The 60,948-nt window shown below is 43.3% G+C and overlaps 1 protein-coding gene and 1 long non-coding RNA gene across 3 annotated transcripts; one reads left to right on the forward strand and one right to left on the reverse strand.

Annotated features, from left to right (window-relative positions):
• Window positions 1–28,097: 28,097 nt before the first annotated feature.
• On the reverse strand, window positions 28,098–34,161 carry LOC310849555. Its single transcript, XR_014566969.1, has 3 exons — window positions 34,056–34,161; window positions 30,390–31,622; window positions 28,098–29,465 (listed from the first exon to the last, which is right to left on the reverse strand). It is a non-coding gene; the product is annotated as an uncharacterized lncRNA (long non-coding RNA).
• Window positions 34,142–60,062, forward strand: YWHAZ (tyrosine 3-monooxygenase/tryptophan 5-monooxygenase activation protein zeta). Of its 2 annotated transcripts, none has more exons than XM_083749849.1 (6): window positions 34,142–36,767; window positions 40,025–40,328; window positions 51,632–51,755; window positions 58,383–58,546; window positions 58,634–58,729; window positions 59,017–60,062. In XM_083749849.1, exons 2-6 carry the CDS (start codon window positions 40,035–40,037, stop codon window positions 59,074–59,076), a joined length of 738 nt encoding a protein of 245 aa, XP_083605975.1. In that variant the 5' UTR covers window positions 34,142–36,767; window positions 40,025–40,034; the 3' UTR covers window positions 59,077–60,062. The 2 variants fall into 2 exon arrangements, with proteins under 2 accessions (XP_083605975.1, XP_083605974.1); XM_083749848.1 differs by lacking the exon at window positions 34,142–36,767 and adding an exon at window positions 36,817–37,054.
• The last annotated feature ends 886 nt before the right edge of the window (window positions 60,063–60,948 follow it).

Raw genomic sequence — 60,948 nt, forward strand, 5'->3', positions numbered from 1 at the left:
AAGCACATTTCTCCACTCCCAAGAATCCTGGGAACTGTAGTTTGTTACGGGTGCTGGGAAGTGTAGCTCGGCAAGGGGAAACTGTTGCGCTCCAGCCCTGCATAGGTATTGAGTTGGTCCCTGGGAGGATGGGCTTTTACCTTGATTCAGCAAGGCTGTTGATTGTCTTATGTAAATGAGAATGGCCCTTCCTGTATGGTCCTGGCAGGCAGTTTCTATCATTGCTGCACTGCTTATACCAGCTCCTCTTCCAATTTGGTTTTGCTCATCCGCTTCTTCATTTAGGAGCAACATGTTTGTGGTGTTGTTTCTAGTTCCATCTGCCTTGGTTAATCACAGAAATGCTTTCCTAGCGGCACCTTTGCCATGCAAGCTGCCAGGGTTGTAGGTGTTTGCGAACCGGAGAGAAAATCCATTTTCACTCTAAAGCTGGCCTAGATTTAATCCCCCGGGGGGAAATAATTACATTTAAATAGAGACTGGGATTTCATCATGGAACTGTGTATGCGTGTGTTTATAATTCCAGCGCCAAATTTTAACCCAGTCTCAGAAGCTATGCTGGGGGAATAAGTATCTACCACCAGCAATTTAGGCAACGTTACTTATTTATTTGTCTTATTTATCTTCATTGGCTCCCAGTACGTTTCTGAGCACAATTCAAAGTGTTGGTGCTGACCATTAAAGCCCTAAATGGCTTCGGCCCAGTATACCTGAAGGAGCGTCTCCACTCCCACTGTTCAGCCCAGACACCTGCTCCTCTCAGCACACAAGCAGTAACAGGAGCAAGGAGAAGCAAGAGCTAGCTCTGCTCATCTCACTCCCCTCTGCCCTTGAGTAATGGCATGGAATGGACCAAGCAGAAGAGTGCAGAGGCCAATGGGCAATGCTGATGACAGTGTGCAGGAGATGGGCCCAGGCCCTGGAGGAGGCCTCGCCACAAACATCTTACTCAAGGGTCCTCCAAATCCCATTTCTGCTCTTGGCAAACAAGTGGTGGGTCTAAAGCAGGGATAAGGAAACTGCATTCTAGGCAACCTTCCCGGGTTCACATGCCAATGGTGGGCGGCACCATGAGCAAAAGTGGGTGGAGCAACAAATGACAATTTACTCACACCCATCTCGCCACCAGGCAAGCTGGAAGCGTTGTCAGAGCTGAAGGACAGGCAAAAGCACCAATGATAGTGCAAAGCAGAGCTAGTGAGAGGTGTGGCCTGAGAAAAAAGGACTGGTGAGTGGGTGTGGCCTGGCGAGAGCTCTGAGGGCCAGAGAGAATGAAATGGAGGGCCGCCTGAGGTTTCCCATCTAGAAGAAACACAGCTAGTTTATTTGCTCAAAACACAAAGATATTGGACCTTTTCTTAACTCATAATTTGTACACAAGGGCAAAAATGTATCTGATGGAGGGCAGGGAATGGCTGAATCAGCAAGGACTGCTTCTTTATCTCTGAGGCATGAGTCAGGGATGAATTATACAAGCACAGACATCATTCAATATCTTGTCACTCAATGACTCATCACAGAAGGTATGAAATGGAATTGCATTTTCTGCCCCTGGCGATTGATCTGCAATGGCATCACCATACATGGCCTCCTGCTCCGATTACAGCCAGTAAGCGATGAATTGCATGTGGGAATTCACTTTCAACACAACTATTCTGAGAAACTGAAAGGAGATTTCCATGGTTGTAGCATGGCTTTTCCACCTTTCAGGTTTCCATACATACCCTGGCCCTGTGTAAGGGCCAAATCAAGCCCATTAGTGACTCTCCCCAAATATTGACCTAGATGGAACCCTGAGGTCACTTGGTGGTGGAGACTGAAACTTGAGGCTGACCCTGAAGTAGAGCCAATAGGCTGGCCAGTCAATAATATACACAAGACCTGACCAATCACCAGGTTTCATACTGTCTGTCAATCACAAGGGCTGCTGTGACAGGCTCCTTTTCTTCTGTCCTAAAAGAGGCTTCTAAGCCCCTTGACATTTGATATCCCCACTACTCTGCAATCTATTTTTTGAACCAAAAAGCCTAAATAATGTTTGCTGTCCCTCTTGAAGGGGCTGCTCCTATCCTTTTCTAAACCATTTCCCAGCTCTGCAATATTTTTATTTTAGATAGTGTGTTCGGAACTATACACTGTGCTCCCTGGGTTGCTGCTCCATAGATTTATATAAAGACATTACGGCATGGCAGTTTTATATCTGGTCCCTTTCCTAATGATCCCTAGCATGGAATTTGCTTTTTCACAGCCGCTGCACACGGGGTCAATGTTTTCATTGAGTTATTGACCCCAGAGATTTTCTCTTTTGCTTATTCCTAGCTCAGAGTGAGTATGTGAAGCTGGTAGGTTTTGCCACTGGTGTGCGTGACTCAAGGGCACTGAAAGCACATCATTTCCCCCCTAAGAATCATGGGAACTGTAGTTTCCCCCTCACAGAGCTACAATTCCCAGCACCCTTAACACATTACAGTTCCCAGGATTCCTGAGGGATGTCACGTGCTTTAAATGTGTGTTGGATGTGCTTCAAATATATGGTGTGGAATCATCAAATTATAGAATTGGAAGGGACCAGGAGAGTCATCTATTCCAACCCCCTGCAATGCAGGAATCTTTTACCCAACATGAGGCTCGAACCCATGACCCGAAGAGTAAGAGTCTCATGCTCTACGTTTGCTGATTTGTTGCCAGTTCATCCGGTTTGGAGAGCTCCTTTTGGAACTCTCCCCAGTTGTCTCAGGTCTTCATAATCTCATTGTGGGCTGGTGACCATTGGAACTGGTAGGGTCAACCCTCGACAACCCCAGGGTTAGCAAAGCAACTGCCACAGGAAAGAATGAAGAAGGAGGGAATGACAGGCCTTGTCAGGTTGCCTTTGCCTCTAGGGCCTCTAAGGCCCCTACCCTAGCAGTTCCTATTCCATTCCCATAAAGGCTAGGGAATTCCTTGAGGTTGTAAACGCTGTCAAGCTCCATTATATTTTATTGGAGTCTCGGACCTTTCTCTATTTGTTCCAGGCCATGAGACAATCAGAGTTCTGAGTTCAGGCCCACCTAGCAGACGGGTGGTTCATACTGAATAAGGAAACAAGGGTTATGTGCACAGCATATATCAGAGTCTGAACCAATCTGCAGCTAAACGAACTTTCTTCCACATTAATGATTTTATGCCTCCCCCACACCAACTGTAAGTATATAATTACTGAACGATCTGCGGGAATTGTCATGGGTTCTCTACTTCTTAGATCCCTTTCCTGACTGACTTAATGGCCATCTTCCTGACGGAAGGTGTGAGAACAGCCTTTGCTCCTCCGGTGCACAAAAGGTGCTGCTTATCTTCACAAACGTTGGAGGGCAGGAGATGTTGCAATATAGGATATGCAGGCCTAGCTTTTCCCTAGAGAAACTGGGGTCTGCGGCACAACTAGAGTTCTCCCTTACATTTTATGGTAATTGCTTAGCAATTAGGTCATGAGGGATGCAGGTGGCGCTGTGGGTTAAACCACAGAACCTAGGACTTGCCGATCAGAAGGTCAGCGGTTCGAATCCCCACCACGGGGTGAGCTCCCGTTGCTCAGCCCCTGCTCCTGCCAACCTACCAGTTTGAAAGCACGTCAAAGTGCAAGTAGATAAATAGGTACCGTTACGGCGGGAAGGTAAACGGTGTTTCCGTGCACTGCTCTGGTTCGCCAGAAGTGCTTAGTCATGCTGGCCATATGACCCGGAAGTTGTATGCAGGCTCCCTCGGCCAATAAAGTGAGATGAGTGCCGCAACCCCAGAGTCGGTCACAACTGGACCTAATGGTCAGGGGTCCCTTTACCTTTACTTTAATTAGTTCATGAACCATAAACGCTGGTTGCCGTGTTGCACGATCTCAGTGTGCGAGCAAGAAGCACCTTCCATGTGAGGAAACACTATAGGGTTTCAGGTGTTTAAGTTTAGTGTTAAAAGGCATGATAGGGAAATGACAGAAGCTGATACAATAGTGGATGGGGGTAGACCAGAAGCAGGGAAGCTTAAGCCCACCTGAGCTACAACTCCCATCACCACAGCCTAGAAACAGCCGGAAAAAGGGGCAGGGCAGGTTTGCGCATGGTCCACCAATGCACATGGGGATCAAGAAGGCCACCCCCCCCCACGCAAAACAATTATTGCCTTACATTTATGAAAAACTTCCTGGAAAGTGTGGGATGAATGAATTGCTAATGGGGAGACGTAAAACTACCACAGAAGCAAATCGGGATGAATTCAGGATGAAGGCTTCTTGCATAGCCTCCTTGCCAACAAGTCAGAACGAAAGCTCAAAAAACAGGTCCTATGTTTCAGTTGCCACAAGTGCTATTTTACTGTTTCGGATCCACCGTCCTGACAAGCAGGGTGCTTCAGCTGACATCAGATCTCATTGGTCTGTGTGGGACTGACCAACAAAGGTTGCATCATTGGCACAACCACCTACCTGTGGTAAACTCAGACTTCCTTTCTCCAGGTCAAGGGGAATTGTTAGATGACTGAAGGATTGGGGCTACAAACCCATGACACCGATTTGCATCAGAGGAGCATATGTTCCTTCCTAGGCAGAGATGCCCCACTGATACCTTTCAGTCTGCACAGCCACCCTGTAAACAAATTTTTAAAATACTTTTCAGGTTTAAAAAAAGAGGGAGAGAGAAGCAGCAGGCCTCACAGAAGGACGCTACAGATGTATACTGGGTTGCTAAAACACACACATATTTTTAGCATTTTCTCTTACAATGATAAACTATCACAGCAAACATTGGAGTCACATTACCCAATTTCCTCTTTCAGTTCACACTTGTGTTGCAAGACATTGAAGCAGTAACGAAATGCACACATGCATTTCTCCATAGCTTCCCATTCACAAGAGGCAGGATCAATACCAGGATACATTTGCCAATATACTTTATGAAAGGATCCCAAGTATCTGCAGGAATTTAAACCAGCTGGAAACCTCTTTCATGGCCACAAACATCCACTAAGAAAGCATGGGGACTGCAAGGCTACAATGAGACCAGAATCCTTGTTGGGGTTTTTTGTGTTGTTTTTTTTAAATTGCACTGAGCTACATGCTATCATGAAACTTCATCATCACCCAACTGGAGCAGAATGTAGATTTTTCTCCCAATGTACAGTGGTACCTTGGGTTAAGAACTTAATTCATTCTGGAGGTCCGTTCTTAACCTGAAACTGTTCTTAACCTGAGGCACTTTAGCTAATGGGACCTCCTGCTGCCGCCGTGCCACCGCCGCACAATTTCTGTTCTCATCCTGAAGCAAAGTTCTTAACCCAAGGTACTATTTCTGGGTTAGCGGAGTCTGTAACCTGAAGCGTCTGTAACCTGAAGTGTCTTTAACCCAAGGTACCACTGTACCAGAATATCTGGCTATGAAAAATTCAGAGTAAGACTATCTTTGCAGGTACTCCTAGTGCAATAACAGAAGAGCATGGAAGACAATGGGGAAATGGTTAGGCATACTTATTGGAGCTGGCCCTATCATTTAACAGAGTCAGATGTCTGGCTCAGGCAGCTGATTTTGTGTGGGGAGCAAATGGTTAGCTGTTTCATTTATTAATATTATATGTTTACTGCCAGGGATGGGAAGAGGCCCTTGTGTGGTTTTCTGCCTCAGGAGCCACCACAACTTGACTGACCTTGACCTACTACACACCTTGACCTGTATGTGTGTGGAGGGATACCATTTGTTGCCCCACCTCAGGCAGCAAAATACCTTGTACCTGTCTGGACACTCTGACCTTCAATCACCCTTGTTGTCCCTGTGAAGCTGTGAGCAGGTGCCCGCGGCAAGTGTGAGGAATGAATCCTGTGAATTGTGCACTGTACAGTTATGTACCTGGGAACCAAAGAAAATCTACAACATGCTTTATATGGAGTTTCCCGGTAGGTGACTTAGAAGTGGGAGGCTCCACTTACCTGTGCAAATGGTCAGGGAAGTCAGGATCCAGCCACTCCTGATCTAAATGGAGAGGCAAAAAACAATTGACAAGAGGACAATCTCTCTTTTTCTCCAATACACACGCAACGTGCCTTGCCTATATTCACATAAATTAAGCCTACGTCAGCCTTAACCAGCAGCTGCAAGTGTTCCATGTCTCTTTCAGCCTTGCTATTTACCTTGGATGGAAAAGGACTACATGAAGCTGGAATTGGCTCAGTCTCAAGACCATGTTATGCATTTCTCTGCTGCAGCGAGAGCATTTTTTTTTAAAAAAGGTAGAAGATGTATTTTAGAGGGTGCCCTGGGAGCTACTGGAGTAAAGTGGTATTTTTAACTAGAGCAGAAGGATGACCATACCTGCCAAATCTGAATTTGGAGCTCTGTGTTTTGTCTATGATAAATGGCATGCTGATGCTGCAGAAACCTAAAAACAGCAGATTGCTGCATTGTCTTCGCAAAAGCCAGGGCTTTAGACAGCTTGGCTAATTTACCATTTTGAGAGAAGAAAGAAAGATCAGAACTTTAGAGTCAAGATGAAAGAGGTAACTGTGAAAAGGAGAACAGGGCCTGTGCGCTGAGGCTGCCCAACGGCCTGTGCTTGTAAAAAAATACCACTTCCAACAAAACTGCATGCCTGCTGGACCAGGAGCCACAGGAAAAGATTCTTGAGCTTCACGGCATCATTTATTATTGAACTTTTGACTTGGCAAACAGCAGCACACACCAAAATGCTGACTGAACACAAAACAATCTAAAGAACTACACATACATCACTGCAATAGCAAAAGCTGGTCTTACCACTACTCTGGCAAGAACTAGGCTCCCCAAAGCTGGTTATATAGTGAAAGAAGAACTGTAACAGACCATAGCTGTCAACTTTCAGATTTGAAAATAAGGGCTCAGCAGCCTCGAAAGTAAGGGATCAGCAGCCTCACCTGTCCCAGGGACAGTCTACGGGATATCTAACAATCCAGGATAGCAGCAGGAAGCAGCAGGAAATGGCGCTGGAATAAGGGAATTTCCCGCAAAAAAAAGGAAGGTTGACAGCTATGGTAACAGACTGTTCTTCTAGCCTTGAAAAATGCTCCATGTCTTAATTAAGCTACCTGAGTCTGATCCCTGCCATGTTTTCCCCAAGGAGAGGTACATCTGGCTCACCCAGAAACCGCCACCACCTCTTTAGAGGCTTCTGGGTGATGGTAGTAGCTGCTATTGGAATCAATAACACAGGAATGCAGAGAGTCTCCTTCAACTCTTTTCAGTGCTGTTGCTGCTGAGTGTGCCTGAAGGTGGCACTCAGAACTGTCTATTTCAGGGGTCCAGTGTTGTTGGACTCCAACTCCCATCAGCCCCAGCCAGCATGGCCACTGATTGATCAGGCATGATGGGAGTTGTAGTCCATCAACACCAGGAGAACCTTTGGTAGTATAACGCAACTTACAGTGTGATGACGTCATAGCTAGATGTTGTAAGGGAGGAACATGGAGCAGCAATACACCTGTTCTGGTCTATCAAACCCCTATCCTCACATTTAGTTTGGCCCCAAGCGATCTTACTTAGAGTCCTTACCCATTCACCGCAGATACAGAGGGCCAAGCAGAAACGCTTTCTTTCACCCTTTTCCCCTTAAAGCTTACAAATTCTGCACTACGAGAGGCATGTGGGCTGCACAACCAGAGATTTTGTATTATGCTCATGGGTAGCATAAAAGCTCTACGAAGTTGCACAGAGATATCTTTTAATTGTTATAGCAACCAATTAGCACGTGTGCTTGTTTGAGAAATACGTGAGTTACAGAAAGGAAAAGTTGATTTGAATGCATTATTTAAATTGGCCTTCTTTCTTGGTGATTTTAATCATGATTTAAATCAACCATCCCTGCTCCTTATTCTGTCAGATCCTTCATTAACATGCTATCGAGCTGCTCCTGCAGATTATTCTGTCCTGGTACATTCATGCAAGCCATGTTAAGTAGCGTGTGCTGTCTCTAGGCTCTGCAAATGTCAGCCCAGAGATCACAAAGGGCTTCTTCCAAGTATATTAGCAAAGCAAGCGAGCATCACTTTTATTCATAGCTGATGCATGTCTGAGGGAAGACTGGGAGGGGGGAGCAATGTGATCATTATCATGCTACACTTTATTCATACCCTGTGGTTAACAGGCTACAATAGCCCTTTAAGCTTAGTTTGAATTGCACTTTAATCGCTGAGCGTGAGGAAAAGGCTACAGCAGTACTTAAGCTTGACAGCTGACTACTTCTTGCTAGGATAGGTGACAGTGACACTTTAACAAAGTCTATATAAATGCATCCAAGGCCTGCTTGTTCTGATTCTTAGGCCAGGCCTTCAGGAACAGTTTCTGTGTCATTAAAGGCACGTATTCCCAGCAAAATCTGCATTCTTCCACACATCTGCCACATCCAGAAGCAGAACCAGATATGGCTGGGTTATGGATTGGGTTAGAGTTATAAAGTGCTTGATCCTGGAGCTACATACCCCACAACATTTCTCCTATTCCATAATAATAATTATTATACTTTTATTATTTATACCTCACCCATCTGACGAGGTTGCCCCAGCCACTCTGGGCAGCTTCCAACATATACATATAAAAACTAATAAAACATTAAACATTTTTTAAAAAAACCTTCCCTATACAGGTCTATCTTCAGATGTCTTCTAAAGGTTGTATAGTTACTTATCTCCTTGGCTCAAGGGTGGCATAACTCCAGACCCTCCAACATTTCTCTGATGAAAATAGGGATGTCCTAAGGAAAAGTGGGCCATTCTGGGATCAAATCAGAAACCGGGATGGCTTCTTTAAATCTGGGACCTTCCCTGGAAAATAGAGACACTTGGAAGGTCTGGTGCTATAAATGGCAAAAGTTGTATTGTGTGCTACATTTGTGTCACATTGTTGTTGTGCCAGTGATTAAAAAAGGGGGGATTGCAAGGAGCTCCAAAAGGATATCATCCTTTGTGAGATGTAAACATTCTATTAAAACATGATTTATAAGTAAACTATTTCAGTCCATTTAGCACACAGCCAGCAGAGATAAGAGACTTCGGCAATGTGGCATTTGGGGAGTGGGGTAGTGGTGTTTGTTGTTATGAAAAGGCCCCTGTTGTGTACGAGAATGTCTCCATGTGAAGCATTTGAGCGTATGTGAGTGGTACCCTTGTGCTGGCACTGATCCTATTCCACTTTGAAAATGATGCTCTCTGATCCTCAGATTCAAGCTGGTAGAGATTTAGATAATCAGGATTGCCAGTAACCTTCTGCTATCGCTAGATTTGCTGAACCAAAGGCAAAGCTCAGCTGCTTCTGCCTCAAATCAATCACTGATTGATTAGATTTGCTGACATCACTGTAATAATCGAAAAGGAGGCAAACGTGCTAGATATCAGAAACAAAGAGCTAATTAGCTGGAAAGATTAGAGCAGGCAGGATTGAGGAAGAGAGACATTCTGGCCAAGCAAAAGGAGAATACATTCTCTAAGCATCAGGGGGTTGTTTTGTGGGCCTGATTTTAGCAAAAAGGAAGGTGAGAATTTGGGAGGATATAACATTTCCCTTATTGCAGGAAATTCCAGCTCTGTAATATTCTGTGGAACATACAAAACAGTAACAGAAGATTCCGTTTTAAAGAGTCTGGGAAACTTGGCAGAGCACATCAGCAAGGATAAACCTGTGCCCTCCAAATGTTACTGGACTACAACTCCCATCATCCCTGACCATTGGCAATGCTGCTGAGGCTAATGGGAGTTGGAGTCCAACAACATCTGGAAGGTCACAAGTTCCCCATCCCAGCTTTACAGTCATCAAGAAGAGGAAATAGAAAATAAATATTAAAGGTTCCTTACAACCGTGCAGTCATGTACTGTACATAGAAGTCCCATGGAACTCAATGGGGCTTACTGCTGAGTGGACTGGAAATGTTAATATTGTTGTGATCCCCAAACTACTGAATCTGACACTTTTTCAAGCTGGCTGTAAGACAAAGCTACCTTTGAGGCATATATATATATAATGAATCATAAATGGGCTTTTCCTTAAATCCATCTGTAATGAATTCTCCAAGCTGTCTAGAAGAGTGGAACTCAACCTTTGGTCAAGTATGCCGTGAGCTACGTCTCAAGTGTGAGATGGTACCATTCCAGTGCCCACTGCAGTACACATCCCCTGGTGCCCTGGTGCAGGTTCATGCTTGGTCGAGACAGCAGTCTAGGTCTGACTTTGTGCCACGATGTGACTGCATGCTGCAGGTTGGGTGCTAGATTAGGACAAATGGATTTCTCTTCCATGATCTCTCCTGCATTCACAACATTCATACTTAAGGTCATAAGTATGACCTGGTCATAAATGCACATCTTTTCGCAGATTGCAGATCGATTTGTGAATTGTACAAAACCTTTCAGGGGTCCACACTTGACTCTCTCGACACTTGCCCAGTGGCGCAAATTGCATGCCATCTTCCAGAGGATGGTGTGGGGATAACCCTTGCTGAGGGTTGACCAGTGGTTTGTTTGCTTCTTTAACATACTGAGGGAGACTTGTGTCCTCCATAACTGAGTCTTGCTATTTATCACATGTGCATCCTTCCCTTTGGCTAGATGTCCAGTTTAAGTAACAACCCAGGATTAGTTTTTGCTATTTGGCAACCGTTACCATTTTCCTTGCCTCATGGCCACCTTCCCTGAAGGTCAGGCTGGACTTTCCCTTTGGAGCATGGGAAGATTTGGGTCATCTTTGTAAATCATCTCTGGCATTATAAAGGCACAACAGCAAGCACACAGGCAAATTCTCTTTCCCATTAACATATTTTAAGAATAAAAAAAAATCCATTCAGTTAAGAGCACTGCAGAATCCAACTAGTTCTCTCTCTCTCTCTTTCTCTCTCTCTCTCTCTCTCTCTCTGTGTCTTCCTTACCAAATACCGCTCAGAGACCAGGCAAAACGTTTTCAACTCCCATCCCCTGCAGTTACAGTCTCAGCAATTTAGCCTATTTTTTTAATTTACTTTTATATATCTCTCTCATCTCTGCTCAAAGGATGCCAGGGCAAGGAACACGATTCCTCCCCCTGCCATTTTATCCTCGCGGCAACCATGTGATGTAGTGAGCTTTGTAACAAAGCCAAGGCTGGGACCTGGAGCTCCATAGTCCCAGCCTAGAACTGCCATGCAACACACTGACTAAGAGGACCAAGATGCAAAAGTTAATAACTCTTAAGGCAAGAATAAATGCAACAATAGATTTGGGTCCCATTGACACAGAAAGGGGAAGTAGGTGCATTTTTATCAGCAAATATATTTTGTGTGGGTAAGGGATGCAGGTGGCGCCGTGGGTTAAACCACAGAGCCTAGGACTTGCCGATCAGAAGGTCGGAGGTTCAAATCCCCGCGATGGGGTGAGCTCCCGTTGCTCGGTCCCTGCTCCTCCCAACCTAGCAGTTCAAAATCACGTCAAAGTGCAAGTAGATAAATAGGTACCGCTCCAGCGGGAAGGTAAACGGCATTTCCATGCACTGCCCTGGTTCGCCAGAAGTGGCTTAGTCATGCTGGCCACATGACCTGGAAGCTGTACGTCGGCTCCCTCGGCCAATAAAGCAAGATGAGCACCGCAACCCCAGAGTCGGCCACGACTGGACCTAATGGTCCCTTTACCTTTATATTGTGTAGGTGCAGAGCCCTCCTCCTCCTGTAAGCTAACTCCCTGAACTCTTCCTACCCCTGGCCCTATGCTTTTCTCCTCGGCCAGTCTACAACCCAGTGCCTAGCTTTAGTTCAGAGTTGCCAGATGTCTCTTGCTTCAAAACATCTTGGCCCTGCCAATCATGGGGATCTGCTTTTGCCAGGTCAGACTGTTTGCCTATCTAACCCCGCCTCGTATTGTGTGCTTGGACTGGCAGCATCTCTTCCTGCTTCCCTATCACTCGCTACCTGATCCTTTTCAACAGGAGGTGTCGGTGCTTGAACCCGGGACTTTCTGTTTTGCTTTCCCACTGAGCTATAGCGCTTCCTACCAGACCTCCCTGGTTGTTCCACACTTTGGTACTAGCATCAAATACAATACCTGTCCCTTACTTCTTCTGAGTCCAAAGCTCCCGAGCATCCCTTGTTACTGAAATTTGATCTGGCAACCTTAGCCTGGGGATTAGTCTCTGATGTGTGTGTTTGCAGTGTGTGCCCCTTAGGCGAAGCAATAATATAAGACCGGGGAGCCTGGCAGAATTAACTTCACTGTCTTCATTATGCCTGATGCAAATACTGCAAGGGGTAGGAAGGGCAATTGCAAAATCCTTTCGCCAACTCAATGCTAACCTAATTTACATCGGCTACGATGTTCCTTTTGCTCCGGGTGGATGCCCTTATTGGTGTGAAAAATGGAGAATCATCTTACTAATTTGTCATGTGTACTCAGCCTCAGGGAGCTGGGCTGGAGGCATCACTCAGCCTTGCAACCAGCTCTCAAGGGCAGGGGCCCCACCTAAAGGCTGTGAAATAATTGTTTGAAAGGGAGGACCTCTCAGGGCCACTCCAGAAAACGGAGGCAGGAAGCTCTCTCTCCTCCTCTTAGTACCACCCTTATGGAACGCCAATATGAGCTCATTTTAAAAGCCCGGTTTGTCTATTTATTAAAATTATAGCCCACCTTCCCTCCAAAAATAGCCCAGGGCACCAAACGCCAAAGTGATAAAACAATGCAATTAAAAATAAAATGTTTCTGAACATTTAAAAACATGCAAAACAGCCACATACCCTAATGGCTGAAATCTCAAGATTGAATTTTGCATAGAAATGTTCCAGGTCATGCCTCTTGCAAATTATTATTATTATTATTATTATTATTATTATTATTATTATTATTATATTACATTGCTATCCCAACTTTCCTCCCAAGAGGATGGCATATATAATTCTCCTCCTCTCTATTATATTCTTGCTTCAATCCTTCGAGGTAGGTTTGGCTGCAGACTCCCATTAGCTCCTATAAAAGTGCTCAGAGCACCTTGGCTGTGGCTAGAGAGGGCTTTCAGATTCTTTCATTTGCCTGGCGATGACGCTCCCTGAATTCTGCCTAGCTGGTTCCTCTACCAGGCTCCTCATGTTGTGGTTTGTCTCTAAACGTTGCCTGTAACTTACAGATAGGTAGCCGTGTTGGTCTGCCATAGTCAAAACAAAAAAAATTCCTTCCGGTAGCACCTTAAAGACCAACTAAGTCAGTTCTTGGTATGAGCTTTCGCCTGTGTATCTGAAGAAGTGTGCATGCACACGAAAGCTCATACCAAGAACTGACTTAGTTGGTCTTTAAGGTGCTACTGGAAGGAATTTTTTTTGTGTTGCCTGTAAGAATAGTGCTCTCTGGGATGGCCAATGGCTTGGCCCAGTCTCTCTATAATGATGTTTCTTATATAAGCTGTTTGGCCACACTCCCAGCCACAGCGTCTTCTCTCTTCTGACCATGCTTCCAGGTTGGAAAACCTGCGGGTGGCCTGTGAACTCACATCTTTCATTGGCAGAGTGTTCCTATCCATTCATTAGGGATCCATGTATGGAGGTGAGTGGAAATACCGGGCATCATCATGCAAACATTTCACTCTGTTCATCTGGTTGTTTAAACACTCCAGGCATTCAGGGTAGGAATTAATGAATGATAGTGAGCCCAAAGCATTTTACCAGTGTCGAGAATTTCTTTTTCCCTTTCTTCTTTAATTTTATTTATGCTTTTCAGGTTTATACACTTCACTAATTTTACAGTCATTTCAACATTTCAAAACTTGACTTCCTTCCCCCTCTTTCTGCGGCTCCTTAAATTTATTCTTAATATCTTCTGCAAAGCTGAATTAACTTAATTTGCTCATTTATTCATCTTAAATATATACTCATAAAACTGCAGGTTATTACAATAATCCTGCCAATGTTCTTATCTGTTTACAATTTATCTCTAAATATTCAATAAACCATTTCCATTCTTTTATTTAAAAAAAGTTTGTTGTCTTGATTTCTTATTCTTCTGGTAAGTTTTGCCATTTCTGCATATTCCATAAAGTGCTGAGTATTTTCTAGTGAGCAACACTGAGAGTAGATGCTCATACAACACTGGGTCATTTTGCACAAAACAAAATTTAAGGCTGCAGTCCTCTGCGTGTTTATTTGGAAGCGAGCTCCGCTGAACGTATTAGGAGTGATTTTGGTGTAAACATTTATAGGGAGGGTTATTAATGGAGCACCTGCAGGTTCAATCCTTGCTATCTCCAGTTAAACTGCAGAGAGCTGCTACCAGTCAAAGCAGAGAGTACTAGCCTAGAGGAATGAATAATCTGATATAGTATAAAGGAGAATCCTATGTCCCTATCTGGCTGTAAACATTTTCATTTTAAAGGACCATGCCTCCTGCCTTTCATGAGGGACATCATAGATCAGAGCATCTTTCTTTGATGCAAAGGGTTCCAGGTTCAGCTGAGAGGAAACTCTTTCGTCTGAAACACTGGAGATCAGCTGCCAGTCAGTGTTGACAATACTGAGGTGGATGGACCAATGGTCTGGCTTGGCACAAGACAGATTTCAGAGAATCAATAGAGTTGGAAGTGTCATCTAGTCCAGCCCCCTGCAATGCAGGAATCTCAGCTAAAGCATCCATGACAGATGGCCATCTAACCACTGTTTAAAAACCTCCAAGCAAAGGGAGTCCACAACCTCCCAAACCTTCCTGTGAAGCTTTGCGACTAAAGTGCTTAGTAGTTCCAACATCATCTTTATCCTACTTTAGGTTACATGTAAAAAAACAAACCACAATTCAGTGTGGAACAGTGAAGACCGTGGCTGAATCAGGATACGAAAATCACTTAGGTTATGTTCTCATGGGATAAAGTTTAGCAAAAGTGTAATAAGTTTCTCAGTATGTAACCTAATTATAACTGTCCTTTAAAGTTTTGCTTCCCATAAGAACTTAATGTCTATGGATAAAAATAGCACTTGAAGCAGCTCCAACCTCCCATACAAGTCTTCAGAATCACTCTTGCTTGATATCTATTTTCAATGGGCTTATTTGCTCTGTCTCCTCCTTCACCGGTAAAAAGCATTATTCCTATTCTGCATTAAAAGAAGCAGCTTCTCCAGCTCTGATCCCTCTGCTGTCCTATTGCTCACAACTTCTTTTCACCCGCTGGAGTACAAACCAGGAGACCTCTTTGTACCAACAACATCAGGGCGTCTTCTGGCCCCTTAACCTCTAATGAATTTGTGAGGTCATGAGGTTTCCTGGACTACAGTTCACTTCATCAGATGCAGGAAGCATTATCCTGAGTGCAAGACTCTGTGTGTGTGTGTGTTTTGGGGGGAGGACAGTGATGTAGCACGGGGGGCACAGGGGGCAGTTTCCCCAGGTACAAAATTGTTAGAGATGCAAAATTTCAACACCTGGTGCTGCCTCAATAGAGCTGTGCACTTCTGTTGAAAACGGCTTCTCCATGCGAACCAGGAACTGGCCTCTCTAGAATGACTCTTCTTTTCTTATCTCTGTGGGTGCCATTTTCTGGGTGATGCAGACACCATTAGGCAGTTGAAGTCACATATGTAGTCTGTCCATTTCCCACCCACTCACCCCTCCATACGGCCCCGGGCATTGGCAAGCTACGCTACACCACTGGGAAGAGTGGCTTGTAAACGATGAGGTCAGAAGGAAATGCAAAAAAAGTACAGACAGCAATAAGTACGGACATCAAGAGTGGAGAACCTACAGCCTTCAGGGCAAACTTGACCCACCAGGCCTTTCCATTTGGCCAACCAGGCTGCTTTTCTGAAATCACACCCACCAGCTCCACACCTGGTGTTTTCAGGGCTGGAGTAAGTAGCCTACACAGAAACAGAAAGCAGAGGTGGATTGAGGGGAGTGTGACCGGTGTGCCTGCACTGGACTTTGAGCCAAGAGGGTGCCGCAACAATGACTTAGAATAGAAGGCGAGAGGCAGGGGCGCCAAATTTTGGTGTCACACAGGGTGCTGCTGAAATGGGAAAGAGTGGGAATGTTAAGGATAGTAGGAGAGGATATATTGATTAAATATTATCCTTCCTTCACTCCTGCTAGTGAGTCATGTAGCAGAGCAGATTCCCCTCAATACAGCAGGAAGATAGTTTGCAGATTTGTTTGAATCTCTTTAGTTAAGCAATCAAGCCTGGCTTGATCAGACTGGATTATTCCTGGTGTCCCCTTTGATCCCTCTTAAAAGAATAAAGACACAAGAGTCTTTCCTTAAAAGTAACAAGAAGTTTACTCACATTCAGTTCACAGATTGATCCCTGAAAGCAGACTTTAGCTTGCAGTTACAGAACATAGTGTGAGTTCATCCCTTATGGGGATTGAGCCCATGTGCTGCTAGCTGAGAGCCAGCAGACAGCAAAATACATTAAGAGAACAGCATCAAGAGAGCAAAATGACTGCAGGAGCGCAGCATAGCATCAAGAGAGAGATGGCTGAGTGACTCAGCTCTTTTATGGAGTCAGCCAGGGTCATGCCCATCTGCCTGGTCACATGCAGGGGGAGGACGGTCCAGACCAGTGGAACAGGAAGTTATACTGATTGGAGTAACATCCCTCTGCCTGTGCCCACTCTAGGAGAACAAGGAATGTTGTATTTGACTGCTCCAATGGATTACATCCCACAGAAAGCAGGCTTGAACTCCCTCCATATCTGCTGTTATGACCTCAGATGATTGACAGGTGGGTAGCCTTGTCTCCTGACAAAGTTGGCCTACCAGGGTGGGGAAGATAAAGATCTGTCCCACCAAGCCCCAAAACTTTTCCACCCTGGAAAACACCATGTGTTTTCCAACTACATGGTGGCAGGAGATTATAAAGAAAAGCATAGACAGTGATAATTACATCATTAACTGACTTATCGCGCAATAGAAAATTATTTGTGTTGATAACACAGACATCCTGCATTGGTAAGCTGAGCAACGCTTGTAGTATGATATTTGAAAATTCATTTTTCCTGTTCTGACCACAAGTGTATCAGAAAGTGGGAAAGAGGATGAGTAATTGAATCAGATGTGTGTGTGGATAAAGAGAGAAATGTGTTCCTCTTTTGCAGGTGCAGAACTGCTAAGGACACAAGGCTGTTCTCTGGATTATGGCCTGGCAAGCTTAGTGCAAACAAATTCAAGGACGAAGCAGTTTTGGGAGCTATTGCCTGAAGAAAGATCTTGTGTCAACAAGGCCTAACTTTTGTATATAATGTCTGTCCATTCTCAGGAAGCCTAAAATAAATAGTGGGAATTTTCTTTGGATATTCCTGTCATTTGTTATTATTTTATGGCAAAATACTTGGAAGTGGACTATGGTTCAAGCTCATTTGCCTCTCTTGACTGAAATCCGTTAAGGCATCACTCTAAAACCTCCTGAACAGCAATGGGAGAAGAAGCAGTCACAGTTATCTGGGCAAACGCTGGAAGATTACAGTTTCATTTCTTAAAACGACACAACAAACAGAGTTGGTAATTGCCCAGCTGTTGTGCTTAGAGGTTCTGAAAAACTTAAATGTCACACTATGCAAAGAGGACTAGCCTGCAAGAATAAATCTGTGCAGGATTTCAAGTCAGTGAAATTGCACATTTCTCACTGGCTGATGGTGGAATCTCACTAGTTGGTATGTAAAGCATGTTCCTCACATTTGGGCCCGACCTGTTTTAGATGCATTGTGATCTTACTGTTGCCTCTGAAAGAAGCAAATATTCCATGCCCCTCCTCCTAATAGTGAAATTAGCTGGCGAGTGCCAACAGGATTGAAGCCAAAATGAGACTACTGAGAATAGTGATCAGAGGTCCCTGGAGGTTTGCAAAAGTAGCAAATAATAATAATAATAATAATAGGGAGGGGGGGTTGATCCCCATATGGGACAACTGCATATTCCTGTACTGAAGGGGATTGGACTACAAGATTGTCAGGGTCCCTTCCAAGTCAACAATTCAATGATTCTGTGATTCTATGACTGAACATGCTTACTGGCCAACAAATGCTGCATGGGAAGAAAGAGGAAAATGGGATGGAATGGAGTACTCTGGAAGATAGTTCGGCTGGTAGCTGACACCCTAAAAAGGAGTACTTCACACTACAGGATTTTGTTGCAGGCCCTAGTTTTGAGATATTATTATGCAGTTGCCATCTGTGGGCTGGTCCTCATGCCAGAGCAAATCATGGGGAAGTCGGATCCCATGGGTGGTAGGGTATCCAAGGTGGCGCTGTAGTCCAAACCACCGAGCCTCTTGGGCTTGCCGATCAGAAGGTTGGCAGTTCGAATCCCCATGACAGAATGAGCTCCCGTTGCTCTGTCACAGCTCCTGCCAACCTAGCAGTTTGAAAGCACACCAGTGCAAGTAGATAAATAGGTACCGCTGCGGCAGGAGGGTAAACGGTGTCTCCATGCGCTCTGGTTTCCATCACAGTGTTTCTGTTGCGCCAGAAGTGGTTTAGTTATGCTGGCCATGTGACCCAGAAAGCTGTCTGTAGACAAATGCCAGGTCCCTCGGCCTGAAAGTAAGATGAGCTCCACAACCTGATAGTCCAGGCATGTCCAAAGTCCGTTTCTGGGGCCTAATCCAGCCCACTGGACGGCTTAATCCAGCTCCCGTGGCAGTTTACTTTCTGGGATAAAACCCTAAAAAAAGCTTAACAACTTCAATCCTAAAAAAAAGGTTAACAACTTTGGTCGGCCCTCATAGCCCTTCACTTCATCAAATCTGGCCCTCTTTGAAAAATGTTTGGACACCACTGCACATTTGACTGGACTTAACCATCCAGGGGTCCTTTACCTTTTACCAACATATTGGCTGGGGTTATCTGTGAATGAAGGGAAAGAAGTGAACTGTATCACCACAGTCTAGCAACTCTGGATCAAGCCACTGCAGGGCCCAAGATGCAAATGCTAACAGCATGCCCGTTTTGGCTTTGGGGGTGGGGAATAGGGTGCTGGATTGTACCATGGGATGTTCATGAGTTCGTCCAATATGCCAAGGCTTTAAACTATTTCTAGTTCATCTTCAAGTTCATTCTCTTACATTTTTTTATGCTTTAAACTCTCCAGGCATTTAAGCTTAAAGATCATGAGGTTGGAAAATAAATTACACAATATACATCTCTGTGCATGGGGGATGCTTTCTTAATCTTCTTAAGTATATTTTATACTTCAGCACTGCAACTCGTAACATTATGAATGCTGGGAGGGAAGTGCCAAGGTGCATTTGGATGAACTGCAAAAGGAACGTGAACCAAACAAGCTCATTTTGTAAGAGGACAAACCTGAACTGGAATTGCATCCTTTTGGGACATGCCGAACTAGAACTAGTTCCTTTTTAAAATGAACTTTCCAAGCTCTGATACATAGTTTCTTTGTTTCCCTTTTCAAACCCCATTCCTCTCTTGACCCAGATGCCCTTGGAAATCTTTATGAATGAAATGGGCTGGATACTTATCAAGCGAAATACGTTTATGACTCGTTCAAAGGAGCAAATCCTTCTTGAGCGAAGCATTGGTGTGTGTGTGTGTGTGTGTGTGTGTGTGTGTGTGTTTCACCACCATCACTACGTTGCATTGTACACTTTGGGACAAGGAGCTTCTTTGATGATGAAGTGCCCTGATCGAGCTGGAAAAGTTGCCAGCCACTCTAAACCCTCAGCAAGTGAGAAATGCTTCTCTCAATAGCTGCATTGAGAAGCATCAGCTGGCCAGCAAGCAAACCCGCCTGCCAGAACAACCTGCAGCAGTCTGTCTTGATTAGAAACTACTTGTGCCATGAAATGGCTTTTGCGCAAGCTGCCCAGCCACGTGCCGCCACTTGGCACGCTCGCAGCCCGGAGGGGTTCTGCACAGTCGCTGCAGCCACAGGGTGTTTCTGCTCCTGTAAGGATCCTTTCACACTTAAGGCAATACGTTATTCCTGCTGAGCCAGGAGCATCGGTTAGGTAGTTTAGAGGACAATGGGGACACAGGGCCCTGGCGCAAATTGGGATACGATAGATTCAGAGACCAGTAGTAATGGCTGCTTGGGGGGCTTTAAAAGAAGTCGAGACAAATGCTGGAGGATAAGAGCATCATTTGTGTTATGTACTGAGTTGAATAGGATCCAAAATGCAGCAGTCTGATTGGTCCTAGAACAATAGGATTCAGAATGCAGCAGCCTGATTGGTCCTAGAACAATAGGATTCAGAATGCAGCAGCCTGATTGGTCCATAGGAGCCACCCAATCCAGCTCCAGCTGGAAGTGAATCCGCAACCTGATTGGCCTACAGGAGAATCCCGGAATTAGCCAATCATGTGGCGCCCATTGTGTAAATAATGTATATAAAACAGACATTCTGGGGGAACTTCCATTCCTCCTCACCACTGTGAGCTGAATAAAGAGCATGAAATCCACTCTCAACTCCGAGTATATTTCAATTGGTTGCTTGTCATAACAACTAGTTATAATAGCTTGAATATCAGAGGTGATATTTTGCACTCATGATCTCATACCCTCCTAGTGTCCCTATTTTCCAGGGATGGTCCCGGAATTACAAAAGTCATCCCAGCTTCTGATTTGATCCCAGAACATACCTATTTCCTCCAACCAGTGCTGTCACCGCCAAGCTCAGGGGGGAAGATGAGCAGGCGCTCATCCCAAGCGGCAGTGGTAGTGGCTGCCGTGAGGGAGCACCCTGTTGCCTCTCCATGACCGCTCCAGTGTGGTGTAGTGGTTAAGAACGGTGGACTCGTAATCTGGTGAACTGGGTTCGCGTCTCCGCTCCTCCACATGCAGCTGCTGGGTGACCTTGGGCCTGTCACACTTCTTTGAAGTCTCTCAGCCCCACTCACCTCACAGAGTGTTTGTTGTGGGGAAGGGAAAGGAGAATGTTAGCCGCCTTGAGACTCCTTTGGGTAGTGATAAAGCGGGATATCAAATCCAAACTCCTCCTCCTCCTCCTCTTCTTCTTCTTCTTCTTCTTCTTCTTCTTCTTCTTCTTCTTCTTCTTCTTCTTCCTCTTCTTCCATGGCTGCCACTGCCAGCCTCCTCCCTTGGGCAGCTCATAGCGGCTGCTGGTGAAAAGGGTGAGGAGGAGGAGGAGAGACTACAAAAGGTGTCTTGTTTTTTTAAAAAAAAATGCATTGTGTGTCCATATCTAAACTTGCCCCTTTCTAAAATTTATTTATTGGTATGTGTTTTTCTTTTCGTAAATCTACCAAAGAATAAAATTAAATAAAACCGGGATTAAGGAGTTTCCTCAGGACGGTAGACAGCGTATGTCCTGTTGTTGTTGTGTCTTGTTGTGGCGGTGGCGGTGGCTTCTTCTGATAGGAAATGTTCAGGGGGGTAATGGGGGGGGATCAAGGAGGGTCAGTTGATGAGGAGTGATAAATGTCCCTATTTTCATCTGAGGAATGTAGGAGGGTATGTGACCTCCATGTGGGCTTTCCTTAGGCATCCGGTTGGCCAATGTGATACCAGGAAACTGGATTAGATTTTGGTCTAATCTTCTTCTGTTCAGATTTGGACCACAGACCACAGGTTCTCCTTCCTCCCTCCCCTAGAGAACTCCAGTAGCAAAGGTCCAGGAAGGTCCTCCTAGGAGTTTTCCCGTCTCTGTATACCAAGGTGAATGTTTCTGTGCCCTGAGGCGAGAATACAGCTCCTCTGAGATGAGTTCCTTCCAGGAAGCAGCCAGGTATGCTTTCCCACAAGGCTGTTATCCTACACCTATACCTTCATGTGCCTCTTGAATCAAATGCAGTGCCCCTTTTGATGCTCTTTCTCCCCATCCACTCAAAGAAGCATTTAATGCATTTTCCGATAAGAGCGCTACTTCTTGTTTGCTGCTATTATTCACACACTCCATGTGTGATCCCTGAAGGACCTATTAGCTAAGTTCTCTCAGTGCACCTTTGCCTCTTTCTGGGTCTCTATGGTTTCTGACTTGCCCTCTGCATACACCTTAGACACAACTCGGAGAGTGAGCAACTTGCCGAAAGGCTCCATCAAGGAATGGAAATATTAGATGAGACACAAAAAGCTCAATATTTAAGATTGCTCATCTTTATTCCCCACGGGGCCCTTGCACAGCTTGGATCTTATGCTTATTGGCAATTGTTCCCGTACCCAGTTTTGCAATGCCAATTATTTGGTGCTGAACTTCTCCATAACGGGTCTGCCCAGAGGAAAGGTTTCAATCCCCATAGCTTTGTGTTTGGGCTCCAAAACATACAGCAGACTCAACACCGTTTGGAAGGCCATCGAGCCTGGAAAAGCAAGAAGCCAAATTTCCCTGAAGAAATGATAACATTTTTCAACCTTCCCAGGAGCTGAGTGTGGTTTTTTGTGGAGGTTAGATGAGTTTCACTGTTGTTAGCGGACTTGGCTGTTCGAGATATATAAGCGCCAGAGATTTAAAAAACAAGTGAGTCAAGTGAACACCCCCTCACTCAGTTCTGCTTCTTACCTTACATTTTAAAAGTATGCACTATTTGGCATTTCTCCTTTGACTTAATTCTAGATTTCAGTGTTGATCGCCTTCGGGTTGTTTTTCCTTTATCCCCCACAACCTGATTTTGATTGCTGCTGGCACTCTTCTAAGACTTTCTTGCTTCTTTTCCTTGTTACTCGTTGAACCTCCTTACTGGGATTGGCAAAAAGAAAAGGGGAGACCATCTAAACACATACTTGTGTTAGAGGCATTAGCAGAGGGATACCAAGAAGTGTGTGGCCTTAGGAGCAATAGTAGCTGAACAAATTTCAGTGCTGGAAATGCGTTAAACTACAGTACAATTGCATCTTGCATGGAGGTTCCAAGGGTTTTCATGCATACACAAAACCCCATATTTTCCAACTGCCCCCTTGGAACTGCCCCCATACAAGTATCTGTAGTACCTTTCCAGTGTCAGCGCACTGAGCCAGATAAGCAAGGCAGAGTGCTTAGGGAAGCTTTTAATGTTTGATGTTTTATCGTGTTTTTAATATTCTGTTGGGAGCCGCCCAGAGTGGCTGGGGAAACCCAGCCAGATGGGTGGGGTATAAATAATAAACTCTTCTTCTTCTACTACTACTACTACTACCTCCTCTTCCTCTTCTTCTTCTTCAAAGCTCTTTTCACTCCGGGATAACCCTGCATGCATTTAATTTGTGCCATTTTGACTGGTCAGCCTTCAACTGCACACAGCTGAAATCACACAAATTAAATGGGCACAAGACACAATTGTGCTACGTGTGCCTGTACAGTGGTACCTCGCAAGACGAATGCCTTGCAAGACGAAAAACGCGCAAGACGAAAGGGTTTTTCGTTTTTTGAGTTGCTTCGCAAGACGATTTTCCCTATGGGCTTGCTTCGCAAGACGAAACGTCTTGCGAGTTTGTTTCCGTTTTCTTAAAACCGTTAATACCAGGGTGCATCTGTGCTTCGCAAGACGAAAAATCCGCAAGACGAAGAAACTCACAGAACGAATTAATTTCGTCTTGCGAGGCACCACTGTATATACGAAACCCTATGGATGTCTTCTCAGAAGCATGGGTGTAGCCTGGATTTATGTTGGGTGGGGACGAGACTCTCTCCTGTTCTCATCCTCTGGCTCTATTGCCCACTCAGGTTACTACTTGTGTCATTAGAATGCACCACGTCATCATCCAAGTCATGTCAGCAAGCATGTCAATTTCAAATATTCTGATTATTTCTACTTTTGATTAAGTATTTTTGCTTACTTGTTGGGGGGGGGGAGACATCCACAGAGCTCAGCACCCTTAACAACCATGTCCAGGATTCTTTGGAGGGCGGTGAAGCCATGACTTTTAAAGTGGAATAAGAGTATTTTAAATGCATGGCGTGGATGTGACCTTAGATTTCTGAACCCTAAGGTAAATATTATGAATTAAATCTCCTAATTTTGCCTGCTAAGGCAAAATTTGGGTGCAGATCAAGGCCAACGTAAGTGACTGCAATTTCTGGTGCATCTTATTATAGCCAAGATATATTTTGAGTTCTCATGGGTGTCACAATATCTCACATTATTTTTTTTCCAGTCTGCAGTTCACTGTTTGTTTTCAGCATGTTATTGATGATGATTTCCCACCACCAACAGAAAAGAATAGTGTAGAATCACTTAACAATAATGCAGTTAATTAAGTTGTTTGATTTGGGCACAGCGAACAGCCAGTTCAATAAAGTTGCTTTTGCAGAATCCGAACTGCAGTAGAATGGAAACGGCACTGCTTGTAGCAGATACAGGGCAGAATGGGAAATGATGCCTTTAGAAATCTGTACCAAGGATTACTTTGTGTTGCAATTTTATGTAGAGGCTGTATTTAAATTATACCTGATTACATCACATATGGTTGTGAGGGCACAAGTAGTGGTGATAAGTCACTGCAACTCCAAGTTAGCTTCAGCAAAAATAGCCAACTGTTCTTTAAGCCTTCTAGCTTCCTTGGGATCAACTATCTGCTCTGAACCTTGGTCTTTGCCCTGTGCTTAGCTGTGTTACATTGTTACCCGTAAAATTTGCTTGTATTTGTATATGTGCCACGCTATTTGCTATGAACCATTAGGCAAACCCTTTGGTGTGAGCCTTATGCCACAACAGCTCCTCCACATACTTCAGACACTTCTCAATTATCGTCTGACAGCGTGAGAAGGATAATTCATGGTAACCTCGATACCATGTTTTCTGGTCGCATTGTCTGCTGTGTGCCACTACTCTTATCAGCAGAAGTGCATATATGTTAATTATCAATCTGTACGCTAATGATCAGAGCTAGAATCCTGGCAGATTTATCAAGATTTCGGAACAATAAAATAAGTATAAATGTTTAACCAGCAAGTGAAACATTAACCATTTGATGGACGATAACTTTCGTTGCCACTTTTGGCCAAATTCCAGAACATGGCTGCCTTGAGAACAGTTTGTTTCAGTGGGATTTAAGTGTCTGCAATGGACTACTGCATTTTCTAAAGACTGTTTTAATCCTCCCCTTTTAAAAAAAAAAATTGGGGCAAGAGTTAAAAAGCAAATGTTTTCTTTTACCAAACTCAGTAATTATTTGGTCCTCTGTAAGAGGAGAAAGGCGCAGTGGCCTAGCGTGGGGGGTGCAGGGGGGGCCGGCCGCACCGGGCGCAACATCTGGGGGTTAGGGTTAGGGGGCGCAAATCCACGGGTTAGGGGGCACAAATTACTTGCCTTGCCCCGGGTGCTGACAACCCACGCTACGCCACAGGAAAGGTGTAACAGCCACTTCAAACATCAGCTTGGATCCTAATATGGACTGATCCACACATTTAAGCACATTCCATTCACATCAGAAGCACTTTCTTTCTGCCAAAGTGTTTTGGGAACTGTAGTTTTCCCCTCAAAGAGCTACCATTTCTAGACCCCTTAACAAACTACAGTTCCCATGTTGTTGTTGTTGCTGTTGTTGTTTTGAGAAGTTGTGCTCTTTAAATGTGCATTGAATATGCTATAAATGTATAGCTTGGATCTGCCCAAAATTAGAGAAGGAAATTTTTCCATTCCTATCTCCCCTCGGAAGTCACCTGCACCTCCTGAAAAGCTTCGCTAACCTGTAAGAGCCTAAGAGGATGCTTGCTGGGTCAGGCCACTGGCCCATCTAGTCCAACATCCTGCTCTCACAGTGGCGATATCTGGGTGAAACCGGCAAGCAGGATCTGAGCACAAGAGCACTCTTTCCTTCCTGCAGTTTCCTGACTCTGGGATAAGCCCTTAAGACTGGGCCGTTACTTGTTTTTACAATACTGTTCTACTGTTTTTCTGCCTATATCACTGTATATCACTTGGAGATTTTTAAATATTAAGTGGTTTAAATATCCTGTTATAGACACACAAAATATGTGTTTTTTGGAGATGTAGGTGTCTGCTATGGGGAGAAGGGGACAATAATTTTTCCTTCCACAGACTTCATTAAGGTAACTCATCTTAAGGTCCAAGCCATTGAGTTTTATGGAAGCAATGGTTTGTAAGTGGTGAAGTGCGGGTCACTTTCACTTCCTTGGAAAATGCAGCAGGGATATATTGGGAGTACAACTGAGCTAAGTACTATTAATCCATTTGCAGGTGTGAGAATGACAAGGAGAGATCCTGCACTGCATTTCTGTGTTTTCTGTATATACATAAATACATTGTTTTATTTGTATGCCGCCTTTCCACAGTTAAAACCATGCTCAAGGTGGCTTACAGTATGGGGGGGAATACACAGTTCAAAACACAACAGAAATAGTAATAAACAATAAATAAAACATCAAACAGCACACAACCAAAGTGAAAAATTCCCTCAGAAATCATAATAAAGATACAAAATAAGGATACAAAAATTTAATATCAATAACAGCAGCAAACTAACCCCCTCAACATGCCCTCCCTTAGCAATACCCCAGCCCAAGAGTCTGTTCAGCAGCCTCAGCTTTTGTAGTTGGAGTCAGTCAAGGCCCCGCCCTCCCAGGCCTGGTGGGAAAAGCCAGCAAGGCAGGGAGCAGGTCTTCCAGGACTCACAGCCAAGATGGTTTCTGGCCTCTTCAGCATCCTCTGCAGCAAACCTGCCTCACTGCTGTCTTTAGTATACAATTATCCATTGGCTCAGGAGAACCAAAACTCACTTGGAACACTACATATTTTATATAAGCAATAAATAAATAAAAACAAAACCTCCATGGCAATGGTTCTTCAACTGATATTTAACTGTGGCAAGAGAACATGCATGGTAGCCACTGGTTTTGAAAGCAGTTCGCTTCTTTGCAATTGGGGAAACCATGTGGGACACACTTGTCCCCTCATTTAAACACCACAAGAATTCTGTGAGGTAGCTTAGGCTGAGAGGCAGTGACTGGCCCAAGGTCACCCAGTGAGCTTCATAGCCAAGTAGAGATTTGAACCTTGGTCTTTGAGATCCTAGTCCAATACCCTAACCACTATTCCTCACTGGTATAAAAAGTGTGAAGTGTTATGTTTGGAAGGTGAGATCATATGCCGCTTATTATGTGATCAGCACGCCACCACGGGTGCAAAGTCAATCAGCTTTCTCTCTCAAGTGCTGTGGTGTACAATATACACAGCACAGCAGTTTGTCATGCGCAGTGTGTTGTTAAACGGTTGCATGCTTATTTGTGCCGTCTATTTTCATTCCTTTTGCAAACTTTGAACAAGCCATACACTAATGCTCAACTTAAGTCGGGGGGGGGGGGTTCTGTAGCATGTATAGTGGTACCTCTGGTTACATACTTAATTCGTTCCAGAGGTCCGTTCTTAACCTGAAACTGTTCTTAACCTGAAGCACCACTTTAGCTAATGGGGCCTCCTGCTGCTGCCGCACCGCCGGAGCATGATTTCCATTGTCATCCTGAAACAAAATTCTTAACACGAGGTATTATTTCTAGGTTAGCGGAGTCTGTAACCTGAAGCGTATGTAACCTGAAGTGTATGTAACCCAAGGTACCACTGTAGTTGGGCACAAAATGTGCAGCGGGAAAAAAGGGGGAGAAAACTAGGCACATTAGGTGTGTTTATTAAGCACTTAAATGGCAGGCAATGTTGGGCAATATGTACGCAAATTAGATGAACTCAAATTCCATGCTTAAACTGCCCAAAGCATACTAAAACACCTTATTCTTTATGGTCAGAACCTCCTCCACTCCACCTTCATCTTGGGGCAGGTATGTATCATCACATCTTTGTAAGTACCCTTAAAGTACTCCTGGTTTTGTGCCTTAGGCCTGTCTCATACCCTTTGTTTTGTCTTCTGAGGCCAATGTGAAACAGCTGGTCCACCTTAGCCAATGGTGGTATATTATAATAGAGTAAAGATAAAGTTTTCTGTTTCTGGTGGTAGGCAGCTCCTGCTTTACTTTGGAGCACAATGCTGGCCCAACATTTCATCAATGAAAGCAGATTTTAATTTTTGCTTTCTTGGAGGAGTGCTACACTCACCATTTTCCTTCTTCCCTCTCCTCAACACACAAATACGAAAGATGGAGAGAGAACTTCAGCTGGATATAAGAGGCAGAAGAGATTCAGTTAGTAGACCAGTCTAGGGAACTTCTACTAATTTATTAATTCTTTTTGGATTTGCCTCCCTAATTCTTTTTGGATTTGCCTCCCTCTCCTAGTCAGGTTTTCCCAAGTGACCAGACTGTCCATAGGCCTGGACTGAGTCTGAAAGAGACCATCTAGAAACCCTCTGAAAAGCTTCACTGGTTGGCAACTTGATTCTGCAGACAATACAAAATACTCTGGCAGAAGGAACTGAGAAGACCATCCTGTTGATTGCAAAGCATATTGTGAGGAACCCTTTTATTATTGATGTTCAGTCCTTGCCAGAGCTTCCCCAAGAGGAGTTTTTGGAGCTCAAATATGATTCAAATTGCCAAAGATGATATCAACCAATTTGCTCTGGTAAAGTTTTGGTTGAAATATCTCCCCATATACTCCAGAACAGGAGAGTAGGCTCTGGACATCATTATGCCATTTTCCTCCATATCCCTTTGCGAAACTGGTTTTTTCTGCTATTCTGGCTATTCAAACAAAGCAGTGCAACAGACTGGGTATTAAAAGTGACCTAAGATTTCTTTAGTGATGTCCAGCATCCAAAATCTTGTGACAAGCACGCAATATCAATGCTCACATTCAAAAGTAGACTCTTAGAATGTTTAAATTCAATGTAGATTTTTTGAAGATCTGAATAAAGTATATATATTTAAAATTATAAATACATTGATTCATTTTGATCATTAAGCAAGTCACAATATCATTAAAAGTCACAATATTTCAAACCTGTTGAAAATCCAAATAAAATAATTAGAGGGGCCAGGTTTGAAAGGGGACGTGGGAATTTTACATCAGTTGTAATGGGTTTAAAAGATCAAGAAACACTGGCCTGATGTATGGGACAAGATTTCAGCATCCTTTCTTGTCTCGTATGAATCAGTGGAGGAAGTGCACTCCATTGACTTGAACAAGACAAGGGTAAAACAATTTGCTAGTGGCATCAGAAATCCCAAGAGGCCTCAAGCAGGTACTATGTGACCATATATTGTGTGATGTCTTCAACCTTGGAGGTAAAGAAAAACAGCACAATCCTATACATGACAACAGGACTTACTCCCAGGTGGGTATAGAATTGCATCTAAAAATGCTTATCCCTTCCTGCAAGTGTAATGCAGAAGCTCTAGGAGGCATGATGCTATTTTTGGTAGAGAATTGTCTGTATTAGTTCATTGATCATGCTACCCACTAGATGACTGGCTATAGTTGGCAAATAGCTACCTACTGCTTTTTAACTGGGGACGTGTGAGGAGAGGAAGTTCAAGGAACCTCACGTCAGTGACAGGGCATTGCACACAGGGAGCCCTAGGTCCAATCCCTGGCTTCTCCAGTTTAAAACAATCAGATAATATGCAATGGGGGGCAATTCTGCCTGAGCTGTTGCCAGTCAGAGTACATAATACCGGGCTGGGTGGACAAATAGCCTGACCTCATTTTTTTTTTTTAATAATTTTTATTGATTTTCCAACACAAATTAAAAAACAAGACAACACACAATACATAGACGAACAAAACATATAAAGATGTATAATTTCAAAACCTCCTTTTCATAAACCTTGCTTCCCAGACTTCCCCTTACCTCCCCTTTTCTGCATCCCTGTTTTAAAATTTCTTCAACAACCCTTCACTCCAATTTAACTAATTGCTCATTTTCTTTTCTTTTTTTTAGCTTCTTCTCATACTTAGTCAATTACAGCTGTAATTCTATATTTTTTCCTTTCCCTCGACATTTTAGCACTCATTAATTTTACAACAGTTCTTGAGATATACTTTAAATTTCTTCCAATCTTCTTCCACCGTCTCTTTTTCTTGGTCACGGATTCTGCCCGTCATCTCCGCCAATCCCATGTAATCAATCACCTTCGTCTGCCATTCTTCCAGTGTGGGTAGTTCTTGTGTCTTCCAATACTTTGCTAAAAGAATCCTTGCTGCTGTGGTAGCATACATAAAAAAGTCCTATCCTTCCTTGACACCAATTGGCCGACCATGCCCAGGAGAAATGCCTCTGGTTTCTTATGAAAAGTACATTTAAGTACCTTCTTAATTTCATTATAAATCATTTCCCAGAACGCTTTAATCCTCGGGCAAGTCCACCAAAGGTGATAAAAAGTACCTTCAGTCGCGTTACATTTCCAACATTTATTATTGGGCAGGTGGTAAATTTTTGCAAGCTTGGCTGGGGTCATGTACCATCTATAAATCATTTTCATAATATTTTCTCTTAAGGCATTGCATGCCGTGAATTTTATACCGGTGGTCCATAACTGTTCCCAGTCAGCAAACATAATGTCATAACCAATGTCTTGTGCCCATTTGATCATAGCTGATTTAACTGTCTCATCTATAGCCTGACTCCATATAAGGCTCCTATGCTCCTAACTTAGGCACACCTCCAAACTGAACAGTTTCTATGCTACATTTTAGGAGACTTGGAGAAGTGTTGCAGGAGTCATCCCTCACTCTGCCCTCCCCAGCAACTACCTTAAGCAGGACTGCGTGGAAAAATATATTTAAGATATTGCTAGAATTTCTCTCTCTTGATGAAGCTGGCATGTTGTGTAGTAAAGAAAATAAGGATTTTTAAAAATGCTGGAAGAAATGATGGAGATAAGACAAGAGGTAAGATTTACTTATAGTATATTTATTAAGTTTGTTAGTCACTTTATCTTGCCTAAGGCAGCCCAAAAGCAACACACAGCCAACCAAAAGTTACTCGAAAGATTGCTGGCACTTTCTAGTGGGAGGCAGAATCAAAATGGGAGTCAGTGAATGAATGGTGCTATTTCTTGGGGGAATCAGTATTTCCCATAAATTCAACAATGTGTACTGTACTGGGACCCAGGAAACCACCAAAGGGAGAAGAGTGCGCATGCAAAAAGAAACTCACAGCATAGCAGAATTAAGGAATTCTTTCTTCAAAAAATTAAGGAAACAGGAAACCCCAAGTCGATTCAAGGAAGTGGTAAATTTGAAGAGTGCCCACGTTTTTCAACCACTGGTGCTCTCTGGAGGCAATGAGCCTCATTTCCAATATATTTCAAAAGTATATTCTTGCCTTAGGTGCTTTTGCAATACCAGAACAAGAAACATGCATGAAATCCCTTTGTCTCTGAGGAAGGCGTATGGTTGGGTACTCTTTATAAAGGCTGTATATGCTTCAGACAATTAAAGCACATCTCCCTCTTCACTGCAAGACTCCCGTGAACTGTAGTTTAACCCAACAGAGCTACAACACCCAGCACCACGCTTAACAAACTACACTTCCCAGAATTATTGTACGTGGGAAATGCACTTTAAATGTATGGTGTACATGCAGTACAGATAAACTAGAGCTTTCTAGCACCAGCTTACAGCCCACCTCTTCCTTTGCTTTGCTAGAAAATACAAGATCCCGTAACAGAAGCACTTTCCCTGGCAAATACGTCTCAATTCCCTGCAACAAAGAACCACTGTGTGTTTCTCATGCAAAACAAACAAACAAGAGAAAAGTCTGGAAAGCCTTAAGCGAAATATCATTTTGATGCTACCTACCTACTGCCAAGCAAACTGTTTTGAGAAATACAGCCTTAGCGATCTGGTCCCAAATCTGCCACACACAAACACACACGTCTTATGTCGGCAGCAAATTCCACTGAATCAATGGGCTTTTCTTCCAAATAATTTGTTTAGGATTGAAGTGTAAATTGAGGAATCTGTGATCATTACGTTCAAAGTAATTAAAGCATGTTTACTTCATAGAATCATAGAAATGAAGAGTTGGAAGGGACCCCCAAGGATCATCTAGTCCAACCCCCTGCAATGCAGGAATTTCAACTAAAGCATCCAAGACAGATGCCCATCCCAACTCCGCTTGAAAACCTCCAAGGAAGAAGAGTCCGCCACCTTCCGAGGGAGTCTGTTTGTTCCACTGTCAAACAGCTCTTATTGTAAGGTGGCTCTTCCTGGTGTTTAGTTGGAATCTCCTTTCTTGTAACTTGAACCCGTAGGTTAGGGTCCTGCGCTGCAGAGCAGGAAAAAACAAGCTTTCTCCATCCTCTATGTGACAGCCCTTAAGATATTTGAATATGGCTATTATATCTCCTCTCTACCAGGCTAAACATACCCTGTTCCCTCAACTGTTCATCATAAGGCTTGGAAATGGCTATGAAATACAACTTATGTTAGGATTTAAGGTGCAGCTATTTATAGACACGTGTTGGATCCAGCCCTTAAATAGGTGACAGAACCTTGTCTTCCATAGGATGGTGGGCATACTTGGATGGATCAAGACGTTGCCTGCCATCCGATACTCACTTAACTGGGAGCAAACACCATTGAGCTTAATGGGACTTATTTCTAAGTAGACATATATAGGATTACACTGCAAGTTAGTTGCATTTAGGCCTCATTGAAATCCATGTGAAAAACTACTCAGGACTTAACAAGACCCACTGGGAACTAACCACAACTCATTTGCAGTGCAGCCTTATGCATGTTTACTCAGAATTCACAATATGTACCCCATATTTCTGGAATTTGTGACTACTTTGGTTTTCAAGAGATACCATCCCCATTCACTGGTAGAAGAGAACACATTAAGAGCATTTATCTACCCAATCCCCAAAGATGGTCACTGTTCAGTGCTATATGGTTTCGTGGGAGCCGATTGAAACTAAATCCTTCGAAGACAGAGGTCCTATGGCTAGGTCGGGATGGCATGGGGATGAGGGACCAACTCCCTTCTCTTGCGGGGGCCCAATTAGTGCCATTGCCTTCCGTTAAGAGTTTGGGTGTAATCCTTGACGCCTCCCTTTCCATGGAGGCACAAGTTACAGCAAAAGCCAAGGCGACATTTTTCCACCTTCGCCGCATCAAGCAGTTGGTCCCTTACCTTTCCTGCCCCGACCTGGCCACAGTGATCCATGCGACAGTCATCTCCAGGCTTGACTACTGTAATTCGCTCTACGCGGGGCTGCCCTTGAAGCTGTCCCAGAAACGCCAGCAGGTACAGAATGCTGCAGCGAGGCTCCTCACGGGGTCTCTGCCAAGGGAGCATATTCACCCAGTGCTTTTCAAGCTGCACTGGCTCCCGGTGGAGTACAGGGTCTGATTTAAGGTGCTGCTTTTGACCTTTAAAGCCCTTCACGGCCTAGGACCCTCGTACCTACGGGATCGCCTCTCCTGGTATGCCCCACGGAGAGCCTCAAGGTCCATAAATAACAACACCCTAGTGGTCCCAGGCCCTAAGGAAGTTAGATTGGCTTCAACCAGAGCCAGGGCCTTTTCAACTCTGGCTCCGCCCTGGTGGAACGCTCTGCCTCATGAGACCAGGGCACTGCAGTATCTGATTTCTTTCCGCAGGGCCTGTAAGACAGAGTTGTTCCGCCTGGCCTTTGGCTTGGAGCCAATTTGATTCCCTCCCTCTCTTTCTTTTTTCTTTTCCTTCTCCTCCTGCGATGAGGCTACATTTTAATATTTTAATGTTCCATTATTTTAATGTTGTATTTTATTTTTGTTTTTAAGTTGTAATCATTCATCTTGTTTTTATTATTGCTTGTAAGCCGCTCTGAGCCCGGCCTTGGCTGGCAAGGGCGGGGTATAAATAAAAAATTATTATTATTATTATATAAGTTTTTAAAAGCCCGCTGCATGTCTAACCAGTCACTGAAGAACAGTTTGCATAAAACAAAGTCAGTTGGGACAATGAGATGGATTCAGATACGGCCCTCCATTCACAGAAAAGCCGCTTCCATGAACAAAAGGAGCTTGAGACCAATAAACAGGAGTTTTTTATTATCTATTCCCCTTGCAACTCATACCACCTACCATACTTTTCCAGGCCCACTACAACCCTCAAGGTTTTTGGAATATGCAAAAAGGGTGAGTCAATACCTGAAAGCGGAATTCTACTTACGGAATTCTGAATCCAATCCAACACCTACAAGGTATTGACATTGTGTCTGTTCATGAGATATCTACTAATATTGGTGCACATACTATGAACACCTTGGAGGAAAGCTATTTCTGTGTGCTCTTTTACCTTGAGATAATTTGTGGGTCATAGAATTCTTTCTGTATTTGTTGACCATTCAGAAAAAGTAGATTCTTTTGTAAATGCTGGACTGCAAAAAAATAAAATTAAAAAATCATCAACATGCCCATTCATTGGTGGTTGATTGATCAGTAGCATAATACTGATCTTTCAACATCAGAAAACCCAGATGTTGTTTAGTATGGATATGATAGGGCTATGGAACATGGAATCAACCTTTGTCCCGCTTGATTTATGGTCAATATTGTCATACACAAACAGTCAGGGTCATTTCACTAGATAATTTCTTCCTTCTGAGTTTTCACACTGGCACAGATGAGATTTCCAAAACACACATTGATTACCGGTATATTGACAGGCAAAGGTTATGTAACGTCCCCACAATTTATTTCTGTTTTTCCATATATTGGAAGTCCCAAGTACACAGAGATTCCCTGCAGATCTCACTATACTTTCAGTTGGCTTATGACTGGTGTTTGCCCCCCCCCCCAACACCCAATAAACTGTGGTATGATAATCCATCATTTTTGACACAACTCGTAATCATTTTCACTGCAACAAGCAGTGCTTGGGGTAAAGATTTTATCTGACAATTCTTCTCAAACAGCCAATTAAAAGTGCTGATAAGGCCCACTATTTCATGTCCAATCTTTCTTGCAAACTGGTGCATCTTCATCCTAATCTTCTCTAAAAGATTGTTTGTCATAAACCAATAAACACTGCCTTCCTCAAAATGTCACCACCATCAATGGAAAGTATACAATTCCTTCACAGTCTGGAAATGTGTATATACAATATCCAATTCAGTAGTTGTATAAACCATGCTTTATTATTATTTTACATTTTTATCCCACACATCCTCCAATGAGGGTACATAGTTCTTCTCCCTCACCTATTTTTCCCCACAACCCTGTGATGTAGATAAAGTGTGAGATTATGACTAGTCCATAATCATCAAATGATCATGACAGCATGGCGTTTTGAACCTGTGGTTTTAGTCCAGTGTTTGAACCACTACACCTCCTGTAAGCCTCCCACTTTGAATACAGTGGTACCTGAAGTTAAGAACTTAATTCGTTCTGTACTAAGTGTATTTCCCCCCTTTCTTTTAGAAATGTATTCTATATATTAATTCAACAAAACCTGTCACCATGCAAAGCTGAACAATACTAATCTTCTTACCAAGCTTACTTCTGTAATGTCAAACAAAAAAAATGTTGCTTAGTTTCTGTCACCAGTACATAGCTTGGAAAGTTACCTGCACCATGCTTGACATCATATGTGACTTTACTATATAACCAGAATTTAGCTTGCTGCTTTGTTGTTCAATTAAACATACATTGCAACATTAAATAATGAATCATGAGGTAGAACGTTTGCAGAATAAATAGGCAATTTCTTTATTGTGTAGATTTCACTAAGGGTGGCTGGCTTGTTGAAATCAACTGTTTGAACTTCCTCTTTTGCCCTGTTTCCTTTTCTCTTACTGTTCCATTGTGGACTTTGCTACGGATAGCACTTAAGACTTTTGCATTTTCTGAGATTGTTGGCAAAAGTTACATGGCCTGCATTATGTGATCTCTCATTAGTGTGATTTGAAAAACAGCACACATCACTATTACTTGAATCTTGACACAAGATGAACAGTAACCAGATGCTAAATGCTTTCTCAAGAGTTCTCCTCCAGAGTTGATTTACTAACAAGTTTAGGACAGCATTCTTTCCTTCCAGTTTCCAGGACTATGCCATCCCTGATCACATCGGAAAAACCATGAAACTTGCATGCTAAGAATACACATTTCACAAAGCTGAAGCATTTTTGTTTTTAAAACACCTCACTTTTACCTTCACAAAGGGTTCCTTCGACCTGAAAATGTACCACAGAAGCAATACCAAAGACATGATAGAAAGGAATACTGTACTGTATGCACCTTTTTTTGTGCGGTCAGCACCTTACAGTGGCCTCTGTGCTTTTTTCCAAGATGGCTCCACGGCTGAAATTGAACGTGAAACCGACAGTAAGGCTTGTGGGGGCGGGGGACGACGACACGTGTGTCCCTAATAAAATAAAATTAAAAAAGCACTCGAAAATCGACCAAAGGAACCCGAAACAAGATCTACCCTCTGTGTGGCCTTGAATGACGGAGAGGCCGAGGGCTGGGAACCGGAAAGGCGATTCGGATTGTGGACATGTGTCTGCGTGGGAGCGGGGGGAGGGCGTTGCTTCGGCCCGCTCCGTCTGAAGAGATCTGTTGGAGCGGTGGGCTTGCCTGTTGGCGTGTCCCATCCCCCTGGCCCCCACTCACCCGCCCACCCCGGTCGAGAAAAGGCTGCATAGATGGGGGAAGGAGCAGCGGCCGCGCGCGCCGCCCTCCTCTTCCTCAGTCCCTTATGAGGATGTGGGGCAGAGGAACGGAAGCGTCGGGGTGGCGCGCAGCCTCACCCTGCGCTGCTCCCAACAGCCGAGCCGCTGGCTGCGCGCCGCCAAGGAGAGAGGCGCGGCTCTCCCGCATGCGCGAGCGAACATGCTCTGCAGTAGTGGGAGGGCGGCAAGGCGGCGCGCGTGCCCGTCGTCGGAAGGAGAGGGAGGGGGGGACGGAGGATGTAATAGCGGGGCTAAGGCGTGTCCGCTGCCGCCGCGCGGAGGCAGGAAGGGCAGCCGGGCGCGCGCTTGAGGCGGTTGATGCAGCCACCGGGTTGGTAAGTGTGAGAGAGAGACTGACTGAGGAGAGACGGGGCGGGGCGGGGTGGGGGGGAAAGGAGGGGAGGGAAAGTGTAGGCGCAAGCGCGTGCTCGCGCGCGGTTGCCATGGCGCCGCTTGACGTCACGGGCTCTGTGTTGCCCGTGCGTTGCGACGCGGTGATTGGCGGAGACCCCGTGTGTGGCGCTGGGAGAGCGAGAGCGAGGCTGCAGCGGAGCGAGCCGCGATATAGGCACAGTCCGCGCCGGTCACCCGCCTAGAGACTCCCGTCCCGTCGAGCCCGCAGGTAACGGCTTCGCCTCGCCGCCTTTTCTCTCCCCCCCCGCGAACCTTCCCCTTCCTTTCCGGGTAGGCGCTCCGGCGGCGGGACCCGCTGCGGTTCAGGGGCGGCGGCGGCGGCAGAAGAGACCGGCGGGGGGTGGGGTGCGGCGGCGGCTGAAACGGGAAGAGGAGCGGGCGAGGCGGCGGGTTAGCGGCCCCCTTCTTCCCCGCACAGAAGGGCGGCTCCTCCTTGCCGCGGTGCTGGGCAACACCCACTGCCGCGGCCTGCTGGAGGGGAAGCCATTCATTCCCTCCCTGCGGCGGCAGCGGGTGTCTCTCCTCCTCCTCTTCTCCCCCCCCCATCTCTGCGCGCGCTTCAGACCCCCCCACACAGGTGCGGCGGCGGCCCCACCTGCTTCCCGCGCCTCGCCCTGCGAAAGGGGGCGAGAATGGAGGGCAGAGGAGGCGGAGGGCTGAGCTGGGCGGCGGCGCTCCTTTCTCTGCCTCGGCTACGGCAGGTGAAGGTCCGGGGCGGTGCCCCTTGGCTACTCGGACCGGGCAGGGCAGCTGATTCCCCCCCCCCCCATTCTTGGGAGGCGAGCGCCTCTACCTGTGAGGCAGAAATGATGAAGGGGAAGGGCCGCCGCCGACCTCCAGCCTCCCTTCTCTCTCCGCCACCCATATTCATATTATCTTTGTTGGGGTGGGAGCTGCTGCTGCTCCTCGAAATGCGGGGTGCCATGTGAGCGAGGGAAGGAGGAAGGAGGGGCGCCATGTTGGGGAGTAGGATGGCTTCCTTCTCTCTCTCTCTCTCCTTTCTCTCTCCCACCCCCCTCCCCATTCGCTCTCGCTCCTTTCCCTTCTTCCATCTCTCCGCCTCCCTCCCTTCCCGCGGCGGCCTTCTCTCTCTCTTGTCGGGCGGCTGGTTAGGGTGTGGCCTCCTGCCGGGAGCGGCACATCCAGCCGGTGCGATCTGCCGCCGCATCGGAGGGGGCCGCCTTGAAAAGGAGCGGCGGGCGGGCGATCGAGGCGGAGGAAGGGAGCGGGAGAGAAGGAGGAAGCGAAGAAAGAAAAGGCGAGGGGGCGAGTGTGGGCTGCGGAGGCTCCCTCGGGGCGGGGACGGCGGCGGCGCCGCAGGGCGAGGGGAGAGGCAGCAGCAGCGGAGGGGCAGGTGGGCGGGCGTGTCTCTTCTCCTTCCTTCCCTCGGCGAGGCGCCGCCTGGGCTTCCCCTTTTTCCCTTCTTCTCCGGCCTGGGTCTGGGCGGAGGAGATGCAGCAATCTCCCCTCCCGGCGCGGGGCGGAGGTGGAGGGGGATCAGCGCGCACACAAGTGGGCTGGGCTCTGACTCGGATCCGCCATGACAAAGAGCCCAGACAAGGCGCTTCATGTCTCGGAGCCGGGCGGTTGCGGCGCTGGGAGGGGCGGCGGCGGCGGCAGCAGCAGCCTGGCCTGACTTGTCCTCTTCCCTCGCCCCGCCACCCCTCTCGCCCACACCTTTCGCTTTTTGTACCCGCCCCAGCCATGTTTCTAAGCCGTGCCAGCTGCAGCGGCATACTCTCGGCCGCCTGTGCCAGGGAGTGCACCGAGCAGCACCATTTTAGACAGCCGAGTCCTATCTACACTGTGTACAGGAAATCACCACACGAATCTTTCCTTTCGGGTCAAAAAGCAAGGTTCCTTCTCCTCCGCAGTCTTCCCAGATGCCACCAGGTTTGCAAGGGGAGAGGTTGGGTTGCTAAGCAGCTATTCCCTGGCTTTATTTCCATATATTAAATTGCCATTCCTGAGTAGCGTCATAGTTGCATTAAATTGCCATTCCTGAGTAGCAAAATGGTTCTTGACCAAGATGTTTCTCGGTCTTTATGAGGGTAAGGTCACCAAAGTAAACAACATAGTGCAAAACCTTCACGCCTCGGCTGCTTCAATAAAGTAGCTTGACAGTTGCAGCTTGGCATCCTGATTCTAAACTAAGTTCTGTTATAATAAGGGACTTGCATCATGACCTTAACAGATGCACTTTGAATTAAGTTTCATTGATTAAGCTACGCAAGAGTTATTTGCTTCCAACCCTAATATTGATTGAGCTGTGTAGTAGCTAAATTCATTTGCTTTTGGGCCCAATGGCCCTGATACCAATCAGGATTTTTTTAACCATGTACAAGAATGTAGTTTGAGAAAAGAGGGTACGGAGGTATACTTGAGTAACTTTTGAGAAAGGAAGGAATGGCTCTCACAACACATTGTGGTGAAATTCTTAAGATTGCAAACCTTCCAAAGGGTTTGGTGTTTCTCAAAATAGCAATGTGCTGATAGTAGCCCCTTCAAACAAAAGGCTAAGATCATCTAGGGGACAGATAGCAGAGGCATCTGAGGGAATAGTTCACATTCCATGCTTGAAAGGTTTTATTTTTTTAAGATTGCAGAGGCCATATCCTCCCCAAGATTTCATGAATTTAATAAAAATGAAGATTAATTTGACCCATATCTCAACAATAATATAGAACAGGCATGTCCAACCAGTAGATTGCGATCTACTGGTAGATCCCCGGCTGATCCTGGTAGATCGCGGGGCCCTTATCGATTGTGGGATTAAATAAAGTTTACCAAAAGTTAACAAATAAAAGCTGAAGAACTCTGGACAATCCTACCCCAAAAAAGCTCAATGACTCTGGGTAATCCTTGACTCTGGGCAATCCTTGGCAAAAAAAGCTCAACAGCTCTCGGCAATCCACCCACTCTATGAACGCTCCTCCCTCCAATGACAATGGGTAGAAAACTGCCAGTTTTTTTATACTGGGAGTAGATCGCAGTCTCTTGGGAGTTGGACGTGCCTGATATAGAACTTTGGAATGGGCCATTGAAATCAGTGGTTTTTGCATCCAATAAATGTGTGTCAGTTGCAATGTGGTCTTTACGTTGCTAAGAGATAGCTGAGTTGCAGATGATTTTGCCTGATAGATGTCTAAATAATTATTTGATATTTTTCATTCTCCAGAGAAATCAGCATGGATAAAAACGAGCTGGTGCAGAAGGCCAAACTGGCTGAGCAGGCTGAGAGATATGATGACATGGCAGCCTGCATGAAGTCTGTGACTGAGCAAGGAGCAGAATTGTCAAATGAGGAGAGGAATCTTCTCTCTGTCGCTTACAAAAATGTTGTAGGAGCACGTAGGTCATCTTGGAGGGTTGTGTCAAGCATTGAACAAAAGACGGAAGGTGCTGAGAAAAAGCAGCAAATGGCCCGAGAATACAGAGAGAAAATTGAGACTGAACTAAGGGACATCTGCAATGATGTGCTGGTGAGAATTAAGGCTCTAACTACTTCCCCCCCACCCTAAGTAAACCTTCAAGGGCAGATAACCCTCTAGTAACACTCAGTATTGTTTAATCAAAGTATAAAGCTGTTTATATAAAAAGCTTTTAAATATCTTCCCCTGCCACCTATAGAAAACCAAACAGTGGTCTTAACTTGCTTCTTCCTAAAACTTTGCAGCTGGATGCTTGTAGCAAAACACTTCTATAATAGTGACACAATCTCCCCTATTGACACTTTCCATTAAGTTGTCACATAGATCCCACTTACCAGTTAGAAACTGGGAGGAGTAAAGGACTTTTCAGCCTAGTTTAATTAAAATAAGTGTGCTTTCTTCATAACTTAGAGGGTGCTGTGTGTGCTTTCTATAAGAAGTTGTAATTCTCACTATAGAAATCAGGCCCCTCCCTGAATAAGATGATGTAATGTTAGCTATGACTCACCCATGCAGAACACTCTGCAAGAGGGAGGAGGAGGTAGCAACAGTGCTATGGGCCTACCTTAAGCAAAGCCATAGCAACTTCAAAGCAAGCTGACTCTATACTTGTGCTGTTGGCAACAGTTTTTTTTTTTACCTCATAAAATCTTTTAAATGAAGAAAACTATTTTATTGATGTGCCACTCAACTAATTGTTAGTATTTGTTTTTGCTAAAGATGAAGACAATTTCATTTCAACAAGAACTTGAGAAAAAAATACTTTGATGCACTGAGTCAAGTCATATGAGCATAATTACCATGGTTTTTTCCATCTATTTTGTAAAACCAGCTGTACAAATACCTTGGTGAGTTCAAAGGCCATCATGTATAGTTGAGCTCAAATTTTAGATACACTTACTTGAAGGTCATTCGTTTATCTTGGATTCTTGCCATATAAAAGCATTGAGAAAAGTAGAGGGATAATCAGATGCATGTTGTATATGAAATGCAGTTTTTGCTGATAACTACATAAACCTTCATTTCAGACTAGTCAAACACCATTCTGTCTGAAGCATGGGTGTGGGAAAGGAGCCCATACCTTATCTGTCATATCTTTCATTATTATTTTTTATATATGTATTATGTGTAAGAGACATGTAATAAATCAGATGTTTAAGTCCATTGATTCCATCAGATAAAAATCTGATACTTACCTGACATTCTCAGTTGACATTGACCCCTTACAATATCAAATAGTTGGCTCCATTATCTTCACAGTGTGTTTAACTAGGTTTTTCCCATCCAGAAAAGTTTCAAAGAACTCTGGTTAATGTTAGCAATACTTTCTTTAAAGCCCATATCCAATGCATGTCTGAATTCTTTTTTAAAAGCCTCATTGCATTTGTTACTGGAAAGCTAAATATTTAAATCACTTGGTTTCAATTTCTGCCTGTATTGGATAAAAGACCCGCTTGGTTTATACTAGTTGATGCCTATACTTCAGGAGATTAAATCTATAGCTTTATTTGCAGAACTTGAAAGAGGGCTCATTTGGAGCTTTATATGTTGCTGTGGTAAAGGGAAATACTCTATAAAAGTAGGAAACCTAGAAAAGTAGCTTGTAACCCAGATGCTAAAAAAATTCCTTGCTCCCTCGCGTTCTCTAATAGCATACTAAAAAGAATCTCAGCCAGAGGAGCTCCTATATTTTAAGAGACTGGTGGACTAGTGGAGCCTTTCTAATGATGGAAAGGAGGCAGGATTTGTCTTTACCTGAGTGGTGAGTCCAAATCGGACCTTTCTATTCTATTCCTGTAGGTGGGAGCACTGGCTGTTGGATAGAAACTGTTAGGTATTGGGGGAAGATAAAAAGTGATACATAAAAACTTACTGGGTTAGAAAGCTACATTTAAATCTGGGTGGCTAGCATGGTGGCATCCAGATGCTGTTAAACTACAACTCCCATCATCCCTGACCATTGGGCATGCTGGCTGAGGTGGAGAGGAGTTGGGAGTTCAACTTCCAGAGGTTGTAATGTTGGCTACCCCTCATCTAGATATTGCAACCCATTTACTTCCTCATTGACAAAGTAGCTTTTTCTGGTTTCTTTATTGGACTTAACATGACAAACAGAAGCCAGGAACAGGCTTTTTAATATAGTGCAAACTTTGGGCTTGGAAAATTGAGAGGGGGGGAAGAGAGTTTTAGCCCTTTTCCTCCAAGCCGTTGTGCATTCTCTCCCATTCCCCACCGAGCCCTTTGCTCAGAAGTATTTCCGAGGCCTAGTTCTGCACTCTCTTCATCCAAGTCAGGCACAATTTCTAGGCTCTGAGTAAGGTGTAAAAGTCTTGTCAAGCTGCAGTGTTTAGTTTTGTGCTTACAGGATAAGGTGTCAACATACTGCCTCTTTCTATAGGAATGGGGGACAGACAGGCAGTGTTGTCTCCAAGTATGGCACATTACTTCCTCATAAATGAATTACTGTCACCTAAAGGGAAAAATAAAATGTGCAGTCAAGTACATTGAGTGATGTGGATGAAGTCTGCTCCTCGTGTGTGTTTTTTAAATTGTTTATATTAATATTCTGCTGTTTCTGCAACACATACTTTTGGCTTAAACAGTTGGACCATATCATGTGCCATATCATATCATGTGCCCTAAGGCTATTATCTGGTCCAGGGTTTCCTCCTCTGTGCCCTAGCTTGCAGCCTGCTTGCAGTAGCAAAAATTCACACCCCATGTGTGAGCAGGCAGCTCTTATGCATGCCCATAGAGAAGCAGGTGATATTTGGGCAGCCTCTGACTTGTGTGAATGTTTCATTCCCTTTGGAAATGGGAAGAGCGGAAAATCCCTCCATGTGATTGCAGAAATGGTACTTTGCCTGTGTTTGAAGTTGCATTTTTATTATTTAAATTTTGCTCTGTAATTTTTTCTTTGTAAACTTCTCTAGGATCCGCTGGGTACTGGGTAGTTTAGAAGTTAAATAAAGTTTGTGACAGTTGCACGTATGGGCCTTGCATGCTGGCACTAGCTCAGGGGTCCAGTTTTCCACCGACCACCTTTGTCATAGCAAGGGCAGTGAGGCACTTGAACCTTTTTCTCTTATTTGGACATGGGGAGAGCAGGGATCATCCTTTCAGTTATACAGAGTTTGGATGGTTCAGTGCAAGAATAGGAAAGGTGCCCCCAACCCAAGTCTTACCTCTATGCTAGCCAGGACCAAAGTAATTAAGTCCCTGTTTTCTCTCGACCTTATAAATTTGGAGCTGAGCATAGGGCTGTCTTGCTCAAAGTAATTGCATTCCATTGACATCATGGAAATAAGCCTCCTTGTGTTTAAATGAAGCACAAATGGGGTTTCCTTTATGGGGGCAAGATCTTGGTGGCCACCAATTTTGACCTGGCTATCAAGGCACAGCTATGAAATGCAAATTTCACTAAAATCCTCCTGAAGAGATGGCAGAGGAAAGTAGTTGGGTAGATGGATTTTCCACACTGGGTGATTTAATCAATTTTAAATTGACATAAAATCTAATTTCCATTTTGATTCCTGAGCAAGCATAAATAATGTGTTTTACCTGTTATGGCAACCTATCAGTTTGCAGTGGAAATAAACCTTTATACCTACTATATTGGCCAATAATTCAGAACCTTGGGCCCTGTGGGCCACATTGCTTTGGATTATAAATTGTAAGTATACTTAGGAATTGGAGCTGGTTGTGCAAGAACGGGTTTCTGTTGGGCTGGGTTGGTGTATTTGAAAGGACATTTTTAGTTTGTATATCCTGCCCAGTGAAATAATAAGTTTTAATATCTTTCTGAACTCACTTATGGACTAAGTCTCCACACCTACGCAGGAGCAGGGGCTGATAATTACTGGGCAGAAGTGTTTTGGTCATGAGATGGAATGTGTTCAGGTTCAGTGGTTTAGGAACCAGAAGTAGTTATAATTTACCAGGATAAAATTGAGGTCTACAGAGACATACTGTACCTGTAATTCTGTATTCATTAATCTTCTACATAGCAAAGTAGGCTCAAATCTGGTGTGTGTATTAAAGTATTGGATGGTATTTAAATAGATACATTTTGTTCTAAATCAGCATATTTTACATACTAAAATATATTTTAGTTATAAAGGAAACTTTAATTCTGCTATTTATAAAATAAATCCCAGGTCTGTTCACTTTAAAAAAAAATACAAGCAGCATAAAAGCAAACAAAATGACAGCCTGAAATGCAGCTTTTAAAGTTTATTTTATATATATATACATCTGAGAATAGTTATTTTCTGGGGTTGTGAGAACAAGCAAGTTTGCATTCAAATGAAATATTAAATGTAGGTTTTTCACCATGCTTGCTTTCCCCCCTTCATATATATTGGGGTTTTAGATGAACTACCAATTGGATAGAAGACTATAGTAATAAAGCATGTTAGTGTGCATCTATGCTTCGGTTAAGTGAAACATAAGCCTGTTGAAATAAAATTGCCTCAGTTTCATACTTGGCCAACTTAATAGGTCTTTTTCTGGGTAATGTTTTAATAGGTTTGGGTCAGGATTCTAAACCCAAACTTCAAAATGGATCTTTTTGGATAAAGGAATGTTTTTACTGTTCACTGGTAGGTTTGTTCTATTCATCAATTAAAATGTATCCAAAAAATTCTATACTTAATTTTAGGTGAGAACAAATTGCCTGCCTGTGTTGATTTCATCTCTTGGGAAGGGTTGAGATCTAGCCACTTAGCTTTGAGTACCATTGTGCCAGGTTGCTTAAGTTGAGGTCAGGTTCTTTCCTTGAAAGTCATAAAGATCTATAAGGTTTAGACTCTCTGCATGGAGCCACTTTGGAATTTCTTGCACCTGCCCTTATGCTTATACTTTTGTCACTTGCAGGCTACTATTTGCAAGGGAATTCATGTGAGTTGACTACTAAGGCAGTGGTGGGGAACTGCTAGCCTCAGACCTAATTAGACCCATGAGGCCATTTCCCCCAAACTCTGCCCATCTGCCAAACACCTGAGTGTCTCGGATCAGCTGCACTTGTTGTGGGGGTTCCCATTGGGAACTCAATAGTGCATCCATTGTGGCTGCTCTCAAGTGTTCATCTCCTGATAAGCACTGAGAGGAGCTTCTTTGAAGATGCAGTACCAATCAGCTGAGAGCAAGCTCCTGTCAGCGCCATTGATTGGTGCTGACAGCACACCTTTAAAGGGGCTGCTCACAGCACCCATCAGCTGGTTGGCACCGAGCAGAGGAGCTCTTTTGATGATTTGTCAGCTCACTGGTGCTGTTAGCACGCCTTCAAAGGAGCTGACTCTTGGTGCTGATCAGCTGATAAGCGTTAAGAGGGAGCCCCTTTGAAGTAGTCACCTGATGTCATAATGATGTCAGATTTGGCCCGGGGGGGGGGGGAGAGATGCCAAGTGTAATTTATACTAAAACTAATGTACCAAAGCATCGGGGCTTTTTTAATTTGAGGCACACTGGTGTGGCTGTTGGCACAGAGAATTAGTGCTAGAAACAGCTTAAAAATCTTTTGGTAAGCTGCAGTTTTGCCAAACCATAGTATGGTAAAATAAGTATAGATTCTGTTTCTTGATATACTACAGGTGTGCTGCCTTATATAGTCTGTAAAATTAGTTATTCAAATCCCAATACACTTGGATTTTTTTCACACTACTGGCGTTTCTTGTAATATAACTTGTAATTGCTAGCATGGTAAACTCGTATTGTGAACCAGAGAAAAAAATTGCTTTTTGAAAAATATAGCAGGTTTTTTACTAAGAGAAGATTTTCCTGACTACTATAGGCAGTTAGTTTGTTTTAAGTAAAATAAAGTGATTTTGCATGGGTTCCAGACTGCACAGATATGCTACATCTCTTTAATGTGAGTATATTCATGCTCCTCCTTTTGTGAGTATATTCATACAACCTCAATTCATGCTCCTCATTTTGTTGGCAGTAGGAAAGCATTACCTTGGCTGTAGAAGGAATATTCTGTATCAGTTATTGATTGAGAAGTAATTGGCTGACACTCAATATTTTGTGATGGCCTTGCAGTTTCAAAACAACATACTTAAACTGGAATAAAATGCCAAAAAAAAAAATTAATCGTCTGCTGTGGCAGGATGTGACTACAGGCTATGTGGCAACTACTGTAGGTTCTAGCATTAGTTTTGTATAGTTCTGAGAAAAACATGTTCAGACATAATTGTGGCATTACCATGAGCTTTTGATGTGCTCAGTACACTTGTAAAGCCCAGCGTAACTGCAAAGGCAAGCCACCTGTGATTTAGCACAATGAATAGGAGCTGCTGCTTATGCCAAGGTTTAGAAGGCAGCAAGATGTGTCTAGAAAAGGTCAGTGGCTCTTGCCAAAACAAAGTGGTGAGCTCTCAAACATGTTTGTGAACTCTTAACTGCACATTTATAGGAACTGTAGATAACCATAGATGTTATACTTTCCCATCTCTTAACTTCCTGGCAGAAAAAAATTGTAAACGCTTCTCTTCATGTCATTCAAAAATAATTCAGGTCAAGTGGAGCCACCTCTTTTTCAGCATATCAAGAAATTAAAATATTTCCGCCAATTTACCGAATTATTGTTTTGGTGTATTTGGAAGGAGCAATAACCTTTAAAGAACAAACCCATGCATTTTTATTTTTGGTTGTATTGCTGTTAATGAGCATCTGATCTCTTGTGGGACAAGTGAACTGTTCCACTTTGTCAGAGGGGAAATAGAACGTTAATACTGCAATTCACCAATAGTATAATTAACTGAAATCCCCAGGTAACTTCTCTTAATGCATTATCAGCACCTGCATTTGGGAAATTGAATGCTGAATAGATTTTCATGTAGCTCCCATCATTCTAACAGGCCAGTTGGTTTGGATACCCCTTACAGAAAGTTAGCTTGTTAGAAAAGGCTGTTTTCAACTGTATCTGCAGTATATAGAGCTCTAGACTTGTAGCCCTATGATGAGCTACTGAGCTACAGTATCTCAAATTTTGAATACCTATCTAAAGTCTAGGATGCAACATAGTACATTGTGATTGGGCAACACTTCTGTCTCTCTGCCTTTATGTTCTGTCTTTTCAGAATCCAGACCACTTAGTTATTGAGGGGAAACCATGAAGTCACCGACTGCAGTAACTGAGGAGTTATTTATGGTGTAGTTAGCATGAAGTTTAGGAGCTGGGAGTTCACACCTGCTAGAACACTAAAAGAGACTAGGGTGTAAAAGCTTAGGGCTGTGAACCAAGATCCTTGGCTGTTCTAAAATTCCAAGTGTGCCAACAGATTGGATGTCAAGGGTAGACTGCCTGTAGAAGGGCACTCCATTTCTCTGTCATACTGAAGGTGATGTGCCACCTTTTAAAAGATGTGAAAGGGGAGTGGTTCTGTAGTTGTCATGTTTGCATGATTTTAGACTGCTTGGTGAGCTGGTCTGTAGTTCTTAAACGTATACAGTGGTACCTCGGGTTAAAAATGCTTCAGGTTACAGACTCCGCTAACCCAGAAATAGTACCTCGGGTTAAGAACTTTGCTTCAGGATGAGAACAGAAATCGTGCTCCAGCAGCAGGAGGCCCCATTAGCTAAAATGGTGCTTCAGGTTAAGAACAGTTTCAGGTTAAGAACGGACCTCCGAAATGAATTAAGTTCTTAACCAAAGCTACCACTGTATAAGGAGAAAAATGCTATAAAGCCTTTACAGTGGTACCTCTGCTACGAACTTAATTCGTTCCGGAGGTCCGTTCTTAAAGCTGAAAGCGTACTTATCCTGAGGCGCGCTTTCGCCAGCAGGGCATCCCACTGCAAAGACGCCTCCAGCATGCAATTTCCGTTTGCATCTTGGGGCAAAGTTTGCAACCAGGAGCAGCTACTTCTGGGTTACTGGAGCTCGTAACCTGATGCATTCATAACCAGAAGCATTCATAACCAGAGGTACTACTGTATTTCTAGAAGGGAAATCCCATGTTGCAGACATATACTCTTTCATAGTTAGTTTCAGACTTAAGTTGGAGAATACTGGAAGATTACTGAGCTGCTGTCATAAATAAAAGGGCCAGGATTCAATCTGGCTTATTTGACAATCATGAACAGCCTATGCTGCTTGCTTCTTGGAAGTGTGGCTCATCAGCTGAAACCACCCTGCAAGTGCATGTGTGCTTGCGTAGACTCATAAGAATGTAACTTAGGCAAGAGCTGAGTATCTGGCAAGTGGAATTTCAAGCATGCAGGTCTAGGAGGGGGAGAGAAATACCCCTCCCAATCCTACCACTTGCCTCTGCAACTGCTCTCCTTAGCTGCTATGCCTCAGCCAGGGTTTGAGGCATGTTCACCTGTCATGTTAAAGGAAGCTGGCTCAAGAAGGGGTCATAGAATAATAGTGACATGTAAGCAAGAGGAGGGTTAATGTGTGCACAGCCATGCTCCTTCCTTTACAAATGCTGCTGCTGTTTCATATGTTAGTAACAAACATGGATGGGAATTTGATTCCTGCTGTGTAGTTCTTAGTTTTGTCTTGTGGCTAGGCAAAAAAACTGGTGTGCCATTACTTTATGTTTTTGGAGTGGCAGCAAGCAGCATGGAGTGCTGTCCTCTAGTAGTTGGTGCTGATCCACTTAAATCTAGACGCTCATCTACATAACAACCTCATGAGTTGTGATGCTGTGACTAGGGTAACTAGGAAAAGCCTGTAGAACTGCTGTTGCTGATAATAATAGAGAGCGTACCTGTGCAATGCTTTGTCTGTCGTATGCATGCTGGGTTTCATTGTCAGTTCAATTGCATAGCCCAGACTTTTCTGTCACTTTTAACTTTTGCTTGTTACTGATACAGAACTAATTGTATCATTTATGTCATCTGTCCCTACTGAACACCACTTTATTCTGCTACGTTCTGGTGTTAAAAGAACCATGCAGTCAAAAATAGATTGAATATATAATTATATTAAATTGGCTTAAATCAGAAACCCGAATGAATGTGAATCACAAATGGTGTGGTGTTTTGCATTTTGCATCATCCACAGCTTTACTTAACAATAGTTTGATTGCTTTTGGTACCCACTTATGAATTTGGCACAAGTTGTCAGAACACGGTTGCATGTATATTGAGTGGTTTGCTATTCTGCTTTTTCATATCCTTGCTTTCAAATATCTGTTTCATTAGGCTTGCTTGATTTTTGTCTAATGTCACTTGCTATTCAAGTAGCTGAAGAGGTTTTATTTTTAAAGCCACATATTTTATAAGATGTGGCATACACAGTTAACCCTGAATCTACTCTTTTTGCAAAAGGGTAGACTATAGTTTCTCATCTGTGTAGTATTGAAGTAGTATCTAATAATAGGAACCATGGTTATCCTGGCAAATTACAAATACAGCTGGCTAAGAACAAAAGTTGCAATTACTTGTCTTGGGAGGGAATGCAAGTTGAATAGGATTAGATTGCCTCACCTTAAAAGTGTGGCTGTCTCTTGAATGGAAGGTGGGTGATCGTATTAAAAGGATTAATGGGTGTTACCAGCACAAGACTTCATATAGAGAAACAGCTTGATTATCTGCTCCCCCTGCACCGGCAGCAGTTTCCCTTTCAGCAGTTTCTCCTGTTACAGCCCCTCAAACAGTTTGAAAGTTCCTCAGAGTAACTACTGAAATAAGCTCCTGGTTTGAGTGAAAATGCATTGGATTGCAGTTAGTAATAACTACACATCACATAATTTAGGATTGGACAGCTTACAACCACTGCATTATTCTGCCTTAATTAAATAAAGTAGTACAGAAGTGTGAGAGAGGGTATTCTCTGTGGTAGCCCCTAAGCTTTGTAATTCCCTCCCCACAGAGGTGTATCTTGTCACCTTTGTAGTGTAGTTCTCCTTATATGCTGAAGATATACTTCTTTTACACCTGAAGAGTACATTTTAGGATCTAGCCTATTCTCTTGATTATAGTTAATTGTGACTGATTTTAATTTTGTGTTTTTAAATTGCACCCCACCCTGGGACCTCATGGTGAATTTTAAGTTTCATATCTTAAGGGGAAATGCTCCTGACGTCACATGTTAAAAGCTGGCAATATGCATACTAGTTTTGACTCTTGATAGCCACCCATGAGATCTTAACTCAGTTCAGTTAAGGTAAACCATCTTCAAACATCATTATTGCAGTTTGTCATTGATGCTATAGTAACAAATTTAAATGTGAATTAGGTGAATATTTTAGTGCTTCCCAAATTTTTATCTTGGCTAGTAGGGTATTTAAAGGCCTTCTCAGGAACAAATAGCTATCTACTTTTCCATGAGCAGCTCCCATGTGATTGGGTCACTTAAATATTAGTCCATTCATGTGGGAACCAGTTGTGGAAAAGTAAACTAGGGCAGTCTTAAAGGGCCCCCAAGTGGCTTCCTTCTGAGGAGTGAAATTTTACTTATCCCAAACAGTAGGATTGAGAGGAGCAGTGGCGTACCGTGGGGGGTGCAGGTGGGGGCCAGCCACACCGGGTGCAACATCTGGGGGTTAGGGTTAGGGGGCTCAAATCCACGGGTTAGGGGGCGCAAATTACTTGCCTTGCCCCGGGTGCTGACAACCCCACGCTATGCCACTGGAGAGGAGACTTGGAGAAGTAGCCCATGGGTTATCACTGGGTTATGAGTAAAACAAAGCATTGCATGCACATGTGCAATAATACTTAAGTCTTCTTGGTTCTTTAACACAAAGTGAGTGGTGGGCTTTATCTTGTGTATTAACCCAGTTGGGTAAAAGCTTTTTAGGCCCAACCAAAATGCATAATACCGTGATTCTCCTTTCAGAATTATTTCAGATTCTCTAGTGCAGTGATAAACTGTTAAAGCATGTAGTAAACCCTGGTCTTCTGTGGCATTAAAATCAGTTGAAGCCAAGGTCCTCCTTACGTGCACATCTGGCTGACACTAGCAGCTAAAGCAGCAGCATAGGATCAGACTGGCATGAGTTGCTGCCCATTCTGGTACTTCTAAAACTTGTGAAAGATAGACTTCCACTTGTCTGTAGAGCTTGGTGTATGGCACAACACCTGTGTAAAAACCTACTTTACTTCCTTATCTCCAGGGTAAGAATTGCCTCTGGGCAATCCAGCAGGGAAGCATTACAGATAAGATTTCATTTTTTTAGATTTAGGTGCATATGGTTAACCAGATGGTAAAAAGATAACTGGGGGCTAGTAATTTTGGGGGGTTTATTTTCAATGATATAGTAATAAACCATTTACAGTGGCTTGATTTCTGATATTACCACTAGTGGGGAAGCTTCAGTGGCCACAGGCCAACCGGTGTGTACAGTTTTCCAGTTGTCAATGTGTATAGCCTTCTGATTATTCTTTGTTTTCAATTGCAGTCTCTGTTGGAAAAGTTCTTGATTCCTAATGCTTCGCAAGCGGAAAGCAAAGTTTTCTATTTGAAAATGAAAGGCGACTACTACCGTTATTTGGCTGAAGTTGCTGCTGGTGATGACAAGAAAGGTACAGTGTGTTGGCTTCTTAGTGTCAAAAGTTCCCATGAAATTTTCCAACAGTCTGGTATTTACTGCTGGAATGTTACACGTCAATAAAGGAAACAAGTGTTGAGTGTTGCAGTATTGTAATATTTTAAAGATGCTGATCTAAAGAATTGACTTTCAGAGTGACACGTGAGTAAACATAATCAAAAATTAAAAGCTTTTGTAAGTGACCATTAATGTTAATCAACAGGGTCTCAAAATACGTGCATTGGCCATTTGAGCTCTTTTGACATTCTCTGTCTCCTCTGCCCAATAAGTATACTTTAGCGTTAAAATAGATTTTGCAAGGTGGAATTGTAGAATTGAAGTTCTTAGCAGTAGTGAAAAATTTCAGCATTAATAGTTTACTCAAAGTGTGTCAGAACAGTTGGCATCTAATATTTCATGGCTGTCTGCTGTTGGTGTTTAGCATGGTTGTCCCCTCCTGAAGGGACACGGTAGGGTCAGCTACAGGCTCTAATGCTCACTTATTGAGGATCTGCAAGCCAGTCTTAGGAATGAGCAGTGATGAACAACTCGCCAGCAAGGGTGAGGAAACAGAGCTACAAAGTGGGTCATTATTAAAGACCAGGTGTTAGGAGGGTGGGGTCTGGTGAGAAGGCAGGATAAGAGGCAAGCTGGTCAGGAGAGTCAGAGAGGTACAACACAGAGAAGGGAAAGACCTAATGTTGAGCTGGAATGAACAAAGCTAGATCACTGTTATCAGTGCAGGGAGGAAGCTATAACTGAGAATGACTGGAAGTAGAAAGAAGAGCATATCAGAAGATTCTGGCAGAAGGCCAAATTAGAGGATAATAGGTAAATAAGCCATGCTTGGGAACCTCTGGTTGGAAGCAGGAGCGAGATACTACACTGGGGTTGGGGGAACTGCCCCATAGGGAAGGAATACTCCAGTGCATTGAGGTGGCAGGTGAGGATTCCAGACTCAGCCAAGTTAGTTTTTTTTTTAAAAAGCCTCTTATGAAACCCTTAACTGAATGGGAGTAAAGGTCACTTCCCCCTTGGGTACCAGGCAGAGGAGCTCCCTGCCATAAGCCAGAATCTAAGCAGGTGCACACAAATACATCTGAGTCATGGGTGTAATAAACCATTGGTGATTTTACAGTGTCTCCATTTCTGCAGGGATGAAACATTGGGAGTTTGAGGTACCACTCTTGGCTCAGCCAATATCATGTGCTTAGAAAGTAAAGAATAGCCTATGTAACACCTTTTTTAAAATCCATTCTTAAATTCTTGTTTATGGTGTGACAAAATGTGTACAGTGGTACCTTGGTTTAAGAACAGCTTAGTTTATGAACAACTTTGTTTAAGAATGCTGCAAACCCAAAAGTAGCCGTTTTGGTTTGTGAACTTTGCCTTAGAATAAGAACATGTTTCACTTTCTGTTGAGTGTGTTCCATTTGTAAATTGAGTCCCTCGTTGCTATGGGAAAGCATGCTTTGGTTTGAGAACGGACTTGCGGAATGGATTTAAGTTTGTAAACCAAGGTACCACTGTACTCTAATACTACTCTGGGTAATTTTCCTTTAAAATACAAATCTGGAATGTTGCTATTTTGTTCTGATACCTTTTATGGCATAATGTTATTCAGGCATTTTTAGATTTTCACAAGTAATGTTGTTACTCAAAGATTTTGAATTTTGAAAACCACTGTTCTCTGCATGCTGCATGTAAAAGTGAGAGACTTTTAATTCCAGTCTTAATGTGTTGGAAGTTTTAACCAGTCAATCCCTTACCCAATGACAGAATTCCTTATACTTAAAACATCCCTGAAAGGTTGCCAATCAAATCCTCACCTGAAAACCTCAAATTTTCCTAAACTAATATGCAGCTTGTTTACTGAGCTGCCATAATAGATGTATGGAAAGCTTTCAAACTATCCTTTATCTCCCTGTAGCTTTTTAAAAAATTGAAGACTGGATCACCACTCCTCAGTTCTAGTTGTCTTCCATCAGCTCCAGTTGTCTTCCCTTTAGGATAGTTGTCTTCAATTTAGGATTAAAGCACCCAGGATTACCCTTTGTATCCTCACTACAGCTGGCTTCTGAATCTCTTCAAGTTTGTAAAATGTGGAGTTGAAAAGTAGGTACTTCAAAGCAAACCAGTCTAGTACAATCTTAGGTGCCCTGCAAAGGTGTTTGGAAGCTTTTACTTCCTTTTTGATTAACCACAGCTTGCACTGTCAATTGAACCCAGACAAACTTGGTAACTTAATGCTTGTAATGTTCACTCCCTTATTCTAGTCACTCATTAAAAAAACTCCACTGGATCCTTCCTTACAGCAGTGGCCTCTGTAGTAATAAACAGATTTAGCTATTGTGTAAAAACCTGGAGTAGTTTCTAATGGCTTTTTATCTAGCTATTGGCTAAACATGCTCTTGTATCAGAAAACAGGTAGTCTGGTGGATTACAGAGCAGTGATAACTTCGTAGTATAGGCAAAAACCATTTTTGGCGCGTCTAGTTGACATGTGATCACTGATGTGTGGGTTCTTTTGGACCCGGGAGAGGGCGGGGGGCACTTATACAAGCTCTGCTGATACACACATGGGGGCCAAAAATAGAACCACCATGTGAAATGGTTGCTGTCTGTATTCATTTTTCTTCTAGGTCAGGGATGGTCAACTCCCAAGAAACTGTGATCTACTCACAGACTTAAAAACTGGCAGTGATCTACCCCTTTTTTAGGGGTTCAGGACAAAGTTGTTGAGCTTTTTTTAGGGAGGAAAGCCCCGTTTTAAGGGTTCAGGGCAATGTTGAGCTTTTTGAGGGGGGGAGCCTGTGATCTACCACAGGCGTCCAGCAATCTACCTGTTGGACATGCCTGTTCTAGGTGGTTACACTGCATATTTGTAACAGTCACTTTCCCATAAAAAAAACCTGCAAATCTCTAACTCATAGAATCAATCCAGGCTGCTTATTTCCTCCCTGACTGTCTCATAGACTCTCAGTCCTATGCTCCAGCTAGTATAGTTATTGCTACACCTATTACATGAGCATAAGGAGCTGGGATCCTGGGTCAAAAGCACAATTGCAGTGGAGAAAAGAAGCAGCATTGCAACAGTGCCAGTGGCTCCCACAGAGTACCTAATAACTGCCATTCACCAATCCCAGTGATTGCCTCCACAGTTTTTTTAGTATTTAATTATGTAGAATACTTACCCTACTTTATAGCTCCAAGAAACTCTCAAAACAGCTTACAAAAAAATCACATTCAAATCATGTTTGGTGTAAAGAACAGACATTAAATGATGTCTCTATGGTGCCAGGATCATGCCAGTAGCATTTTCTGGCCTCTGCCTTCCTACCCTTTGCTGTTTCCCTCCGTGAGCCTGGCAAAAAGCCTACTGTTTGGACTGTCAAGAGAACTGACTGAGCAGACCCCTGAAGTCGACTGATTCCAGATACAGGGTGTTGCCCTCTTAATTACTGAGCTATGGAATTAGTTTTGCTGGAGATTATTTTCCAGGCTGTGTGCTTATGCCATGTATGGGAGGAGTATGTAAGATAAGCCAGTGATTTCAGATTAAATGATTTGATTATGTCTCTGTGCCAAACAGTACAGTACAGTATTGTCCATGCATGAGTTGTCTCAAATTCCAGCTACTTAGCCCCTTTTCTTTGCCTCGGAGGACCTCGGTAGGCTCTGCTGCCTACTAAGGCAGAGGTCAAAGGGTAGAAATGAAATCTTTTGCTTTCAGGACAGCACAGTGCTATCCTTTAGACAGAGCTGCATATGGCTCCATTTGTAGTTGATTTGTTCCAGTGCTTATCTTCTGGCTCTTTTTTTGCCTGGAATAATATGTCTTAGTTCTCATTGAAGTGGTAAGCTTCTTCCAGGCTGTGCCATGGTGGAATATTTCTCAGTCCAACAAATAGGAAACTAACATGTCAAAAAGGGAAGGGTTTAGCAGGCAGGCACGTCCAAAGTCCATTTCAGGGGCCTAATCTGGCCCGCCAATCTGTTTAATCCGGCCCCTGGGGCAGTTTATTTCCTGGGGTAAAAGCCTTAAAAACCCTCAACAACTTCAATCCTAAAAGAAGCTCAACAACTTTGAGTAAAATCATAAAAAAGCTCAACAACAACAATCCTTTAAGAAGGCCAACAACTTTGGTTGGCCCCCACAGCCCTTCACTTCATCAAATCTGGCCCTCTTTGAAAAAAGTTTGGACACCACTTTTCTCTGACTTAATATTTTTTTTATGTCTAGACATTCTTTTATTCACAAGGAGTACTCAAAAACAAACAAAAAAGTGCTCTTTTGCCAATTATGTGCCCCATTCTCTCTAAAACAGGGCAAAGAAATGTAGTTACATATATTTGGGGACTCTGTTCCCTTGCCAGGGCTTATATACTCCTGGTATTGTGTCCTGATTTGGTTACAGAGTAAGTTGCTTCTCATTCTCTTTCGTGGCAGATGTGGCGGGGCAGCTGTCATGGGCTCTACACTGACTCCTTTGAGGGAATTGACCACTTTGCTGCTGCCAAGACATGTAGGAGACCCAAATAAACTGGGCACGTGTATGGTTACCTCCCAACACTGTCCACTCTCTTATACTGTCATAGCTAAATCTAGTGTCATAGATGCACTAAATAGCTTACAATGATATAATGTCAGGTTATGCTGACTAAAGGGGATTGAGGACAATCTTATGCTCCAACTAAGCATAATTCAAGGGTAGAGTTTCCCAAAAAAATATTCTAAGCCCTCTGTGTATGGATGTTCCTCCTTCAGAAATGCTGTTACATGCTTTCACTGCTGATGTTTTCATCATAATTCATAAGATCTCCAAAAAGGAGATAGCTTAGTTGCTCTTCTTTGCACCTGTTCCACTTCTAAGTCCTCTGAATTGGTGGCAGGAAAGTCTGCACAGTATTTGAATTGACCTCAGTGCTTTTGTACAGCATACCAATTATATCTGTCACTTCTGGAAACACGTCACTGTATTTCCCCAAAGTAAACCTGCCCTTTTTGCAAAAAGGAGTCATGAATGAAACAGTAATACTAATTGCAAGATTATGCATTTAGAATTCTCTGTAGCTAAGGCATTCAACTTTTTGCAAAATGACTATTACTCTAGTTCATAAGGTCGGTCTGTCATTCCCAAATTAAACTTTGCTGAGCGCTCTCTTTATTTCTGCTAGTATCAGTTGGGGTTTGTGCGCTTTCAGGAAATGAAATAAAATACCCATCATCCTGGTTTTTGTTCTGAATATTGCAGGTTTTGTAATGCTATGAGTGGTTCTCCCAATGCTTTTGGTTTCTTTGCTTTAAATGTTAAGGGCAGGTTTGGAGATTAGTGCTGGGTGTAGGCAGGAAGGGAAGTATCAATTCTGTGAGCAGCAAACAGAGTGACTGTTCTGAATGTTTGCAATATTAGTATTTTAATTACTAGCATTGGTAATAGCATTTTCTTAGTGCCTCTTAAAGAAAGGTGGTTGGATATATAGGTAGTCCATTCCAACCATGCCCACGATCAATTGTAGATAAATATGCAGTAAATGTGGCACATTTTTAGTGTCTAGCCAACATACATCTTCTGTTGCCTGTGGCAGAAGGCTATTGCTGCTTTAGTTTTCTGTACAAAGAGAGTTTCACTTTTTAAAATTTATCCTTTGTTTCCCCACCATTATGCCATCCTCTGAAATACTGAATTACTATTGCCAGCTCTCTCTGACTTAGGCTAGATATGCCTGTTTTGAAAGGGGGTGTTTAAACTCCTTACTACCCTTGCTGCAGGTTACCCAAACACATTCTCATATCAGTGGGCATCTTTCTTTAACTAATGGGCAGAAGCATTAGCACTTTTTGTGGTTTGGATGCTATCTTCCTCTTGATGAATTACAGTATAGTGTTCCATTTCTTTGCAGTAGCGTGGTTGTCATTCAAATCCTCTTCAGCAGTACTGTTGCCAGCCAATTCACCTTTATGTACTTCAGTGTTACAGGTCACATTTGTCTTAAATTTTGTAAACTAAATGCAATGCTTACCATTACCCATGTTGCTTAAAAACATTGCTGCTGTGAAGGCAAGAACCAGCTGCTAGGAGATCTTTACTAGCCAGAATTTGTGGGAGAGTGGGATTTTTAGCATTCTACAGTTTGGCTAGCATTGTTGTCACTCTTTGAAAACTGTTCATCAGTCAGTTGGATAGCTAGCGTAGCTCTTTCTGGCCAAGATTTGAACCTGCTAGAAATCTTAATTGAATCTAGAGTGTATGGAAAGACAAAACCCCATCAAATTGGCCTTTAACTTGTTTGTATAACAGAGTGCAATCCTGGGAGTAAACCACACTGAATTCAGTGGGATTTACTTCTGAGTATTCATGGCTAGGACTGAGTAGACATGGTTAGGATTGAGTATAAGGTTTTATAGAACAGGGTCTACTGGATACCTGGATTCAGTACACATGGGCATATACTTCCTTATTTCTAATTATTGTTTATAGATTTTATTAACAGCTTCAAAATTCTACTTTCTGAAACTGTGTACAATTCTTGCCCTATATATTAAGGCATCTAGTCTATATTTGTTTTAACATACTCCAAAGTGCAATTGCTAACTTTGTGTACTTCTTTGGTTTTAAAGGGATAGTGGAGCAGTCGCAACAGGCATATCAGGAAGCTTTCGAAATCAGCAAAAAAGAGATGCAGCCAACACATCCTATCAGATTAGGTCTGGCTCTAAACTTCTCCGTGTTCTATTATGAGATCCTGAATTCTCCGGAGAAAGCCTGTTCCCTTGCAAAGACTGTGAGTTAATAGTCTAATTACTGCACTAAATAAAATATTTTTGCCAGTGTTGCATGTACAAATGTACTTTTTTCCTTTCTTACATAGGCTTTTGATGAAGCCATTGCTGAACTTGATACGTTAAGTGAAGAATCATACAAAGACAGCACACTAATAATGCAGTTACTGAGAGACAATTTGACAGTAAGTACTTGTACAGCTTTTATTAAGCCAAGTTATGTACAAACAAGCAGAAAACAATCTTGTGGGTATCCTAAATCACCAGGTAGCCAAGGGTTAAATAAATAAAAAATCTTAATTATGGAATGAAATGCATAATACGAATGCTTTGCTCAGTTGTGCAGCTCTTGGAAAGAGTGCCTTTTTAAAGATGAGGAATAGCTTTCTTGGAGATTATCCTGATGAGTGCTTTCTTATTCACACTACTGATGCTTTAATCAGTAACACATGACTGCATTTTTCTTAAACAGTTGTGGACATCGGATACCCAAGGAGATGAAGCTGAAGCAGGAGAAGGAGGGGAGAATTAACCAGCCTTCCAATTTTTGTCTGCCTCATTCTAAAATTTACACAGTAGACCATTTGTCATCCATGCTGTCCCACAAATAGTTTTTGTTTACGATTTATGACAGGTTTATGTTACTTCTATTTGGATTTCTATATTTCCCATGTGGTTTTATGTTTAATATTAGGGGAATAGAGCCAGTTAACATTTGGGGAATTTTTGTTCATCCAAGGTGGCCAATATAGGGATGTGGAATTTTTATAAAAGTTTTACATGTTTGGCATAGTACTCTTGGTACTTTGTGGCCTCCCACAAAAGCCAATGTTAAACAGCTTCCTATGTTGAGCAAAGAAGAAACTGCTTGCATATTGGTCTGTCACAGTGGTAAAAAAGGGATGATTGGTTGCAACCACGCAAGTGTAGAGAATGTGGGTACTTCAAAGGTGGAACACATAGCCGAGGAAAATTAATGTCCCATGGATATTACATGTCAATCATGTGAATCTGTGGAATCTACAGTCCAAGTATACATCTCTGATTGCATCTGAAAAGTGTTCCTTAAGGTGGTTTGCTAACCCAATGAACTTTCTCTAGGGAAGGGCAGAAACGGTTCACATTCCATTACTTGTAAAGTTACCTGCTGTTGCTTTCATTATTTTTGCTACACAATTTATTTGTATTTAAATGGTTTAGGCAACCTAAGAACAAATGTACAAGTAAAGATGCAGTAAAAATGAAATGCTTGATATCCATAATTACACTGTATATCGAGCACAGCAGTAAAACAAAAACCCATGTATTTAACTTTTTTAGGGTTTTGCTTTTGTGATTTTTTTTTTGATACTTTGCCTAACATGCATGTGCTGTAAAAATAGTTAACAGGGAAATAACTTGAGATGATGGCTAGCTTTGTTTAATGTCTCCTGAAAATTTTCATGAACAATCTAAGCATAACTGTTAAGAACATGTGTATTAAGTTGATGTAAGTGGAATAAAAGTTTTATGAATGGACTTTTCAACTACCTTCTCTGTAGCTTTCCTGTACATCTGGACTCCTTTTCAAAATATTTTGCTTTATTAGAATTCATAGTGTAAGATTATTTCTGAAGTTGTCTGTATCCAATGCCTCCCCCCCTCCAAAAAATAATAATAATCTAACGTCCCACATGCCTGAGAGGCTGCTGCCTTCTAAATTGTTTTACTGGCACATGTTGAGGGAGATAGAGAGACAAAGTTAAATACAGTGTTTGTAGAATGTGCAACTTTTCATTGCTACACACATGCACAGTGCTTTGTATGCATTAGCCACCATGCTAAATGTAGATCTGTTTGCATGCCTTAGCAACCCACATGCCTTACACTGGGGAAAGGAGCACAGATTGCCACATTTATGAGGCTTGGAAGTAAATGAGTCAAGAGTGAATCCAAGCGTACAGAAGCAAGCAACAACCAGACAAACTGGCCCATGCACATTCCTTCCATTGGGTGTGCATTTTTCTGGGCAATCGCTGATTAGCATAATTCTTAAAATAGTTCCTTTTTAGCGACTACAATTATTTGAACAATAAACTCATAAGAAGTATAGAGTACTGACCTGAAATGCAATAGGATTTAATAGGTATTAAATAGATGAAACAGCTGTCCGCTTCCCCTTTTCCTTTGAGTCACCCAGAAGGGCATAAAGCATATTGAGAGGGAGACCGAATATACCGTATTTTTTGCTCTATAAGACGCACCTAGTTTTTGGAGGAGGAAAACAAGAAAAAAAATATTCTGAATCTCAGAAGCCAGAACAGCAAGAGGGATCGCTGCGCAGTGAAAGCAGCAATCCCTCTTGCTGTTCTGGCTTCTGTGATAGCTGTGCAGCCTGCATTCGCCCCATGAGACGCACACACAT

The sequence above is a fragment of the Podarcis gaigeae genome (assembly GCF_964106915.1).
Source record: "Podarcis gaigeae genome assembly, chromosome: 7".
Taxonomy (NCBI): domain Eukaryota; kingdom Metazoa; phylum Chordata; class Lepidosauria; order Squamata; family Lacertidae; genus Podarcis; species Podarcis gaigeae.

Bases quoted from the DNA above. Each gene is read 5' to 3' on its own strand.
- YWHAZ (XM_083749849.1), top strand. From the start codon at position 40,035: ATGGATAAAAACGAGCTGGTGCAGAAGGCCAAACTGGCTGAGCAGGCT. The intron at 51,756-58,382 runs GTACAGTGTGTT...TTGGTTTTAAAG, and splicing joins TGCTGGTGATGACAAGAAAG to GGATAGTGGAGCAGTCGCAA. The intron at 58,730-59,016 runs GTAAGTACTTGT...TTTCTTAAACAG, and splicing joins TACTGAGAGACAATTTGACA to TTGTGGACATCGGATACCCA.